General features: G+C 43.5%; 1 long non-coding RNA gene across 1 annotated transcript; it reads right to left on the bottom strand.

Moving 5' to 3' along the window:
- Positions 1-35,987: 35,987 nt before the first annotated feature.
- LOC143834566 (uncharacterized) lies at positions 35,988-44,358 on the bottom strand. The gene is made up of 3 exons (XR_013229835.1): positions 44,259-44,358; positions 38,429-38,545; positions 35,988-36,938 (listed from the first exon to the last, which is right to left on the bottom strand). It is a non-coding gene; the product is annotated as an uncharacterized LOC143834566 (long non-coding RNA).
- Positions 44,359-72,089: the final 27,731 nt, after the last annotated feature.

Below are 72,089 nucleotides of genomic sequence, written 5' to 3'. Positions count from 1 at the left end.
GCGGCCGCAGGGCAATTTGGTGCTGCAGAGAGCGACTCTGCTTGCACGAAAAGTAGCGGTAGGGGGATTTTTCTAGGTCCGACCTACGGCTAAGAGGAACTTTGCCTAACGCCTTCCTACGCTTGGCTAATCCCTAAGTGTTGGGTGCGTGTTGGGTGCGTATCGTCCACCCGCCCGTCTAAGTCTAAGAAAACCTTGCTTCAGTGTTCCTAGCCTTAAAAACCACAAGTAACAGAGTAGAAAGGAGAGAAAGTCCCACCCTTTTAGAAAGCACACGTTCAAGAACACACACACACACAAATTCCGAGAGTCCGATCAGGGCTTTTCCCTTACGTCCGGGTTACTGGAGAGCGCAGTGCGTCCACTTTACTCCCGAGTAAGCCTGGGGCAATTGCCCGCCGTGATCCACCAAAATCTGTTACCCAAATTGCTGGACACGTGTCCTAAAACACGTATCTTTGAGCTTGTGGGGAATATTAGCTCAAATGCTGCGAGAGGGGGGTAACCTAGCGTTATCGGATCGTTACCTTTGTATACGAGGGTTATTCCACCTGTAGGAACTCAAGGCAAACACAGATTTAAATGGTAAAATGTTAATATAAGCTTTTATTGAAAGGAAAATAACAAAAGTACACACAAATAGCTAACACACATACAAGCAGTCATATAGAGAAGGGGGAGGAAGAGTGGAAGACTTGATAGTTACCTGTCCGAGGAGTGGTGGGTCAGAGGAAGGAGCACGAACCAGCGTGGGAGGTCCCGGGTTGGAAGACACTCAGAGTGGCTGTGTGAAGCCACAGTTTTTATAGGATTTTGGGAAGGGGGCTATGTGACAAGGCTCAGGTAAGCATGTGCTGGAAGTTTCCAGGGTCCCCAGAGATTAGGACAATACCTGGCCAAGTGGGGGGTGATGGCCATAAATGGATTTGGATAAAGGTATTAATGGCTCTGAGGATGAGAGCCATCAGGTCTCGCTGGCAGGGTGTGGGGAGGAAATATCCCCTGGCAGAGGGGCCAAGTGTGAAAAATGTTGCAAGACAAAGGATTTTCCTAGGAGCCCTTAGGCAAACAGGAGGAAGCCAGTCCACTCACTTAGAAATACAATGGGGGGGGGGGGTCGAGAGTAGGGCATGGAGGCACCTGGATTTCGAAACCTGAGGCAGAGAGCAAGATTTCTAAGATGGAGTCTGGCCTGGCTTGGCTGACCCTAGCAGTGTCATGGCTTTAGCTTAAGCCTAGACTATTGTGGGGTGCCATTGGTTATAGAAGACAGTGTGCCAAGGCATAAGGCAGGGATCCTGCCATGCGTAACAATGCGGCCCGTGCTCACAATGCACGTCAAATCAGTGAGTACTCGATCACGTCCAGCATTAAATGCAAATGGTTTCTGAGTAAGCATGTTTGGATCTGACAGCTTCAAACTCTGACCTTGTGAATAAGCGGACTTTTCACTCCCCCCCCCCCGACAAGAGTTTCCTCATTCAAACCTATCGTCATGCAAATGGATAAGTAACATTCAGTTTGCCTGTCATTTCTAAAGTCGGGTTACAAGGAAAGGTATATTCCCAATACATACATCAGTGACAAATTATAACTTACGCCAAAGCATTTCAAACTACCTATAAAACATCATCTAATCTAAACTGTATATACAAATATGAAATGTTAAAGTATAAAGGCCTAGGTAAAGAAATTATTAAATGCCTCCCCCTGCAAAAAAAAAAAGTTGTGTATTACTTATGGAAGATGGGAAACTTTTGGAAGACAGCAGTAACAAGAAAATACTTCTTTCAGTGTCTTTACCATTCACAATTGAGGCACCTATTAACTAATTATGTGTTTTGATGGGGTTTTTTTAAAAAGCACATTTTCATTTTTCTGAAACATTCCTTTCTTAGTATTTTGATCGTGAATTGTCAACAGCTAGAATTTGCCATGACACTTACAAGACACAATTTTGCAGCTTAGCCTGTGATCTTTTTCTATTGTGTCTCTCGCTGAAAGCACAGCCTGCCTCACTCATCATGACCTCTTGTTATGCTGCTTCCCGATACGAAAGATGTCATTTGCCCCCAATGCATTCCTAAGCTATAATGAAATATTTTTTATAAGAAACGTTATTATTTGCATGCTTTTATTAAAAGAAGAATCACAGTGGCTGAGAACGCAGTGTTCTTTTAAAATTCGCTTGACAGAACACCAAATGTTGAAGGCAGTGTGAGAAAGTGTATAATTTTAAAAATTACTATAATTGCCATCACACTGTTACACTGAGAAGTTATGAAGCTTCAAAGTCTTCTCGTCCACTCCAGGTAGCAAGCCTTCTTTATCAAAACGGTGCATTTGTCAACATATATCCTCTGTTGTATTAGGTGGAGACTGGGAAACTGATTGGCTGAGCTGGTATGGTAGTGCCAGACATTCATCCGCTCAGTTTTCAGGCATCTGAGGACGTGTGCATGCACATGAAAGCTTATATCCAGAATTAAACTTTGTTGGGCTTAAAAGTGCTACTGGACTTAGCTTTGGTCAGTTTTCAGTTCTGTTAGGGATGGGGAAACTATCAGTTTGGCTAGAAATAAACCTCATACAGGAACAGCCTGAATGCTAGTGAGAAAAGCACTGATGGTTGCCATCAATATGCAGACGACACCCAGCTCTTCCTCCTGATGGATGACTGCCCTGACTCTCTCCAGGAAGCATTAGCCAGCTGCCTGGAAGCAGTGATGAGATGGCTCAAGCAGAGTCGTCTGAAGCTCAACCCTGCAAAGATGGAAGTCCTTTGGCTGGGTAGGAAGGGACCATGGGAGGAAGCATGTCTGCCCACCCTGGGTGGTGTTCAGCTCCTAGTGACTCATTCCACAAGGAACCTGGGTGGAGTGATCCTGGATGCTTCCCTTACAATGGAAGCCCAGGTAACAAAGCTAACACAGCTGGCATTTTATCACCTCCGCCAATCCAAGCTAATAGCACCCTACTTGGCCCCAGAACATCTACCCACATCAATGGTCACCTCTAGACTAGACTTCTGCAACTCACTCTACACATGCCTGCCTTTATCCTTGATCCAGAAACTACAAGTGGTGAAGAACGCCATGACCAGGATTCTCACAATACATCATTGAGATCCCACATCCAGCCTGTACTCCAACAACTCAGCTGGCTTCCAATTGAATTCCTGATCAAGCTTAAGGTTTGGTACTTATCTTCAAGGCCATATGCGGTTTCGACCCAGTGTACCTGAGAGACTGTCTCTCTCTGCCTACACCCCCAAAAGAGCACTACACTCCGCCGCCACCAACCAGCTGGTGATCCCTGGCCACAAAGAAACATGTTGTTTCTCAATGGCAGGGGAGCGTGCGCGGCTGGCGGGTGCTGGCTGCTGTCGCCGCTCCTAGAGATGTGGGCGGCAACCACTGCTGGTGGTGTGGGTCGTCGTCGGAGGGCGCGTGGAAGTGTGCGGCCTATTCATCAGTCCAGTGGCAAGGGACCAATGACGAGCCGCGCTGTGTGCGGCTCGCCATTGGTCCCTTGCCGCCGGACTGACAATCGGAGGGCCCAATCAGCAGGCTCTTCACGCCTGCCGTTTGGGTCCTCTGATTGTCAGTCCGGGGGAAGGGGCCTATCGGCACCCTTCCTCATCCCGGACAGAGCCCGCCAACGGAGCCCTTAATGTTTTATTTTATCCGCTCCGTGAGGAGCGGTTAAAGATTTGTTATGATGTTCCATGTCATTACTTCATGATGTTTTATGTAAACTGCCCAGAGCCATATGGAAGGGCGGTATAAAAATTGAAATAAATAAATAAACAAAACCTGAGATGCAAAAGAATGAAGGGATAGGGACTCTAGGGACAAGAAGAGTTAAAGAAGGGTGCTAAATGGAGAACAGATTGTGAAAAAGGTGCCAGTAGAAACTGTTGAAAGTGTGTGGGGAAAAGCAGAGGATACAGAGGGCTCTGAAGAAGTATCACAGTGCTTAAGGTCACAGGCAGCTGTGTCCTACGGTGGGCGAGAGAGGGAACTGGGAATGTTATGGAGGTTGGCTAAAGGATAAAGGCAGGAAAATTCTGCCAGTTGGACCCCCTCTACAGTCATTACTGCTTTATTGGTAACCCTGAGGACTGATGTGCATTGAACAGGATGAAAAAGCTGAACTTCTCATATTGATTTTAGTTCTTTAATGAGAGGCCCATTTATAGACACAGTATATTTCAGAAGGGGATGACAGAGAATGAGGTGGCTGGATGGAGTCACTGAAGCAGTAGGTGCAAACTTAAATGAACTCCGGGGAATGGTAGAGGACAGGAAGGCCTGGAGGATCATTGTCCATGGGGTCGCGATGGGTCGGACATGACTTCGCACCTAACAACAACAATATTTCAGTTGAAAAATGCAGGTAGCCAAGTTATGGAATCTGTCAAAACAGCTGTTATTTTGCTATTTCTCATAATGATAAAATAAAATTTAGGCTAAACTGGAAGAAAAACTCTTATAAAAATTCAGATAGTCATTTGAACAGAGCACTGGCTCCTGCCTAGTGGAACGAACTCCCTGAAAACAACAGGACCCGGAAGGAGCTCACTAATTTCTTCAGGGCCTATAAAACGAAGCTCCTCCACCAGGCCTATGACTGAGGCTAGTAAAATAGTTATCATCCGTATTAATATCAGATTGGCCTCCCTCCTGTATTACAAATCCTTGCCCCTAATAACACTTGGTTTTTGTCTGCAATGACACACCAAGTAAAACTCACCCCAACTGGCCTTCAGTGGGGGACATGCCCTCGATAGGGAGAGGGCACTCACCCACTGAAGGCCCATCACATGGGACTTCCCTACTCTCTTCCCCCTCCTCCTCCTTGCCACTTCCAGACAGGCAGCAGGGAAGGAGAACAGCCAGCCCCGCTCCAGGGCAAGACATTTCAGGTAAGCCAGGATAGCAGCCAGGCAGGCCCAGCATCCTGTCTCACCCAGCTGGGTCACCCTACTTTCAACAAGGAATGGGGGGAGGCAGGTGCACCATGCTCAGCAGTGTCATGGTCATAATCTCATTCTTAGCATCCCAGTTCACCTGGCTGGCTTGATGCACTATCCATTAGGCCTCCCACCCATTAGGGAGCAGGGGGAGAAATGGCCATGCTTGCCAGCTGCACTCCAATGAGCTGCCAGCTGTCAGACCATACCACAGCTGGAGGGCAAATCCTGGTGGCCCTGCCTCAGTATAAGAGCCTCTGTTTGGTATGCAGAGGGTCCCAGGTTCACTCCCTGGCATATCCAGTTCAAAGGTAGTGGGGTCTCTGAAAGACCTCTGCCTGATACCCTGGTCAGCCACCAGGATATCATGCAAACTAGCCACCGCTGTAGAGAATGGGAGGGAGGAAATCACAATATTTGAACTTAAGCTCATTTGGTATGATTTGGGGACATGATAAGTATTTGAAAGGTTGTCATTTGGAGGAGGGCAGGATGCTGCTCCCATTGGCTGCAGAGGAAAGGACACGCAGTAATGGGTTTTAACTATAAGTACAATGATATAGGCTAGATAGCAGGGAAAAAAATTTCACAATCAGAGTAGTTCAGCAGTGGAATAGGCTGCCTAAGGAGGTGGTGAGCTCCCCCTCACTGGCAGTCTTCAAGCAAAGGTTGGATACACACTTTTCTTGGATGCTTTAGGATGCTTTGGGCTGATCCTGCATTGAGCAGGGGGTTGGACTAGATGGCCTGTATGGCCCCTTCCAACTCTGATTCTATGATTCTATTTTCTTGAATGCGGCTACACCTAGTATTCCATCTAGCTTATGGAATGGTCTATCTTCTCTTCCCTTCCACTGAACTTCATTTTGATGGAAAGAAGAAGTACAAACCTTTTTGATAAAATAAAATTTCCCTTTTTCTTACAAAGTCTATTTACATCTGCAAACAGTCAAGGGAACTGACACACTGCAGTCAGAGACACCTTAAGAAGGCTGCTCCCAAATCTGCTTTGTTTAAAGTGACGGCTGCCTATTGACTCACACAAAATAATTGGCACTATAATTTTATACCTGTCAAAATCTGATGCACACCGTTGTGTAATTACAATTTGGTATGTGTGCTGAGGTGCAAAATTGATTTAACCGCTTTTGTGATGCAAAGGCTTCTTTAGTAAAGCCATTGAATAGTTACTGAAATTGCTTACTATCTACAGCGTGCATTTTCTCTTTCCTTTTTAATTATTTGCTTATGTTATTATTGTAAACAATATTCTTTCTTCTCTGTGCTAGTCGGGACACAGAAGTTTCTGAATATCTTCAGCTTCTGGTGAGATTAGGGTTTCTGCTCTGTTACTGTTTGTACCAAACATATTGATATTTGGTGCCCCTGGCTACAGACATCAGCGTAGCTATGGATCACTGACTATGAACAACAGAGCAAAAATATTTTCATTTAACGCCAAAGAGTGCAGATGCTGTCACACGTAATCCACCAGAAAGCTCTCTGCAAGCTCCACTCAAGAAATAAATAGTATGAAAACCACATGCAATGCTCTGAAACACATTCCACTCGTTCCATTTATTTTCATGCAACGTACACAGGAAAACTTTCCGGTAGATTGTGCTTTTCACTTTTTATGAAAGAATCCAAGAAGAAATTAGTCTGTAAAAGGAGGTAGAGAGAAAGCAAGTAGCAAAAAAAAGGGAAATCCCCCACATAAGTCCTATGTGTAGGTACCTATTTGGTGTCTTTGTATTCAACCCTTTGTTCTACCATTTCCCAGGGTGACTCTTTGAGGGTAAATTAGGCTCAAGAAGGTCCTAGGCAAGGATCACCTAGCAAATTTGTAGAAAATGTGGCAATTTAAATCCAGGTCTCACAGGCTCATTGTCCAACACTAGCCAATTGCACATACAGCTAACAGGAGCTCACAAAGATTACTGAGCCCAGTGAAAACAAACACTTGGAAACTGAAGACAGGAATCTGTTCCACTTAATATTTCTGGTAAGGCCTTGGCTTTACCAGAGCATGTCTCGTGGCTTAAGTGCCACTTAACACCCACTCAGGGGGGCTTTCCCACCCCTAAGTGCCTCCTCCTCCAACCAGCTTGCCTGTCTGTCCAATGGCCAGCCAAACACCTTCTGTCCCCCACCCCTCCTCCTTCCACTTCCCTCTGAGGCTCAGATGCTGCAGATCCCTGCTGCGTGAGAGCTGCCCCTGCCAGTGAGTTCCCTAACAGCTGCCTGCAACCTTTCCAGGTCCTTGTGGGAAGGGGTGGCTGTCCACAGAGTTCTTCCACTCCACCCCCCTAATCTAGCGCCCATTGTGTTCCTGAAGGTGTTCCTGAATGCAACAGGCTTGTCCCCTAGTAATATTATAAACAGATAAAAACAATGATAGGACCTTTCACCATGGAACAAGACGAGGCTAAGAGATAGATATTCAACAGGGGCTCTTGGGGACACCTAGCAGGTGCCCAAGTCTTTTTACAACCTCATGAACTCTATTGAAGCACCCTCAGCACAGAGGACCAACAGCACAGCTCTAAGCAGAATTACATTCTTGAAAGGCCCATCAAGACTCACTCAAAAAGACAATAATGTGAGGAAACACTGAAGGCAGTAGCTAAAGAAGAAGACTCAGCATGTGTTTGATTGGTGCAGTAAAGGAAGTAATGGCCTTTCAGTTTGCAAAACCTATGTAAGGCTATCAAGGGTAGGATATTTCGTATGTCATTAATTCATAGGATCACCATAAGTCAGAGGTGACTTGATGACATATAACACATACAAGTCCATGAACAGCAATGGGCTTTAAAGGGTATAACTCTGCTTAGGATTGTTTAGCGTTCAAGGAACTGCTGACTTCAGAAAGGTTTGCAATGTTGTCCCAAATTCAATCTTGGCTGTTTTCACTGAGTTCTGAAAGCCTCTGCTTTGCACTTTCAGCCACGGCAGCACTTCAGTTTTGTACAAGTCACATCAAATGAAAGGAAGGGATTATTAAGAATTGAAACGAACCACCCGGAAAGCAGACAAAGAGTTTAAATAAAGCTGAGCACACAGACAGGTCAAGAAAATAAAAGGTCAGAAGAGAGAGGCTTTACCTCTTCATATAAGCTGTGGTGATAGCAGAACATAGTGGAATAAGGATGTTTAGGTCAAAAATACCAGGAGTCAGTGAAACCTAAATCCAGCAACGTCAGTATTTTCTCCTAAGACTTGACAGTGATGTTATCTTTCAATGTAATACATCTATATCTCTAGCTTCCAGACAGAAACTCATATTCCACACTCCAACTACCAGGTTGGACCCTCTTAATGTTGTCACAATTTCTGTAGCGGATGGTACCAGCATGGGGATATACTCAAGTCTCTCACTCACATGTACAGTTAGAGGTTCTGTTTTTGAACGAAACTGGAGTAGGTGGTAAGATGAATCCTGAATTCACTGGGTTCCTTGAACATCATGTGTCCAAAGAGTTCTCCCTGTAGTTCCGTCTGAAAGTGAAAATCTCAAAGGGAAAATTCCCATTGAGGCCGACACAGCCTTTTTCAACCTTTTGACCATGGGGGAGCTTCTGAAATATTTTTTCAGGCTTCAAGGAGCCTCGGAAGTGATATTAGCTGCCATGCTTCCCCAGAAGTGACATCATCACCCATGTTAGCAGGCAAGTTCAAGGAGTACTGAGGGGAGGAGAGACAGGAGGTGACTTAATGTGGGAGTAGGCATGCAGGATCCAAGGTGTGGAAACTATGAGATAACTCACTCATACTTGGAAGGGAACAATGGAAGTGAATGGTTTCCTAGCTTGTGGCCAAGTCAATTAATGTGGGAGGGGAAAGGCCGTGGACCCCTGGGAATCCGCATACCCCTGGTTAGGAATCCTTGCTCTAATGCAGGGGTAGTCAAACTGTGGCCCTCCAGATGTCCATGGACTACAATTCCCAGGAGTCCCTGCCAGCAAAAGCTGGCAGGGACTCCTGGGAATTGTAGTCCATGGACATCTGGAGGGCCGCAGTTTGACTACCCCTGCTCTAATGGGATAACAACTCTGGATGTGTGAAATGTGTGAAATCACTGTATTAATGGCTAATAAAATGATTACTAAATGAATGAACAAAACTTGTGCCCAAATGCACATTCATAATTATTGACTATAGAAGGGACTGATGGCCAAGGAGCAATTTAAGCCTTATAGTTCAGGCAATAGGAAGACATGGACTAAGGGCTTATGGAAGGCTGACCCTCCCTCCCTATAAGCCTCATGGAATTAGCTGATTTCCATTGTGGCCAAGTTGTAATTTTTGGGGTTTCCTCCACTTGGCAATGGTAGTGGTTTTTTTATACTTGTTACGTAATGTGGTAAATGAGATTGGTTTATTTGGAACTATTCTTTGACTCTTGAAGCCATAACTCATTTGGCAGGGATAGGCCAGGTAGGCTAGGTAGGGATGATTGTCAAGAACTTGGAGACATCAGGAGTGATAGATGATATGTACTGAATGGCAGATTACTGGCCCTGCAGCAGAATCTGGCTTGAGAAGCAGAGCTTTTGGTGCTGTGCAGCATCATTGGATAAAATTGGGTAGTGGCCTTGTGGTGTGTTAAGAGAAGGGAATTGGTCTGGGCACCTCTTGGCCCAATGTGTAGGAAGTAAACAAGACTCTTCTAAGACACTGGCTGAGCCTGGAGTTAAGGTGGATCTGCACAATAAAAGCAGCCATTGTCAGGCTGCTTAGCAAAGCCCACCCCTTGAAATATGATAGCATTTTTATTATGATGTAAATCAGCTGTTTAAATGAGCCTGTTAAACCCAGCCAGCTGTCTCATGTCCTTATTTGCTGGGTGTCTGGGCCAAACAAACCTTATACCAAAAATAATTCTTCCGTTATGGCTGTTATTTATTTATTGGATAGATTTTTATGCCACCCTCCCAACAAGTGGGGTTACTTATACAAAACTGGTCCTTCCCAGTCAGAGCCAAGGCAGTAGGAAATCAAAAAGAAATCAGCTGAGTGGTTATTAGTTGGTTTTAAATTCTATACTGTCAATAGGAAATTGAATATAGACAGCTCAAAGATTGTTCCTTGATGATCAGGAAGTGGAACCTAGAAATTTAGCCAAGCCCATATACTTTTCATGAGTAAATCTAGAATATTAGGGATCTACAGGGAGCTAGGTCACTTCCATAATTATGGATCCACTAGAGCTGCTCCATTAGACACTATTACCTTCCCCGTGCACTGTTAGATTACTTTCCAAATTGGTATTTCTGCTACATCTATTCCTTCAAATGGACATTCCATGTCATCAGTTTGGCTGCGTAACCAAATTATTGTTGAAAGTGTACATCAATTTGTACACTTTAGTGTTTAGTGTTTTTTGTTTCTACACTGAAAGATTTTAAAATCCAGGGGAAACTTGCCCCCCATCGGCAGGTGATCTAGCTACCATGATCCACAAATCTAACATTGAGGTTAGATTATTGCAACTTGTTCTACACAGGGCTACCTTTGAGGCTTTTCCAGAAGCTCCAGCTGGTCCAGAATGTAGCACCATGGGTCATGATTAGGACTGGCTCCAGATTAGAGACCAGATTAGATTTAAGGTTTGGTACTCACCTCCAAAACCCTAATGGTCTGGGACCTTAGTATCTCTGGGACCACCTCCCCGTGTATATTCCCCATTGAATACTCTGTTCAAGCAAGAAAGACCTGCTAAGGGTCCTCCAACCCCAAGGAAGTTAAACTGGCCTCAACCAAAGTTGAGGCTTTCTCAGCCCTGGTCTCAGCCTGGTGAAATGCTGTTCCAGAGGATATCAGAGCCCTGTGGGCTCTCCAACAGACAAAGCTGTTCCATCAGGGCAACAGTTGAGGCCAGAAGTAACATCTAATTCCTTTGGCCTATCTGCCCAACCCCCACCAAGCTCAACCTTGCACCTTAGTTTAAATGAGCTCCCCCACTTACCCCCTTAGAGATATACCACTATGATAGATTTTAACACGTATTGCTAATCTACAATTTTAAAGTATGAGTTTCAATAGAATGAATTTTAAATGTTATACAGGGATTGTATTTGGAGTATAAAACATAATCATAGAATCATAGAATCATAGAGTTGGAAGGGGCCATACAGGCCATCTAGTTCAACCCCCTGCTCAACGCAGGATCAGCCCTAAGCATCCTAAAGCATCCAAGAAAAGTGTGTATCCAACCTTTGCTTGAAGACTGCCAGTGAGGGGGAGCTCGCCACCTCCTTAGGCAGCCTATTCCACTGCTGAACTACTCTGACTGTGAAAAATTTTTTCCTGATATCTAGCCTATATCGTTGTACTTGAAGTTTAAACCCATTACTGCGCGTCCTCTCCTCTGCAGCCAACAGAAACAGCATCCTGCCCTCCTCCAAGTGACAACCTTTCAAATACTTAAAGAGGGATATCATGTCCCCTCTCAACCTCCTTTTCTCCAGGCTGAACATTCCCAAATTCCTCAACCTATCTTCATAGGGCTTGGTCCCTTGGCCCCAGATCATCTTCGTCGCTCTCCTCTGTACCCTTTCAATTTTATCTACGTCCTTCTTGAAGTGAGGCCTCCAGAACTGCACACAGTACTCCAGGTGTGGTCTGACCAGTAAGCAAGCACAAAACATCAGACTATACAAAAGGTTTCTTAAACATGCTCACAAAATATTCAGTTTCACTGGTTCCTTCATTTTTAAAAAATATTTAGCATCTTATTTAATCCGAGGACAGGCTTATGAAGGGAAATGGTAATGAAATATTGCTTAGATGTCTATTGATGAACTTTTAATCTTTTTCTCCTGACAGTTTTTATCACTTTTCATAAAATGCAAATGATAGGAAATCTACAATAAAATTCAAATCTGCCATGTCAGAGGGAGGGTTCACTTTTTCACTGCTGATTTTCTATCTAAATTCTAAGCTAAGTGACCTTTTTGTTGCCTGGTGCTTAAAATCCTTGAGAGTGTTGTGAGAAATCTATGTAGAGATGGCCACAAATTGGTTCACAAACCAGAATTCATCATGAATTTGATCAGTTTGTGCCCCTCAGTTTGGGAAGGCACTTTGCCCTAATATTTCCAAGTTTTTTGTCTGGTTGGGTGGGCATTTAAACTTAGTTGTACTTTTTCATAGACTGGAAATACTATGATGGGGGAAAAATATCACCTGTTATATGTGTTCCTTGTAAACAGACATTAAAATCATAGGATCTTCACCACTAAAAGTACAACTAGTTTCTGCTTGTCATCATTTATCTACATACAAAGTTGACCACCCTAATAATTACTGATGGATATCCTGACTTAATTCCCCCACCCCACCACTCTGGTCCGGTACCTTAACAATGGTCCCCAACCTTTTTATCACCGGGGACCGGTCAATGCTTGCTAATTTTACTGAGGCCCAGAGGAAGTAGTCTTTTGCCGAGGGACATCACTGCCTCCTGAGCCCCTGCTCTACTTGCTTTCCCGCCGGCGCCCCTGACTTCCTGCCACCTGCTGGGGGGCGCTGACAACAGCAGCTGCACAGTGCCATGCTGAGGGGGAGCCCCAGCCATGGCGGCCACTGGAGAGCACCAAAGGTTAGCTGGTGACAGAGTGGCAGGGCAGCCCCCGAGGCAGCAGCCAGGAAGGAGGACGAGGAGGAGCCGCAGCCCAGTGCCAACTGATCCACGGACCGGTACTGGTCTCCAGACCGGGGATTGGGGATGGCTGCCTTAAAAACCAGCCACAAGAATTAACCTGGTAAAGTTTTCTCTAGCAAGTTAACTCTAAGCCAAGAAAAAAATGCATACAAAATTCCTGTTAAAGGTACAGGAGCAAGGATGGCAAGAGACAGCTGGAGACATCTGTAAACAGCCCGTGGCGCCACGGGCGCCACGGACTATATAAAGGAGTAAGGGGTAGTGGGGAGGAGTTAGGGCGGGACCGGTCCGGGATAAAAACTCGGGGGGGGGCCAATCAGGAGCCGCGAAGCGGCTCCTGATTGGCCCCTCCGAGTGTCAATCCCGCCCCAAGCAGACAATGGGGAGCCGCGCGAAGCGCGGCTCCCCATTGCCTGCTTCACTCGCTCGGAAAATGGCGGCCCGCCTGGTGAGAGCCTCGGCTGGGGGGTGGGCCGGGAAGCCTTCTCTCGGCCGGCGGAGCGGCCTCGCAGCATTGTGGACGCTGCGAGCCCGCTCCGCCGGCCGAGAGAAGGCTCCAGAGAGCCTCGGGGGGGTGGATGGGTGGGGGGGGGAAGGGAAGCCTTCTGCTGCCGGCCGCAGCGGGCTCACAGCGTCGTAGACAGAAAAAAAAACCCTGTAGGAGCCTTTCGCAGATCCAAGCAGCAGAAAACAAAACCCTGAAGGAGCCTTTCCCAGCTCCAAGCAGCAGAAAAAAAAACCCCTGTAGAAGCTCCAAGCCGGCACGCCCACGAGAGCTAGCAGAAAAAAAAAACCCTGTAGGAGCCTTTCACAGCTCCAAGCAGCAGAAAAAAAACCCTGTAGGAGCCTTTCCCAGCTCCAAGCAGCAGAAAACAAAACCCTGAAGGAGCCTTTCCCAGCTCCAAGCAGCAGAAAACAAAACCCCTGTAGGAGCTCCAAGCCCACGAGAGGCAGCAGAAAAAAAAAAACCCTGTAGGAGCCTTTCCCAGCTCCAAGCAGCAGAAAACAAAACCCAGAAGGAGCCTTTCCCAGCTCCAAGCAGCAGAAAACAAAACCCTGAAGGAGCCTTTCCCAGCTCCAAGCAGCAGAAAACAAAACCCAGAAGGAGCCTTTCCCAGCTCCAAGCAGCAGAAAACAAAACCCTGAAGGAGCCTTTCCCAGCTCCAAGCAGCAGAAAACAAAACCCAGAAGGAGCCTTTCCCAGCTCCAAGCAGCAGAAAACAAAACCCTGAAGGAGCCTTTCCCAGCTCCAAGCAGCAGAAAAAAAAACCCTGAAGGAGCCTTTCCCAGCTCCAAGCAGCAGAAAAAAAAACCCTGTAGGAGCTCCAAGCCCACGAGAGGCAGCAGAAAAAAAAAACCCTGTAGGAGCCTTTCACAGCTCCAAGCAGCAGAAAAAAAAACCCTGTAGGAGCTCCAAGCCGGCACGCCCACAAGAGGCAGCAGAAAAAAAAAACCCTGTAGGAGCCTTTCCCAGCTCCAAGCAGCAGAAAACAAAACCCAGAAGGAGCCTTTCCCAGCTCCAAGCAGCAGAAAACAAAACCCTGAAGGAGCCTTTCCCAGCTCCAAGCAGCAGAAAAAAAAACCCTGAAGGAGCCTTTCCCAGCTCCAAGCAGCAGAAAACAAAACCCTGAAGGAGCCTTTCCCAGCTCCAAGCAGCAGAAAACAAAACCCTGAAGGAGCCTTTCCCAGCTCCAAGCAGCAGAAAACAAAACCCTGAAGGAGCCTTTCCCAGCTCCAAGCAGCAGAAAACAAAACCCCTGTAGGAGCTCCAAGCCCACGAGAGGCAGCAGAAAAAAAAAAACCCTGTAGGAGCCTTTCCCAGCTCCAAGCAGCAGAAAACAAAACCCTGTAGGAGCCTTTCCCAGCTCCAAGCAGCAGAAAACAAAACCCTGAAGGAGCCTTTCCCAGCTCCAAGCAGCAGAAAACAAAACCCTGAAGGAGCCTTTCCCAGCTCCAAGCAGCAGAAAAAAAAAACCCTGTAGGAGCTCCAAGCCGGCACGCCCACGAGAGGCAGCAGAAAAAAAAACCCTGTAGGAGCCTTTCCCAGCTCCAGGCAGCAGAAAAAAAAACCCTGAAGGAGCCTTTCCCAGCTCCAAGCAGCAGAAAACAAAACCCTGAAGGAGCCTTTCCCAGCTCCAAGCAGCAGAAAAAAAAAACCCTGTAGGAGCTCCAAGCCCGCACGCCCACGAGAGGCAGCAGAAAAAAAAACCCTGTAGGAGCCTTTCCCAGCTCCAGGCAGCAGAAAAAAAAAACCCTGTAGGAGCTCCAAGCCGGCACGCCCACGAGAGGCAGCAGAAAACAAAACCCTGAAGGAGCCTTTCCCAGCTCCAAGCAGCAGAAAAAAAAACCCTGAAGGAGCCTTTCCCAGCTCCAAGCAGCAGAAAACAAAACCCTGAAGGAGCCTTTCCCAGCTCCAAGCAGCAGAAAAAAAAAACCCTGTAGGAGCTCCAAGCCGGCACGCCCACGAGAGGCAGCAGAAAAAAAAACCCTGTAGGAGCCTTTCCCAGCTCCAAGCAGCAGAAAAAAAAACCCTGAAGGAGCCTTTCCCAGCTCCAAGCAGCAGAAAAAAAAACCCTGAAGGAGCCTTTCCCAGCTCCAAGCAGCAGAAAACAAAACCCTGAAGGAGCCTTTCCCAGCTCCAAGCAGCAGAAAAAAAAAACCCTGTAGGAGCTCCAAGCCAGCACGCCCACGAGAGGCAGCAGAAAAAAAAAACCCTGTAGGAGCCTTTCACAGCTCCAAGCAGCAGAAAAAAAAACCCCTGTAGGAGCCTTTCCCAGCTCCAAGCAGCAGAAAAAAAAACCCTGTAGGAGCCTTTCCCAGCTCCAAGCAGCAGAAAAAAAAAACCCTGTAGGAGCCTTTCGCAGATCCAAGCAGCAGAAAACAAAACCCTGTAGGAGCCTTTCCCAGCTCCAAGCAGCAGGAAAAAAAACCCTGTAGGAGCCTTTCGCAGATCCAAGCAGCAGAAAACAAAACCCAGAAGGAGCCTTTCCCAGCTCCAAGCAGCAGAAAAAAAAACCCTGTAGGAGCCTTTCGCAGATCCAAGCAGCAGAAAACAAAACCCTGAAGGAGCCTTTCCCAGCTCCAAGCAGCAGAAAAAAAAAACCCTGTAGGAGCTCCAAGCCAGCACGCCCACGAGAGCTAGCAGAAAAAAATTAACCCTGTAGGAGCCTTTCGCAGCTCCAAGCAGAAGAAAAAAATTAACCCTGTAGGAGCCTTTCGCAGCTCCAAGCAGCAGGGGAAAAAAACCCTGTAGGAGCCATTCGCAGCTCCAAGCCGGCACGCCCACGAGAGCTAGCAGAAAAAAAAACAAACCCTGTAGGAGCCTTTCACAGCTCCAAGCAGCAGAAAAAAATTAACCCTGTAGGAGCCTTTCGCAGCTCCAAGCCGGCGCTCCCACGAGAGCTAGCAGAAAAAAAAAAAACCCTGTAGGAGCCTTTCGCAACTCCAAGCAGCAGAAAAAAATTAACCCTGTAGGAGCCTTTCGCAGCTCCAAGCCGGCGCTCTGGGAGCCCCGGCAGCCGCCCACAGCGCTGCTGCTGGCGGCTCCCTGCCCTCACGGCCCCAGAACACAATGGAGCCGCCGGGAAAGCCGCAGAAGAACAAAAAAATGCAGAGGAGCCGCCGCAGCCCAGCGCACCACACCTGGTGCTCCTCGGCAAAAACTACGAGACGCCGAGGAGCCGCCGCCCGCCTCCTCTTTCAGGTAGCCTGTCCCTCGCTCTGTCCCTCGCCTGCCGCTCGCTCTGGTCCCCACCTGCTAGCGCCCATTGTCTTCTTCATACAATGGGCTTTTTTACTAGTTAACAATAATAGGGAAGAAGCCTGGGCTATTGATTGCGATATCATTGTAAGCCTCCAGCTGTAATTCTTATTATAAAGCCACATCATTTTAAAAAGAATGCTCTTTCTAGTCTGCAAACACACAATATGCTTCTTTCTGTGCATATTTGAAGTCTCAATTTACACAAGCTGTTACATCTGTAACAAGACAAAGGCAGCATGAATGCAGACATTGCTCTGTGCATGCACTTACACCATTCATGGCAGCTCATGGCTTCCACAAACATTTGGTTTCTCAGATTGTCCATGAAAATGCATGATCTTCCATAAGGCATGCCCGTGTTCGGATGACAGACTTAGTCAAGTGTGAGTGAAGTCAGGTATAAGAAGCGGCCTCCTCCCAGCTGCAATCAAAGCCCCTGTTTCCCCCTCCCTCCCGCAACTTCAATTAAGTGGGAGAGAAAATTTAATTACTGCTGTGCACCCATTTTGCATTTGAGATCAAATAAAAGAGCTTTTGTAGGGTTTACAGTTTCCTGCTGTATGGCAACGTTGTGATAAGCCAAGCCAGGAATAAGAATAGGGTTCTATATATATTTGGTTGTGCCAGAGAAAAAGAGTTTCATGTTATATTTTTTTTTCTTGCTTTCATTTTATATCCTGCACAAAGGGAGGGGGGATTACTCACCAATTGGTTTCAGTGTTGAACACAAGCTCAGTAAGAAACTCGAGACTTCTGAATGATCTTTGGGGGAACGCTGCATCTCACTCCCAGCAAAGGCCCTTCAAGAACTGCAAACGGAGCAAGTAAAACAGACAAAGAGGTGGCAAGCGAAAGAGGTTTTTACTGTTTCCCTGGGGGGAATTATGGAATGTGATTTGTCTTCGGATCCAGCAGTTAACAAAGAATATCCAGCAGTGCACATTGCTCAAAGGAAATAGAGGCAGTGTGGCTGACAAAGGATTATGGTAGCGTCACGATGATCCATGTTCCACCGGAAAAAAAACATTCTGTGAAGAATTCTCCATCCCCTACTGGGTCGCTGTCTAATATTTCAAATGGTCTTCATAGAGGGGCACCATGTCTGCTCTCCTTTCATGTGGAGCTGTATTCTGAACTAGGGGGAATGTTGCATATGTACCTATCCTGCCTTATGCAGAGTCAGATGGTGCACCTGGGTGATGACTGCTGTCCAAAATCTCAACTGAGAAAGACTCTTTATTAATACTCCCTACCTGAAATCCTTTAAGTAGAGATGCCAAGAGTCTGTTAAAGTATTTGTACCCTACCATTAGAAGTTAAGCAAAGATTTAAGATTCTTGCAGTGATTTTGAATAGTGAGCTTAAGGCTGATACCCTATATTTTGCGATGTTCCCGTACTTCCTCCTATCCTTCCCCAACCCTGTTCTTTGACCTGCTTGTCTCAGTCAAAGGTCTGTTTCATCCTGATCTCCCATTAGAAATATGTAAAGGATATATTTTCTTTTTCTCCCAAGAAGGAATACAGGGTGTACTCTGAAAGGCGGGATTATGTTTGAGAACGGAATTGATTGACTTGCTTTTGGAATTCTAGATGCTGACCTTTTGTCTGTTTTATCCTATAAAGCAGGGGTAGTCAAGCTGCGGCCTTCCAGATGTCCGTGGACTACAATTCCCATGAGCCCCTGCCAGCAAATGCTGTCAGGGGCTCATGGGAATTGTAGTCCATGGACATCTGGAGGGCTGCAGTTTGACTACCCCTGCTATAAAGGAAGAACTTTGAAGCTTGTGCATTGTGCCAGCTTGTTCTCTTGCTAGCATCCGAGTGATCATTCTACTAAAACGACTTGCTCATTTAAACAAAAGTCTGATTGACTGTACTCGAGTGACTTTCTAAATGTAGTTCTCGCATAGAAGACGTCAAAGAAGCAGGATTTTAAAACAGTAACTTTTATTCACTACGAGGGATAGGGGAAATAAAGATGTTCAGTAAAGAGCCTTAAAATGTTTATAAGTAACACACAGCTTTTGCAGGGCTCAGTAAGCAATAACATTTCAGTTGTCAACTCCTGGGTGCCGAGAACACTTATCAGCCAAGCTTTTATTCTTGAGACAAATACTGGCCGCCCAGGTACTGCAACCTTTTAGCCCGTTAGTCATAAACTGTGCCTGAAACCGCTACAGGCTCTTCCTAAAACAGTCATTCTAGACTTCCTGAAGCCAGGCATAGTAGCAACCACTGGATGACCTGATACCACCCGCCTTTCACAACTCAACTAGGCCTGGCTTCTGTTCAATAGCAGCCACCTTATGAAAGCCAAGGTGGTATAGCAGAAGTTCAGAGTAGGGCCTGGGAGACCCAGGTTTGAATCCCTGTCTTGCCATGGAAGCTCATTGATTGATGTGGGGCCAGACACATACTTTCTGCCTAACCTACCTTACAGGTTTGTTGTGAGGATAAAAAGGTGGAGAGGACACTGATGTAAGCTCTTTTAGTCCCCACGGTGAGAAATGTAGATTAGTTAGATCTATCATATTTCCAATAGCTACTTATTGCTGTGAAAGATGAACAATGAAAAAACTAGACAAGAGTCGATTTATTTGAACTCTGGTGTTGGAGAAGGCTTATGCTGGTTCCATGGATAGCAAAAGTCACAAAGAAGGAAAACCTACATTTAAAAAACAATATAAAGTCTGATATATCATTGGTAGGCAAAGTCACAAAACTTGGCTCACATACTTTGGCCATATCATGCAATCCAACTCAATGGAGAAAACAATTATGCTAGGATTGATCAGTGGAAAAAGGGTGTGGTGGTTGGACGTGGTCAGAATGGACCCCAGCTAGAACACTGCATGGCTGAGGGAGGTGGTGTGGGATTGGGGATCATGGCGACACTGTGCCATGGGATCGCCAAGAGTCATACATGACTGAATGTCTAACAACTTCTGGGTTGTCTCCAGAAGTGACAACATACCACATGGGATGCTAGTGTTATTGTTTTTTCTCCTGTCACTGCTCAGAGAGGCAACATGGGATGTCAGCAGTATACCTAGCAACCGTATACAGAAAAGTCATGGCTGATTGGCACACAAATGAAGTAGAACAAAATCTTAATTCAGTGGCACCTATAAGACCAACCAAGTTTTAGCTTCCATGTGCATGCAGATACAGTGGTATTGAACACATTTGTGTTCCTGCATTACAGACAGAAAGGGATTAGCAACATTTGCCTACTTCCACAACAAGACAGTGACAGAACCACAAAAAGTAAGATGAACCTTCCCAATGACTCGTTCATTTTACATGGAGGCTATTATAAAACATGACTTGTAACTATCTAGATAAGCCATCTCACAACTACATCCGCTGTGAATGTCAGAGAAAATCAACAGTTTATCATCACTGGGTTTCTGTTTGCTACTAAGTCTTGTTCTGGGTCATCCTTTTTTTTGAAAAAATAAAAAGTTAAGCTGACAATTAAAGCCCCAGGTCTTGAGAGATGGGTCAGATCGTAGAAAAGCAGCAAATTGACCTCTGAGCCCCAAATGAGTAAGCATCATTCCCCCCCACCTCATCCTTTCATTACCCTGTAGCCTTAAAACAAGCTGTTGTGTGGCTAAATTGGACCTTGGAGCACTGACTTTTCTTTGTACTTGATTATTTATCTTCCCTGTCAGTGGCATTTCGAAAAAGGTTTGTGGGGGAGGCAAGACCATTCCCTGCTACTTGCTCAGCAACCTGCTGGTGTAGAATCTCCTTGCTCCGATGCTTCTGGGTTGAGGATCAGCAGCCTTCCTGCAGCAGACTCTCTCAGATGGGGGTGGGGGGAGAGAGATACAGCCCAGGAAACAGCATAACAGCAAGAAGAAAGAAGCAGAGGGTGCAAGCAGAGGCAGGATTGCTGAATTCATTTGCCATGCTATGACAACAGCAGAGGTGACCTGAAACCCTCCTGCAGCCTTTGAAAGGAAGGGGGGGAAAGCTATACATTTTTTCCTTTATATCCCATCGTTCCTCCAAGATGTTCTGGGGCAAAGTACATAGTTTTGCTCTCTTCTGTTTTATCTTCACAGCCGTGGCAGGACTGGACCTCTCAGGCAACCTGTGACACTAGGGCCCATAGAAAGCTAGGTAAAAACCTAGATTCCGTTGGTCTTGCTACTCCAGGCCTATACCAAAGTCAAGACAGTTCTGTAGATAGATAATGTCTGTCTGCTGCTTTTAAAGCTTACTGTAATGAGTACCTTAGTTTGGCTGACCTGCCGTCCCACCTGCTCCTAGCTGCTACTAATCACAGCTGTCTTGGCCTGTCCCCCAGGTTTTTAGCCCTCGTCATCTCCCCCAAGGGGTTGCTTTGCCTTTCCAGAGGAGACTTACCAGAGATGTTTGTCACAGCAACAGATATGTGAAGTAAGTTCAGAAGGTCACTCCATAAGCTTCATGGCTGAGTGAGCCTTCAAATCTAGAACCCCTCCTCTCAGGTTTCTTGTCTACTGTGTAACACTGTCTTATAGGGATGCCAGTCCCCAGATTGGATCTGGGATCTGCCAGTTCTACAGCTCATGTCCAGACCACAGAGATCAGTTCCCCTGGGGAAAATGGCTGCTTTGGAGGGGGTTCTCCAGAGCATTATACTCCATTTAGGTAGTTCCCTGCCCCAAATCATGCCCACTCCAACTCCACCCCCAAAGTCTCCAAGTAGTTCCCAGCCCAGAGGTGGCAACCCTACTGTTTTGGCACAGAAAGGAAATAACTGGGGTGTGATCACACCCTGCTTAGCCAAAGCCAAGTTCGCAGACCTCAACTAAGTGGGTGTCCACAAGAGGTCAAAACAGAGTTACAAAACCAAGGAAGTAGATAAGACAACCTCTTTGTAAGGTAGTACTGCCACTACCTCTGGGTGGTCCCCTAGGCATTCAAGACCCAGAGGCTGTCCTGAGATCTGTCAGGGGCTTAACAGGAATCCTGACCCTATCTGGAGACAAGAAGCCACAAAGCAAAAGGTAGCACAAGTAAGGCAAAGCACAGGTTTTGGCTTAGCTTGTTCAAGAACTGGACAAAGGATTAAAAATTATATTGTATTTATTACAGTGCACATAGTTAAGTAGTATACTAAGCAATGAAAAAAATAACATGATGAAATTTACCCTAGCTAACACAATATAATTGCAAAGAATGGCTAAGTTCTAAGGCAAAGTTTCAGAAGTCCAAAGTCCATAGGTATAACATGGTCAAACCACAAGCAGGTATAACAAAGGTTCCATAAATTTGACAAAATGTTGTTACAAATTAAGTTATTTATGGCTTTTCCCCACATGGGATTCTGGATATATAAACCAATCAAAACTAATCATCAATTTATTAATAAGCCAGTAGGATTACTATTGTCAAGGCAGGAGAGCCAATCCTAGGCCAGGGGGTGGAACGCTGACTTCATCTAACTCGAAGTCCGTTCTCAAAACAAGTTAATTGGGAAAATCTGAGGCTTGTTACCTTATCAGTGTAAGCGGACAGTGTTAGGCTTCTCAAGGGCACAGGTGCGGACCTAATTGGGGCAGTACAAACTTGTACCAAGAAAGCAAAGATCTTCTGTGTTGTACTAAAGAATTCACAGGCCTAAAGCCTGAACCAAAGTGATGCAGAACATGAATTGAAACCATTATTTCACTACAGATGGACTTCCTGAGCAGCTCTCTGTGACCAAATATGCTCATACATACGTATTTGATTTAAGAACTTCCATCTTAAACAGTCACACCGCTACCTGAAACCTGAAATTTTCAACTCACTGCAGAAAACAGTATTATTTGGCATCAGTGGCCATCAATTTTTTTTTATTTTTAACCCTTAAAGTTTTCATATTTCTATAACATTGGGTGCATAACCCTAGAAAACTAATTTGATCCAGTTGGGCAGACACCGTTAGATCAGTTGTCAGAAACGGACTCAGAAAACTGAAGCTTTCATATCCCCATCTATCATTTTAAAAAGAAAAGTACTTTTCAATTGTTCCTTTTAAAAAAATGGCAAATGTTTCATTTTAAAGACCATTTGTATTTAAGACCATGCCATATACCATTACCTTATGACAGATTGACTGCTAATGAGATAAAAAAGAACTTATTAATAAATCAAACTTTAAAAAAAAAACAAGGATAATAAATCAAACATTTTAAAATTGTTGTATTTTACAGCCTATTTAGAGAAGCAGAGTACAGGAGACTGATGCCACTGACATTCTAAACGGGGATGTGGAATAGGATAGCAGAGCCCAACCCCATCTGATCTCAGAAGCGAAGCAGAGCTGGTACTTAGATGAGAGACTGTGAAAGAAGACTTTGCAGAGGTAGGAAATAGCAAACCAACCCTGCTTAAGAAATTGCCTTGAAAACCCTATGGCAGCCTTCCTCAATTGTTTTACCATTGGGAAACCCCTGAAACATTCTTAAGGTTTCAAGGAACCCGAGAAAGGGGACAATCCTGCAGAATATGGTTGGGAAGCATAGCTGTGGACACACCCACCTGGGGACCCTCCCCTTCCCATCTCCTTCAGGCCCATCATTGGCCATTTGGGGGAGGGCGTCAACATGACCATGTATGGTCATATCACTTGATAAATGTTTAACAATTTTTAAAAATATATTAAAAAGTAATTAATTCCCTCCCAGTTGGGAAACACTTCCAGGGCTGTTAAAAAAAACAACCAGGGTGAAAATCCTGGTTGAGAAATCCTGGTTGAGAAAGCCTACCTTAAGGGTAGGGGTTGGCTGTCATCATGGGTTGGCTGTCACCATGGGTTGGCTGTGTCTTTACTACATACACACATGCACATTATGAATTAAGATGAACTTGAGCATTACAGTAGTGCCATGGGCCCTGCTGAAAAATCTTCCTCCATGCATTGGGGTTTGATACTCAAGCTGTAATATTCATAAGGGGCAATCATATGCCTCAGATGGATCACATGTTATCTCTGTACACCAGTTGCATGGATGCCCCAGTATAGGATGACTTCTGGACTCACAATCATAACTGAGGGAACTGGAATCATTGCACTCTAAGATCCAGACTAAAAGAGTTTCCAAACTGCATGTATCCAAGTTTATAAAGACATACATTTGTCATTCACATTTCATGCATCTGTTGCAGGAATTATCAGCATAACCCCAACATACCAGTAATAAATACTACTGCTCTGTAAATGTGGATCCTCTTTCAAGAAGCTGTGAGCACACTCTTCGGAGCTTGCTGCAGTTGTTTCCCGTCTGTAAGATGCAATCATGAAAGGCCACCTGAATTCTACTGAAGGACTGAATCTGGTCATGCCTTCCTGAACCTTTCCAAGATGATGGTGCAGGCCATTTAGTAGGTCAGCAGCCATCTTCTTGTGTCTGCCACTGAGTATGTTGCCACATGCAAGGAGCTTTAGACAGGGGCCACAGTATCTGCTGTGAAATGAAATTGCAGACTGTTGCCCCCAGCCACATTGGATTCTCAAACAGCAACATCTGCAGAAGCGAAAAGGAGCTTTTGAGAAGATGTCACTAAAGCAGAAGGGGACAAAAACCACACCATAAAGAGACTGCAAATTATGTGCAAATACTGGTGTGCAGTAAGGCAGAGTTTGCCTCCAGTGACCTGATCTGCAATGGCATGCCAGATAGCTCCAATATGCTTTGCCTTTCTTGCGCCAAGGGAACTGGAATCATTGCCTGTAGCCATACCTTTCTGCTAAGGTTTTGCCTCTTGTCATTGTGCATAAATCTTGCTCGGTCTTTGGGCCATGGTCTGCTACACTTAAGATCAAATGCTTTCTTCACTGCCAGGCATCTTCAACGATAGATCAAATAAATCCACAGGGACAAGCTGAAATCTGATAGCCTCCAGAAAGAGTTTTCTATAATGTCAAAAATGGTATTTGATAGCTTTTATTTTTTAAAGAAATAGTCAATTATCTTCTCTTGGTCGTCAACTAGTGTGCACAGTTTAGGAGTGACACAGGAAAATCCGGTTTACAGCGTCAAACATATGAGACATACGTAGTCTTCGAAAGTCTTCAGAGTGCTTCATAGGACCCCTTTTTATCATGGTGGCTTTTGTGGGATTGACTGACATGACATTTGATGTGAAAGAAATATGGTTTCCCACAAAATCAATGGGAGCTGTAATGTGATTGTGGCATAGTGGTTAAAAGCGGTATCCTCTAATCTGGAGAGCCAGGTTTGATTCCCTGCTCCTCCACATGCAGCCAGCTGGGTGACCTTGGGCTAGTCATAGTTCTCTTGGAGCTTTTCTTACAGAGCAGTTCTGTTAGAGTTCTCTCAGCCCCATCTACCTCACAGAGTGTCTGTTGGGGGGAGAGGAAAAGACGGCAATTATAAGCCACTTTGAGACTCCTTTGGGTAGTGATAAGCAGAGTATAAAAAACAACTCTTTTTCTTCTTCTTCAAAGACTGTAAGCTCATTCTTTACAAGGTGAATAATGAGGAAAAATAAGTCTACAATGGGCAATATAGGAGTATGGCAGGATGCCATCATGAATACTGGTTCGTTGGTTTGTTCATAACATTTGTGAAGCCAAGTTTCTTCCTGGCAACTGGGGTCCTCAGGAGAAAACGAGTGAGGCATTTCAGGACTACTCATGTGTGGAAGAACTATGCATATTTGTTTTGACTTGCAGGCAGTTTTTTGGGCAGGAAGAACAGCACAAACAACCAAGTGGGTGAAAAATTGGCCACAGCTTTTGATTACACAGATGTTGGCCCCACAGCCTGGCATGGTATGAAGGAGCCTGTGATAGTGGCATCCATCACTAACCCTGCCCACCGCAGTGACCAAGTACCTCATCTCTACCACTGGGAGACGGGTTTCCTAGCTGTTGGGCCAAACCAAGAGGTGTTCCCAACTGGCATGATAGGCTAGGCGCAGACCTAACCTGGCCCATGCCAGGCCACCTGGCCCTGTAAGCCTCCCTTCCCCTCCAGGCTGGCCAGCCTTGCCCCGGGCCATCACCGGGAAGGAGACCTGAACCATGATGGGCTCAGTCCTCTTGACTGAGCTCTCCCTAAACAGGCTCCTTAACCGTGCTTGACCCGCAACCCTGAAAGCTGCGACAAAGATGCTGTAATGTGAAACACCATTCTTGTACTGCTTCCATATAAGCTCCTTCTGTTTCCTTTTTCAATTCAGATGCATATGCATCACATGTTGGAATTCCAAATGGAATGTTTCAGTCAAATAAAATCCCAGGTTGGGCAAAGGGACTATGGCTCAATGATGCATGTTCTTTGTACCTAAAGGGTCTGAGATTCAGATGTCTTTGATCCTAATATAGAACAAAATAATTAATTGAAAGTGAACCAAAGAAATTGTAGTGCACTTTATATATGGGGCTGCTTTTGAAGACTTGAGAAGCTTCATCCAGTTCCAAATGTAGAACAAAAGCTCTTAACAGATTAATGAGGGAATGAACAATGCTGGTCAGTTTCCCTATTGGTTGTCAGGTTCTTTCTGGGCACATTCCACAATGCCAGCTAGGTGTAGTGGTTAGGAGTGCGGACTTCTAATCTGGCAATCTGGGTTTGATTCTATATTCCCCCACATGCAGCCAGCTGGGTGACTTTGGGCTTGCCACAGCACTGATAAAGCTGTTCTGACTGAGCAGTGATATCAGGGCTCTCTCAGCTTCACCCACCCCACAGGGTGTCTCTTGTGGGGAGAGGAAAGGGGAGGCAAATGTAAACCTCTTTGAGTCTCCTTTGGGTAGAGAAAAGTGGCATGTACGAACCAACACTTATTATTATTATTATTATTATTATTATTATTATTATTATTATTATTATTATTATTATTATTATTTGGACCTCTGAAGGCCTAAATAATCTTGGATTGTGGTGTCCGAAGGGTTGATTGCTCCCAGATGAACACAGGCAATAGTTAGAAATCTGCAAGGCTCAGCTAATACTGTCATTTTCTCAGGTGAAGTGGGTAAATGCCAAAGACAAGGAATGGACTATAATTTGATAGATTTAGTTGTTTTTAGCTGCTATTGTAATTGTTATTTGCCTATTCAATATACCATCTTAACCTGTATTGTAAGCTGTATGAATCATTTTTATACAGATGTCTGGTCCTTGGGTGCCTGTTATGATGCTGGCTTCCTCCAGCTTCTCTTCCAGGTGGAAGGCTCCTGGAGGACTTAAAATGGGTGTAGCTTCAGAGTTGTTGCAATAACTACCCTGATATTGAGACGCCCAACTCTCTCTCCATCCATCTCCTCCCTGACCTCCACTTAGAGCCTTCTATTTATCCCTCTCCCTACTCCTTCAGCCCCACCTACTTAGGACTCCAAAGCCTGTCAGCTGCTTCCTCGTGTCTTTCCAGCTGACAAGGACATGGTGCTTGTTCAATGCACCAGCCCTGGCCACTCAAAGTCTCCAGAAAGCCCCGTCCTGTTCTCCTCCCAGTGTTCTGGGCATTCCTCCCCCTTGAACACTGCTGCCGGCCAGGTCGTGTTGCCTCTTCCCTCTGCAGGGTCATATGCCTCTGTTGCCCAGCAATCAGTGTGCCTCTGGCTGCTCCAGTCATCTTGGGGCTCTGCAACCCTGTTCTCTCAGCATTTTTCATCATTATAATAATAGTTAGATTTATATAATCTACCTCCAAACTGAAATCAGTGGGTCCGTATTATTTTTCCATAAAATGTGTTGAACCAAAGGTGTCTCAGCTATTGTACAAAGTATGTTGCTCCTATGTTCACTTATACATGTTTTTCATTTTCTAGAGGTCTTTCGTACATATAACTTATTGCAAGAACGTCTTATGGTATATACACCTATTTCTAAATTGCATTTTGTAGAGTTGTTCAGAATATACATTTTGTCAAAGGAATTTATGGAACTTTTCATATTTTGAGTTAGGTTACATTTATAGTGTCCATATTTAAAATGGCCTTTAGGTGAATCTGTACCTGGGACAGTTCTTTGTAGGTTCATAGGAACAAAGGTGTTGCTATGGACCAATCTATCTTTTAAATTAGATGGGTTTTTAATCACAAAGCAGAATATCATATGTGCTCTTTTTTAATTGTTTACTGCTGTGGTTATAAGTCAAGTTAATTGTTCTTTAATTCTGTGAAGCATTTTTGTTATTATGCAAAAGTTCTTTGGCAAACTAGCCTTGTCAAATGCTATTTTTAAAGATATGATCTGGGTAACCCTTGGTGGCAAGATTTTGTTTTAGAGTTCTTGCCTCCTTTTGATAATCATCTATATTAGTGCAATTCCCCCAAAATCTCAAAAATTAACTATATAGTAATTTTTTTTAAATGTGAGTTGGATGAAAACTATCAATCCCTAAAGAGGAAACTCTCTCTGTAGAGTTTTTGTCTATATTTATCCATAACCTATTGCCATTTTTAATTATAATGGCATGCAGAAAATTAATATGATGTTTATTGAAATTTATTTCAGATTTGATGTTATTATCCTGGCATGTTCAAGTGGAAGAATATTTGTCCCATTTTTGCTTGATCCAAATTGATTTGGACTTAATCAATTCATTCAAATCACCTATAATGTAGTTTTGATTCAGCTGAATCAATTCAGATCCATTCAAGTATATAGGGATTTTTCCCATTCCATCTTTTCTAGGCTCTGGGAGGGTGGAAGTTTGGGGTAGATGCACCAAACTTGCAACATGGCTGCAGGAACATTTCCTCAAAAGAACTTCCAAGTTGTAAAAAGATTGGACAAGGGGGTCCAATTCTAGAGGAATTCAAAGAGTGTGCTGCATCCAACCTTCATTATTTCCTCTAGTGAGAACAGACCAGAGAATATTTTTTCTCCTCATAGGAAATAATGTAAATCAGGTGGGGCACCCAAATTTGACCCCCTCATCCTATATTTCTGCAACATTGGGGGGTTCTTTTGAGGAGAGGCTCATGCAACTATGCTTCAATTTTGGTGCCTCTACTTCAATCCCTCCCCCAAAGCCTGGGAAAGATGGAAAGGGGGAGATCCCTATGTACTTGAATATATCTGAATCGATTTAGACTTTCTCTTTCTCCTTAAAGTTTAAACAGCCACTTGCTCAAATCACTGAACTGAATTGTGATTTGATGATTCAATCAAGGTTGATTCAGCCATTTAAACTTATTGGAAATGGTGATTTGGACTGGATTTGGCTCATTCATGCCTGAATCAAGGCTGATTTGGGTATTTTTTGGCTGGATCAACTCCCACATACCTAATCCTGAACATCAAGCCACCTGTGAAATTCTTGCAAATAACTACAAATGCCTTTCCATATCAAGACCATTTCCGCACGGAGGGGTAAAAAGTGTGTGGTCTCCTGCTTGCAAATGTGGGTTGGTAAACTTTGCATTTGCAGCCCTCCTCATGGGAGACCCCTCCTGCATTTTCCTCTAACCAGTCATAGCTTTTTGCCTCCTGATGAGGCTGTAAGGGAAAACAAAATGAACTTCTCCCTCTGCTCCATAGCTTGTCAATCACAGCAAGCAACCAAACACAGCACAGCAGTTCCCTTGTGGACTGAAACTTGCTTTCCCCCAAGCCCTAAAATTATTTTTTAAAGACACTTCTGTGTTGCTATTCAGTAATGCCACAACACAAATGTATTTTTAATAAAAATCAACAGAACAATACGGCATTCCCCCCTTTTTGGGGGATTTGTGTTCTTTTGGACTTTATTTCTGTCTGGGTAGATTTCTGAGATGCTGTACATGGTTCCTGAAGCCCAAAAAGACATTTTGTGTAAATGGTTGCCTTTAAAACAAGCTGCTCCAACCCCTGTATGATCAGGAGGAGGCTGCCATATCAGCCCCCCCCCCTTTCCTAGCTCATTTCCCACTTTCAGAAAACACAAACATGGCTGTGTTTTGCCTGCCTGATACAAAAAAAAGACCATGGACACTTTGCAGAAAATTTTATTTTACCTTTGACAATGTAACTTTGCAGTTGCACTGCAATGCAGTCCAAACCATTTTTAAAAATATTACTCAGAGTAGGAAATGAAGAGGGGAGGATGGGTGTGAGGGTAGGCCAACTCTGCAGAGACTATCATGCCTTTCTCCTGCCATATGGGCTTGCCTCTGGTTGCTCACTGATAGGAAGGGAGATAAAATGTGACAAATTTGCTTTTTGTGATTTCCCTCATCCCAAGGCAAATCTGGACAAAACGTGAGCCAGCCCCTGGACAGCTTCAGGATGCAGGTGATGTCATGTGGAGGGAGCTCTAAAACCTGACAGCAACAAGAGGCTTATGCAGAAATGATCTAAGAAAATATCATCAATATATCTCCACTATACACATACACATCTTTGAAAAGGATTCCTCTACGAGTATATATGTTTTTCCTCAAATTGACCCATATATAAGTTAGCAATTTCTGGAGTCAGGGAGAAATCATAGAATTATAGAGTTGGAAGAATTGGAAGGGTCCATACAGGACACCAACCCCCTGCTCAATGCATCCAGGATAAGAATCTCTTCAGCTGCTGCTTGAAGATTATCAGAAAGGGGTAGTTCACCATCTCCTTAGGCAGTCAAGTCCACTGCTGAACTTCTCTGACTGTGAACATTTTTTTCCTGATATATAGCCAATATCCTTCTACATGTAGTTTAAGCCCTTTACTGCTGGTCCTGTCCTCTGCTGTCAACATGAATCCAGGTCAGTATCTTGAATCTGCCAAAAATAAATCTCATTAAATGAAAAATTATTCTTGGTTAACATTAGTTAACAGTGTCACAAGAAAAAATGTAGGTGGATGGTGATCTTGTCTCTTATTGTGGAACATCTGGATATCGGGAGACCACCTCTGGAGTTCCTAGAAGAACATTGGAATCAACATATTTCAAATGTCCCAATTTATTAATGAAATCCATGGCACCCTTAATATATGTTGGCAGCATTGAGCTTTGCATGAGTCTCTTGCCTCACTCTGGTGCTGGCTTGGCTTCAGAGACATCTGATAGCTGAGGCAAGAGTTTGCCTCAGTCTAACAGAAAACTTTGCAGAAAGGCAGGCTAGCAGAGTCAGGATTCCTGCTGATTGTGGTGTTTTGCCTTCCTCATATGCCTAGTTGCTGCAGGATAGAACTCCATTGCATTTCATGACCATAGTATGACACTGGCTTCAGACACCCTCCCGATGATTTGGGCCCCGCGGAATTTTGTCCTCCCAGTCCTCCTTTCTTGGCAGCCTTGCTCAAAGGTCCAGTAACCAACTAGGAACAGGATTTCAGAAAGTATGGAAGACAACAGCAGTCAGAGCAGAAGGTAGGGCACTTTCATTCTATGAATGATGCTGGTCTCATGGTTCCTCAGTTCCAATCCCTAAGCTCTGAGAGTTGAGGTTTGTGTCTTAAAAAGCAGTTGTTCCATTCATGCTTTTCAATACACCAGGTTTTCACTAGCAGCATTGCCTTTCGGATCTCCACCCACCCACTGCAGTCTTGTACACAGAGAGACACAACAAGATCCCATTGAAAACACAAGGTTGCTGCTTTGGGGAGCAAGTTGAGTAATGGAATGTCTGAACGATGTGCCCTGGATGAACTGTGTGGCTAGGGTGACATCATTTAAGGGAGTTTTAATAAAAGAGAGCAGGCTGAATATTAGATAGAGACAAAATCTTTTTCTTTGGTTTAATATCGCTTCACACATAGGCAATAGGCAATATATATCAAACGCCAAGCTCTAGAATTCCTGCCAAAATGTTTTATTCATTGTTTTTTGCCTGTGGGAGAAAAGGAGCATTCCTTTTGTTTATTAAGCCTTTCTTTTTACATTTTGAGTTGCCTGTGAAAACAGTCTGATATGTGTCCTCTTGCTTGACACGAGGACTGAGCCTACATGCCCTAAACTTTATAGTACTTGCTTTCCCATTCCTGTAAACGTTGCAGTATATTCCAAATCATCTTATACTAGGGACAAAGCCCTCAGGAATACAACAGGTGCTAAATTAGTGGGGGTGGAAGAACTCTGCAAATGGCCTCTGCCTCCCCCCAGGACCTGGAAAGATTGCAGGCTGGAGGCCCACAGGAAGGGAACTCACAGTAGGGACAGCTCTCATGCGGCAGGGATCTGCAGCCTCTAAGCCTTACTGGGAAGGGTAGGGGTGTGGTCAGGGGTGGTGGTTGGAAGGAAATTGGCTGGCCGCTCGATAGACAGGCAAGTCAGTTGGAGGAGGAGCACTCAGGGGTGGGACATCAACCCTAAGTGGATGTTAAGCACTAAGTGGCACTTAAGCCATGAGACCAGCTCCTCTTCCACCTTAATCAATTCTATGGACCAGAAGGCCAGATAAAATTCTTTGAGGCCTCTTATGTTTCTAAAGCAGGCCCTGATCCAGATGAGTACTTTCAGTGTCCAGTGAGTGTCCTATAGGAGTCAGCTTTTCTCCAAAGTCTGCTGAGGTCCTTAGTGTCCTAAATAGTAAACATTTTATATCATTGTATGTAAAGGAGCCATTAGTACAGGGGTAGTCAAACTGCGGCCCTCCAGATGTCCATGGACTACAATTCCCAGAAGCCCCTGCCAGCAAATGCTGGCAGGGGCTTCTGGGAATTGTAGTTCATGGACATCTGGAGGGCCGCAGTTTGACTACCCCTGCATTAGTATGTCGAGGCATTAGTATGAATGCACACTTTTAATGAGGCTATATTTTAAGCCTTGAATTTTAATTTTAATAAATATTAATATTCAATTTTACATTACTTTCTACCCTACAGAGGATTGAGCACATTTTCCTTATTGTGACCCCCTTGACTTGGGTCAGGACATTTTCTCCTTTTTGTTGTGTCCTCCAAAATGTCCAGCCACTTAGCCTTGCTCAAGTCTTGCAAAGTGAGGGCTATGGCTTTCTTCATAGTGTCAATCCACCTCATGTTGGGTCTTCCGTTTTTCCAGTGACTTGCCTTCCCATAAATTGAACAAAGTACGATAGCCTTTGTACTACCGGATAGGGGTTTTTTTTGGAAGCAGAAGCAGTGCTTCCATTTTCCTGTCTGCCCCAAACCCTTTTTTCTGAGCAACTGGCATTTACTGTCCATTCTAATGTTTTGCTTGCCTTCTAGGATTGCCAAGTGTGTCTCTGTGCCTGCCTTGCTAACAAGAAAGTTAATTGTCTGTAGAATAGAAAACACTTTCTTCTATCTACCTGAAATGTTGCAGAAACAATCCCATGACTTTCTAAAACCATCACCTTCGGTAGAAAATAGGGGAGTCAGAAATGGATTGAATCCAATGAAAACAAGTTAGAAATAAAGAAAATAACAGTATGAGGATAATGAGCCAAACATTGAAGTGAATGAAATTTTGTAGCATACCTGTGCTGGAGGAAGTGTTTAAAAGTTCTCTCTTGGTATCTGGATGCACTGAAATCTTGGCTTAGTATAGGACACCAACTTAACCATGATTTCATTGGATGATCCAGGCCAAGATCCTGTCCTTCAGGCTCAGTGCCCTGGCTGTATTACAGCAATAATATTTAGTGCTTTCCAAATGGGATTGAGATACAGATTGTAAAGCAGATCCTTAAACAAAGCCATATTATTAGGACTTGAAATAGAGGTCAGACCAATCATGAAGAAGCAGTACAGCTGTTTAGCTGAAGTTTAGCTGAAGTTTAATATTAGGGGCCTTTCCGCACAAGGACCAATGTTGCCAAATGTTTTCAGTATGCAGAAACGCTATATTTAATAGTGGAATTTTGTCATTCCGCATACCTTTAATTTTAGTGGAATATTGAAGTATTAATTCCCCACAGGTTTCCAGTCTTGCTGTAATTGCAACACAGGAAACAATATTTTTCTGCGCTTCTTCCCACCCCTGGCCATCATCAAACAGAACAGCCAATGGACTGTTGTGTTCATGCTCCCAAAAAGCCCCTTTCCCTTTAAAACCTGTTTTTTAAAAAATGCAAACACACCAGTTGCAATGAATATTTGTTCAATCATTGTCTCAGAAAGACTTTTTTTGCTGGCATAGGAGCTGGCGCTTAATCATTTACACATTGTTCAAGTAAACCACCCCCCCCCCTCATGGGCGCGATTTGTGGCCGAAATTATGGGCAGTGTCGAACAGGGGGCTGTATCGTGCTTGGGAACTTTAAAGACATTAGCAGTAGGGAGCTTTGTTTTACTGTTAAGCACTTCTGTGGAGGGACTTTAGCCAGAGAAGCCTCGCTCGTTCGTTGCTTTCGCCGGTCTAAAGGGAAAAAATGGTGATCGTGTCTCCAGAATCTCGGGGGTGAGAGCAAGGGAGGGACATTCTTTCTACCACTATTTTGAGAACGCACATGTCTTTTGCTGATGTGTTGCAGGTTGTGCTCAGAAGTGTAGCGTTTTTCTTCATGGGGAATCCACTTTTCTGGATTTCCCCCTAAGTGCTATAAAATTCCGATTGTTGCAGGAGTTTGGCGAGAGTTTTGCGGTTTGCTTACGACATCATGCGGAACATTAAATTAATAGTATTCACGAAAGGTAAGACTTTGGCTACATTTAAGTCGTGTGGAACGACCCTAGGTATGCCAGAACTGCCTTGCTGATCACATATTCATTGTTGGAACAAACTGGCAGAACTGGGGGTAAGATGATTATGCTGCCTACTGTTAGGATAAAAATTGCAGATTTTCATAGTACACCTCAAATTTAATGTAGTGGTTAAGAGTGCAGATTTCTAATCTGGCAAGCGAGGTTTGATTCTGCACTCCCCCACATGGACCCAGCTGGGTGACCTTGGGCTCATCACGGTGCTGATAAAGGTGTTCAGACCCAGCAGTAATATCAGGGCTCTCTCAGCCTCACCCACCTCACTGGGTGTCTGTTGTGGGGAGAGGAAAGGGAAGGCAACTGTAAGCCACTTTGAGACTCCTTCAGATAGAGAAAGGCGGCATATTAGAACCAACCTTCTTCTAATTTAAAAAGAGATTGGCATTAAGACTAGATCTCAAAGGAAATTATGTTGATTATTAGAGGTGGTAGAATTATTTGAAGACAGAATTGAAATTCCATTTTCCCCAGATAGATGTGAATAGAAAATATCTGCTTACATGGTAGAAATGCTTGATACTAACTGTCTTGTGTTGTAATGTTGAATGTTGGAAGCCGCCCCAAGCCGACATGCCTGGAGGGATGGGCTACAAATTGAAAGATAAATAAATAAAAGAATAAATAACAGTGTATGTCATCTCTCTCAGCCTAACGTACTTCACGGTATTGTTGTGAGAATAAAATGAAAGAAAGAATGATGTCAGTCGCTGTGGGTTGCCACTGGGGAGAGAAATGTATAAATAAATGTATAAATATTGACCTCCAGAATGTCCTATCATTAACAGCCTTGTTCTGGTCTTGCAGACTATTGACTATGGCTTCCTTCATTGAGTAAATCCGCGTCACGTAGGGTCTTCCTATTCTCCTGCTGCCGATCTTCTTTTCCAAGCATTATTGGCTTTTTTAGTCCGTCTTGTCTTCTCATGATATGGCTAAAGTACAACCACCTCAGTTCTGTTATTTTAACTTCTAAGGAGAGTTCAGGCCAAATAGATTCTCTAAGGCAGGGGTAGTCAACCTGTGGTCCTCCAGATGTCCATGGACTACAATTCCCATGAACCCCTGCTCTAAGGTCTCCTCTATCAAGGTTCCATTGTGGACTACAGATCCAGTCCAGTAGGCTTGTATTGCCCAGGTTTCAATGAATGAAAGAGGAGCTATTTACTGATTCCTATCTCTCACTGCAGACCTTTGACTCCTTCTATCCACAGAACACTTTGAGGGATCCAAGCCAATGACGTCTGGCAAGGAAATGTTTGTGAAAAAAGAAATATTGGGTATTGCATGTTTGGATCATGAACCTTGACTTCTACAACACTTTTCAGCACCTACATTCTGGTCTGTATCCTCTGTTGCAGATTGTGCTTCATAACACAAGCTGGATGATGCAAATAGATCAAGTTCATAAAATGCCAGCAGTTGCTCCAAGAAATAGATTTTATTCATTGGATGGTAGCCTTGATTCCTTTTTTTAGGTCTTTTGCTGAGGATATAAACTATATTAAGAGATTTATAACAGTAATTACATTTTAAGTAAATAGTTGCCACAGATATGCAGAAAAATCACTTATCCTTTGCCAGCCAACCATAAATTTTGTCTTAACGATGCTTGCTATAAGCACACATTATTCAGATTTTTTTCCTTTTTCCAAGATAGAAAAAAGCTTAGTATTCACTTGTACTTTTTTTTTCTTTTTGACTCCAGACAATTCCAATAAATAAAAAACTATTCAGTTTAACAGTGTCTTTGCAAAATGCAGCTGATTCAGTAAACCAAAAATACAAATCAGTAAGTTGATCTCAAAAGTGGGAGTAGAAATGAAATGCATATTCTGCTCCTGTGCCAGTGATCTCATTTACTATGGGCCTTTATTAAACTGCACATTCCATGCAATTGAAAAATGGTTCAAAGGAGCATTATTGATGCAAAATGAGCATTACTTATAGACTACCCTGACATGCATCCACGTGCAAACTGTGTGTAGTTGTTGACCCCATTACTCAGTCATGGTTTCTGTCGTCAGTTTGTGATTATGGGGAGAAAAATGTATGGTGGCAGCCAATCTACTACATACAAACAGCTACCCCATAGAAAAACCATCAGGCAGATCAAGCAGCAGCCATCAAAGGCCATTTTTGCAAAGTGGAACTCTGTTTGCTCACTCTTTATCTCTCTTAGTCTCACTTTGTATGTGTCTGTGCATGTGTGCACCTGCTTTTAACTAGAGATGCTATGAATTTTATGGCTAGGCAACCTAATGCAGGAGCTGAACATACTCAACAGCCATGATCACCTCCAAGCCAGGCATCCAATCATTTCATTTGGCCTTCAGTCACCTCAAATGGCTGCTGAACAGCATTTATACAATAGCTGTGGTCATGAAATCTCATTTCTTTCCAGTGGTGGAGAAATGTTGTTTGTCTTGAGAGGTCTCTTGCATCTGTGCAATAACTGAGATCCGTGCTACCTGGTTCCTTGGATGTTTTGGATCAAGTCATTAAATGATGTGAGGGAGGCTAAGCCTCTCATAACTCTGTGCAGAAAGTGCCTGTGTAGATGTTATATAAATGGCAAACAGAAATAAATACATTTATTTAGGATCCTAAGAGACCCAGGATTGCCTTTAAAATCTTACAAGATGAAAAGAAAAGAGGTGGTCAAGCTGTACCTAACTTGAAGCTTTATTTACATGCTACTACGCTTGTTGCAGACTGGAGAAATAGAACCTATGGCTAGAGACTCAATCTTGGAGAAGGCAGGCCTGGAGGAAGGATTTCACAACATTCTCTGGCCTTCACTAAAGCAGAAGGGGAAGAAAAAATCAAATCTCAATCTGTGGTCCTCTGGTCTGATGAACATATAGCGCAGATATAAAAACAGCCGTTCTCCTTCTCCTTCATTGATGTAATCGCCGGTTGAAGCCTATTTTACAAGATCTCAACAGAAGAGGACAACCTGTTTAAAACACAAGAATATGTTATTAAAAACAGGAGAACTTAAAGATATTCAAATTTTAAAGAAAGGAGTGGAAATCAGTGGTTAGAGTTTAATCAATTGCTTTCTAGATTTAATTCAGAATTCACCAGGCAGATGGAGTTGGGTACTCTGCTTTCAGAATTTGAGAATATTTTAGTTCAAGCTAACCCACGCTTACAAGGTCAAATATACAACCTGTTATTAAGATATGAAACCGAATCAGAACAGGTTAAGACAGGTATGATTAAATGGATGCAGAATATTGAAACTAACCTTACAATGGAAACATGTGAACGTATTTGGGATAAAGTGCCTAAACTAACAAATAGTCAAATACTAAGAGAAAACTGTATATGATGTTTTATAGATGGTATGGAACACCCAACGTAATTGCAAAGATGGCTAAGGGGTATAATAATATGTGTTGAAAATGTCATGAAAAAGTGGGGTCCTTTTTCCACATGTGGTGGAGATGTGGGAAAGTGAATAAATTCTGGGCAGAAGTACATGCTGTTTTAGATGAGATGTTTAATATTAAGTTTCCTATGAAAGCTCAATATATGTTATTAAGCCCGTGTCCAGACTTATTTCCCTCTCGTGCTAGAAACATCTTTTTTCATGCCACAATGGTGACAAGATTAGTACTGGCCAAGGACTGGAAATCTCTGGGAATACCAACTACCGAGTTATGGTTGGATAAACTTGCTGACTTAGCAAAAATGGCAAAACTTGCGTCCATAGTCAATAAAAAACCCAATGGAAGATTTCCAGCACCAGTGGAGCTTCTATTTGGATTATCTTGCCAAATGAAGCCTAGAGCAGAAAAAAGGGACTGTGGGAGATCAGGGGGTGGGAACATACTGTTAACTAATACCTACTTCTTTCCTCTTTGTATATTTTCATAAAATAAAAAAGATTTGATATTTAAAAAGTGCTTGTGTAAAATTGCATTGATAACACACACTTACAGAAATACTGAACAGTTAAGACTTTTTAAAAAGCTTATTGTTAGTCACTGGTTGACTAATTGATTAGCTCGCTGTTTATTTATACCATGGGTTGCCAAACGGTTTGTAGTAACTACAAGACTATGACAGGGAAAGGGAAATTGCCATTGGGCTTTGGGAGGATGGGTGTGCATGCATGCAATAGTGTGGATTTTCCAGTACTGTACAACAGTGAATATGGGTGGGCGGACTGATGAATAGGGCTGAACTGCTTGGGAACCAATAAATGGGCCATCAGTAACCTGTTTACAACCAGTGGACAGGTTGTAAACAGGGAGCTGAACTGATGAGTGTTTAAGCATTCCCTAGTTTTAACACAGTGCAAGAGCAATCCATATCTATTCAGTTCCACACAGAATGCAAAGCTGGTCTTTTGACATCTCCTTTCCATTCCCCCTTCTGAGATATGCCCATGGATTTGGGGGCAATGCTGGGCTCCAACTTAAGTGATTGAATCATTACCTGTCACTCTTCAGTCAAAGTCTCTCTCTGCAGGAGAAAAGGTTATGTTCTTGAGTGTGGGGGTCATGGGTCTTGCAATCCAAAGTTTAAGGACTGATTGAAGTGTTTTCTTGCTATCTGTAAAACAAAAAAAGACAATTGAAAAAAGAGTGTGAAAAAAGAATGCCTCTTTGTTCCCATAAATGACAATGATAGAAAGTGGGAAAGCTTTCCTTTGAGGCCCTTTGAACAAATCAGCTCAGACAGAAGCACTCAAAAACTCACCCCAACAACAAAGCAAGGTTTTTCTGTTGTCCTAAGGATGTCTTTCAAATTACCTCTCATTGTACTGTGTAGAAAAAGCACTTGACTTTACAATAGTAGGAGACAGGCATTGGCCACACCAACCTCCAGGGTATACAGATTATTCTACCAAGAGGCCTACTGATAAAACATCCAGAGTAGCCTGAGATCATGAGAACTGTTATTAAACCTGGAATTAACTGAGAATAAAGAGGGCCAAAACCTGCTGAAGAGATAGCCAGCATGCTTCCATAAAGGAAACAAACCTTTGTGACTTCTTTGAAAGGGGTTAACCAGTATGTGGTTAGGTGATCTGATAAACATTATAGACTACTTGGACTTTTGACAGCCTTATTCACCAGGTAAAAAGGTAAAGGTATCCCCTGTGCAAGCACCGAGTCATGTCTGACCCTTGGGGTAACGCCCTCTAGCGTTTTCATGGCAGACTCAATACGGGGTGGTTTGCCAGTACCTTCCCCAGTCATTACCGTTTACCCCCCAGCAAGCTGGGTACTCATTTTACCGACCTCGGAAGGATGGAAGGCTGAGTCAACCTTGAGCCGGCTGCTGGGATCGAACTCCCAGCCTCATGGGCAAAGCTTTCAGATGGCTGCCTTACCACTCTGCGCCACAAGAGGCTCTTTCACCAATGTCTACTCAATAAACTTAGCAGATGTAAAGGAGAGATCCCCTAAGACCAATTATGCGTGGCAGCAGCCACGCCAGGCTGCTGCCAGGTCCTTATGCCATGGTGGCATGCCCTGCCTCTTCCTATGTATGCACAGAGCAGGAAATCCCCCAGTCTATGCAAACTGCCCTGGCATAGCACGCAAGCATGCATAATGCCAAAGCTAGAAGAGCCCGCACAGCAGCGGTGGAAGTGTGCAGGAGTGGGGGACAGCCCCCCCCCCTCACTGCACAATGGCAAGGGAGTGCCATGCTGCTCTCCCACTAAGGTGGGGATGGGGGAACACCCCATCTAGCTCCTTCGCTCTGCGGAGCTGACAGGGGTGTGTGGTGTCCCTGCAGGGATACCGTAGGTTAGGGCTGGTGCTGGAGGGCCATGGATGGCACCCACAGTATCGCAGGGAATGTGGGAGTTTCCACATTTGCATACTGAGGGCTATCTGGAGTGCTGCGCCAGGACAGAGCTGGGATAGCGGCAGCGTCATGCATAATAGGTGATTAGCCCCGCTGCCCTGCTGCCGCCACCCCAGACTACACACCCCATGCATAATGGGTCTAAAAGACTGAAAAATAGTTAAAATTATGGGAAGCAGAAGTAAGTAGTGTAGTGCCTAAAGAACAGATGCTATTTAATTTAAAAAAAACAAATAAACAAATTTGGAGGCTGTGGTGCTGTGGACTTGTTTGAAGATGATACCAGATTATTCAAGATGGTCAGCACTCAAGCAGATTGTAATAGCTCCAGTAGGATCTCTTCAAACTGGAGGAGTGGACAGCAACATGTCAAATGATGTTCAATGAAAGCCAGTGTAAGGTGATGCACAGTGAAACAAAATGCCCCCTTATCTTTGTATGTATACTGATAGGATCTGAACTAGAAGAGACTAAGGGGGAAAGGGATGTTGGGATTGTAGATGATAGCTCAATTAAAGTGTCAACTCAGCATGTGGCAGCAGTGAGAAAAATTTAAACTCCATCCTGGGGATTATTAGATAAAGGATTGGAAAATAATGGCCCTTATTGTAATGTCCAGACTCATTTGGAATACTGTGTGCAGCTCTGCTCACCATATGTCAAGAAATACATTGCAGAGTTGGAAAATGTGTAGACAAGGGCAACCAAGATGATTAATGGGTTGGAAAGGGATGCTTGAACCCTCTCTGGTTCAGGTCACATCCTGTTTCTCAGTTGCAAACCGGGAATTCATTTCTCAGTGGACTGTTGATCGGTTTGCTAGTCTATCTGTGGTTGTTTGGCATTCTGCTTCACATACCACTTCTTTAAAACAGTCCAATGGGCTTATATTTCCCTCTTCTCATTGTTGCATTGCTGCTATGCTTGCAGGTCATGATTTTAATTGCCAATTAAATCATTCACATGTCTTATGGATCAGAACTAAGTAATTTCTATGTGATTTTTTTTAAAAACCCTTACAGTTCTGTGTCAATCTAAGTAGCTAAGATGCCATTTGTCCACTCACACCAAATGCCTATCACCCTCTACAACCCTCTACAACCTCTCTTCTTCAGGTTATGGGTTATACAAGATGTTACACTCACCACCTTCTTGCCTCTTTTAGAATCATGACTAGAGGTGTGCATTCCATATTGTTGTTGTTAGGTATGAAATAGTGTCTGACCCATTGCAAACCCATGGACAATGATCCTCCAGGCCTTTCTGTCCTCTACCATTCCCTGGAGTCCATTTAAGCTCACACTGACTTCTTCAGTGACTCCATCCAGCCACCTCATTCTCTGTTGTCCCCTTCTTCTTTTGCCCTCAATCGCTCCCAGCACTAGGCTGTTCTCCAGGAAGTCTTTCTTTCTCATGAGGTCACCAAAGTATTTGAGTTTCATCTTCAGGATCTGGCCTTCTGAGGAGCAGTCAGGGCTGATCTCCTCTAAGACTGACCGGTTTGTTTGCCTTGCAGTCCAAGGGACTCGCAAGAGTCTTCTCCAGCACCAGAGTTCAGAAGCCTCAATTCTTTGACGCTCGGCCTTCTTTATGGTCCAACTATCACAGCCAACTGGGAAGACCATAGCCTTGACTAGACACACTTTGGTTGCCAGGGTAATGTCTCTGCTTTTTAGGATACTGTTTAGATTTGCCATAGCTTTCCTCCCCAGGAGCAAGTGTCTTTTAATTTCTTTGCTGCAGTCCCCATCTGCAGTTATCTTGGAGCCCAGGAAAATAAAATTTGTCACCTCCTCAATTTCTTCCCCATCTATTTGCCAGGAATTGAGAGATGCCATGATATTAGTTTTCTTGATGTTGAGTTTCAAGCCAACTTTTGCAATCTCCTCCTTCACCCGTACCAAGAGTTCTTTAGTTCCTCTTCACTTTCTGCCATTAGAGTGGTATCATCTGCATATCTGAGGTTGTTGATATTTCTCCCTACAATCTTAATCCCAATTTGTGACTCATCTAACCCCGCCTTTCTCATGATGTGCTCCGCGCAAACGCACATGCGCAGCAGTCCGCGCACGCGCGTTTGCGCTGGGGCTGCCACACATGCGCAGGCCCCCGGGCTGCCCTTTCCCCCCACTCCGGAGCAGCGGTCTGCGGCAGCCAAAAGGTTGTGGACCACTGCTCCAGACGGTGAGTCGCCCGAGGACAGGTATGGCCACCGGCGAGGAGGGTCACCTCACACCGCTGTAGCCAGGGAAAGCAGCTTTCCCTGCACCCAGCGACAGTCCTTGCCGCCTCAGGGATCTGCCCATTCCCCACACACACACACAACTCTCCCAGCTACGCTGTCTGCGCGCTTCCCAATCCCAATCCCACCCCCACCCCGCCTGTCCCTTTGGGGCCCACCAACCCTTCTCTGCTACACGAGTCACATCCACACAAGCGCGGAGTTTTGTGCCTGCGTGGTTGTGGCCTCAGCCCCACACCCCCACGACGCCACGCCAACCCACCCACCCCGCCGACCCCGCTACCGCCAACCATCCAGGGCCATGTTCCTGCCGCCGCCACGACCGGGGCCTGTGCTATGGCATACCCACCTGCACGTTCCCCGCCGCCTCACCAGGCCGCTGCCCGCCAACGAAGGGACTGGACGCCTCCCCCACACCAACTTAGGTAGGCTGAGCCATATGTCTCATGGGGGGTGGGAAGGAGGTGCCGCGCTGGCTCACAGGCCCGCCCACACCCGGCCTCTGGTCTGGGGATGGGGCCCGGGAACCTGGAGAGCCACCTGCCCAACTCACGCGCCCTGCTAGCGCCCGCTGTATTTAGACTACAGCGGGCTTAGTTTCTAGTTACAAATAAACCAAGAATTTGTAGACTTCAGCCTAGATTTGTTAAAGTTCGTGTTATTAGAGGGAACCACAGAATTAAATATAATGGTTTGGTTTCAGCAATGTACAAACAACACAAATGGACAGTGAATTTCTGCTAGCACAGGATCACATGCAACACCTAGAACTTCCCTCCCTATAAATTATACTGCCCAGATGTTGGTTGCACATCATCTTGCAGAAACAGAAATGCAAGTGGGAAGACCATAAGTTGGACTTAATAGAAGTGGCTACTTCAGTCTTTTTTTCTTTAAAATATATATATATATATTTCTACTTGTGAAAGAGGACTAGTGTGATTGGAAGTATGGAGCTACCCAATGACTCTAATAATTCTGATATTCTTATTAAATACTTAATTCAGAGATAGAGTGCTCTGTAATTGGAAAAAACTGCTTGCTGATATTGAAGAAGAGTTGGTTTTTATACCCCACTTTTCACTGCCCAAAGGAATCCCAAAGCAGTTTACAATTACCTTCTCTTCTTCTCCCCACAACAGACACCCTGTGAGGTAGATGGGGCTGAGAGGGTTCTGAGAGGACTCCTCTGTAAGAACAGCTCTAACAGGACTGTGACTAGCCCAAGGTCACGCAGCTGGCTGCATGTGGAAAAGTGGGGAATCAAACCCAGCTCTTCAGATTAAAAGCTGCAGTTCTTAACCACTACGCCATGCTGTCTCTCTTTATTGACATAAAGAATTTAATTTGCCAAAATATAGATTATAGAAACTGGCCTTTGGAAAATAGATCTGAAAACAAAGGCTTAGGTTCCCTGGAGTATTTTGACAAGCAAAGGGATATGCTGCAAGGGGAAGGGGGAGAAAATTGCTCTCCATGACCACATACTCCTCTGCTTGTGGAAACATTTTAGGGGATCTAACCAATGGAAATATCTGGTAACCTAACACTCTCATACATGAGTTAGGTCACTGCTTGACACATCAATGGATTATCATTATAGAATAAATAAAAGAGTCAACAACCTAAAATTTGTGGAAAATTGATAATGCCAGGTTTGGGCCTGGCAAAGGGTATCTCCAACACTGGCTTTTTTAAGGCTCATTTTCCAGTTTTACCTTAGTACTGAGCAAATGATGGAATTTGGAAAGCATCAGGGGAATCTAAAAGTTCAAAGCTGTTCTCAAAAGTTATGATTGTTTTATTCCTTTAACATAAAGCAGTTCATAAAATAAAATCATAATATCACCCAACTCTGAAGCAAAATCAATAATGGAGTAATATTTCAGTTCTGTCAGCACATATTATGCAAGCAGAAAAAAGTCCGATGTGTACAGTACATTGTGATTTTAATATACCATTGGAGAAAATGGCAAAATATCAAAGCTGGTTATGTGGCATTATAAATATTATTGCTTCTTATCGGTTCCAACACTGAAGTAGTAAAATATTTATAGTCAATCACAGTGGCAATTATTACTTTGGTTTGGGGAGTTGTTTGTTTGGTTTTGGACCCCTTTTTGTTGCCGCATGGATACTTGTTGAGTAAAAGAAGTCACATGTTCCACATTCTGTATTAATATAGAAATACACATCAATTATGACCTGCAGTTATGCTTTTTGGTCTTCTTTCCAGGAACAATAGGGTGGAAGTCACCATTGCTGTGGATGAACGAGTACACTTTTGCTGCATGATCAGCTCCCAGCTTTGAGAAAGTGCCAGTTGGGTGCACAAGACACATAACGGTTTTCCTGCACACACAGTTATTTAATTTGCTGCTCATATTCCTCAGTGACACGAGGTAGTAGCTCTGTGGGGCAGTAGCTCCCACTCTCCTGGATCTATGTCTTTGTGTATGAGAGGCATCTCACTGTAATGCCACATCTCTTGCTTTGCCATTTCTCTATTTGGTTTATTGGCATATGCATTAATTGACTGGGTAGCCAACCACACTGTTCCTCCAAGAGAATACCATGTCTGTCTGCAGGGGAAGAAGTAATGACCACTGATTGTTCCCAGCACTGTAAAAACTCAGGAATAAAATTATTGGTGACTCATTAGGCTAAACCAAGAGGAGCAAGTGAGAAAGTCTTGTTTTGCAGAAGTGACATCAGGCCATGACCAACAGTAATTTCCTCCCCCCTTTCTCCCCCCAATTGCTGGAGTACTGGTGGGCAAGATCTACTAGGGACAGGGGATCGCCTGCCTTGAGCGAGCATATGGACACCGTTTTTACAACATACCTTCACAACTGAGGCTCCAAGAGTTTAGAATTTGCCAAGAAATAGTATTTTTACTGTTAAAAAAAACCCTCATCAACTCTGTATGTTTGCTCTCCACAGGCAGAATTACTTTCCCTACCCAGTTGATGCCACAGCAGCCATTACACTCTGTCATATGAATGTGTTTATTTTATAGCCTCCGTGTACTTAACCCATAGCCTGTAACAACTGCTTCTAGGTCATTACTTTCACTCCAGAAAGCTGCCTGGTCAATTGCTTACTACTTACTGTGACTGTATTTATGAAAGTTACCAACAACATACTGTTTAGCTATCCTAGTTCCTAATGTTTCCCTTTTAAAGCTAGTGTTTAGATGTATGAAAAGTCCAAAATCAGGGCAATGTATTCAGAGTTTCATATAGTCATTAATTTCTGTGCCAACGCGTAATGTAGTTCCCACAGTAACTTAGGAAATAATGTGTTCAGTCTGCGGGTTCAGGAAACAGACTCCAATTCTTCATAACAGCTCTTTTTATTTAGCAACTCCAACATCAAACTTCAAACATTGAACAGGGGAAAAACAGACATAGAGGCAACTTATATACATTTCCAGCAGCCAGTTGTGGGCCCTGATTGGCCATAAGTGAAGCAGTCTGATTGGCACTTAACAGGGCCCTAGGATTGGTTGATTATTGTCTCGTTCAAGCCCTCATTTGCATGGCATGTTCACATAATGCATAAATGGCTTCTAGCAATACATGCTGCAAAAATGTTATAATTCTAGATTCTTGTTGTTGTTGTTATTGTTGTTAGGTACAAAGTCATGTCTGACCCATCGCAACCCCATGGACAGTGAACCTCCAGGCCTTCCTGTCCTCTACCATTCTCGAAGTTCATTTAAGTTTGCACCAACTGCTTCAGTTACTCCATCCAGCCACCTCATTCTCCATCCAACCCAAGTTACAGCCTGCCAAAGAAAGGAAAAGATGCCTCCAGGAAAGTGTTTTCTGGGGAAATGTTGTCAAGGGTGGGTTTTAGGCCAGAGAATGCATAGGACAGACTCTAAGTGACCTAGTAGAAGGGAGGCATCAGATTTGCAGTGGATATTTTCAGGATAGACACTATCCTCCTCCCTTGAAGCATGCGGGAGACAATTGTTGCTGGCACTTTTGCTGGTGGATATGTCCATGACTGAGCCCATCCTCTCTCTAATAACCAGATTAATGCAGGGCCAACCTCCTAGGAGCCACCTGCAATGTCCTACATAATAGATTGCTGTGGAGCATCATAATACAGGATGGGGCAGGAACAACTCTCCTGCCCTGCTCAGACCCTGAGAGCCACATGCATGGTTGCAGGTGGCTGCATCCACCCTGGCTCACTCTCCCTCTGCAGATGGACAACATGATTATGGAGCATGGCAACCCCTTCCTCCATGAGCGTCCTCCACCAAACAGGAGGCTGTGTTCATCACCCATGGTCAATTGGCATTGGGTAAACTGATAGCAACCACCCCCTCTCATGGGACAGAACACTTGATCAAGCAAGCATCCAACCCAACCACAATCCAGGTGGATCAATTGTCAGAGATGGAAACTCACAGGCAGGCAGGCAGGCAACCAGGAGAAGCAAGTTGTTGGTGGCTCAGTAAAAACAAACACAAATCACCCAGCCCCAACCTGGTAGAATGAGCTCCTGGGAGAGCTGAGGGCCCTGATAGAGCTTTCAAAGTTCTCTAGAGCTTTCAAAATGGAGCTGTTCCGCCAGATCTTTGGTTGGGGCTGGGGCTATAAGAGCCTCATTTTTGATTGATTAAGATCTAGGTGGCTCCTTTAACCCACTCAGAGGTGTTATCTATCTTTATGAGCAGGGAGATTGGGAAAGTGATAGGTCACTGACTGGTTTTTGGATTATGGTGTTATTTGTAAGGGGTTTTATTATGGGTTTTAATGAGGTTTTTATTCTTAGCCACCATGAGTCGGTCACAGGAGTGGTGGAAAGAAAGAAAGAAAGAAAGAAAGAAAGAAAGAAAGAAAGAAAGAAAGAAAGAAAGAAAGAACGAACGAACGAACGAACGAACGAACGAACGAACGAACGAACGAACGAGCTTGGTGTCATGGTTAGGAGCTCCAACATCTAATCTCATGAGCCAGGTTTGATTCCTTGCTCCTCCTCCACACACAGCCAGCTGGGTAACCTAGGGCTTGTCACAACACTGATAAAGCTGTTCTGACCGAGCAGTAATATCAGGGCTCTCTCAGCCTCACCCACCTCACAGGATGTCTGTTGTGGGGAAAGGAAAGGGAAGGTGATTGTAAGCCACTTTAAGACTCCTTCTGGTAGAGAAAAGCAGCATATAACAACTCTTCTTCTTCTTCTTTGAATGAATGAATGAGTCCATTGTGTATGGGGGAATAAAATGGCAGAAAACTAAGTTGGAGCCCCCTCCCCAAATACCCAGAAGAATCCTTCATCTGCAAACTGAAGGGGGCAAAATGAACAGAGAAGGAGGGAAAACCACCAAGGAAATAGACAGATGGAAAGTCTTGCTAACCAAAAGTGCTTACAACGTGAAAGAGGAATTCAGTCCCAATTTTCTCACTCTTTGCAGCAAATGAAAATTCTTTGCAAGCAAACAAAATCTGAATCGCAAAGCAGAGGAACACAGGGCAAAGCAAAGACCCCTGGCATTGGCTGAGTAAGCTAGCCAAACAATCCCCCCACCATGCCCAGCTGCAAAGCTTTTTTGCAAGTACAACCCCTCCATCGAAAACCACAATGCCAAGAAAAGGAACACACACTTTTCTTCTTATATAGATCTGAATCCCATTATAATGAATGGGAACTCTGTTATTGGCAGGCAGCAGTGTCTGTCAAGCGTGGAGGGTCCCTATCTATGTTTCCAAGGCTGAAAAACACCAACACCCCACACACCATTGCCTAGCATTTTTGCACTAGAGTTTCTGGGTAGGTTCCATTTTCCAAGTCATGTCCAAATGCTCTGGGATATCTTCGCCTATATGTGCACAGAACCTCAACTCCCAAGCCTTGATCCAGCCAGAATCCAGCATGAGTTTTGGTTCATGTGGTCGTGCCCATCCCTATTCCCCTGAACTCCTTTTTTGCAATAAGCTGTACTGGTTAATGTCTCTGAACATGGAAGTTCCATTACAACATCATAGCCAATAGTCATTGATGGCCTTGTCTTCCACGAATGTATCTATTTATTCAGAAAATGTATTTGCTGTCTCTGACTTCTTCACATGCAGGAGGTGTTCAAGACATTACTAAATTCGATGGTGCTTCATAATGGGTCGTTATGAGGAGGAAATAAAAGTGCCCATGTTGAGCTTTTCAAGTTCACTGGGAGATTTATGGGATAAAGATATAGGAAATAATAAAATTCCTCTCGTGGATTTAAACAGGCAAACAAAATAATTTGGTAAAATATATGTGTATGATGTTAAGAAACACACTTAGATTTTTGCCTTTGGACCATTCTGTCAACATGAGACATGCGCATCATCTTACTGCCCTCCAGTGGTAGTCAAAAAGTATTTTGATAAAAGTCTAAGTAATTCAGATTTAACTGGAGGCTATCAAGAGGCATTGCGGCATGCCTGTGACTCATATGATCTAGGTGGGAGTTTGAAGGAAGAGAGAGAAGCCGGTAATTGTAGATAGGAATTGGAGCAGGTTTTAGGGGCTGGCAACTAGTGAGGTGAGAAAGGTCCCAGGGAAGAGCCTGCTATGCAAGGAGAAGTGGTAACATGGCAGGTACGAAGGCAGTTGATGTAGTGTCTGTGGTAGAATACAGCTGCTTATTGTACACACAAAAAGAGAGAGAGAGAACTATCTCTTTGATTACCATCATCAACTGTAAGGCAGGGATTCCCAGCCAGGGCTCCTCAGAGCCTCCGTGCTCCATGAGAGCTTCCTAGGGCAGGGGTAGTCAACCTGTGGTCCTCCAGATGTTCGTGGACTACAATTCCCATGAGTCCCTGCCAACAAATTCTGGCAGGTGCTCATGGGAATTGTAGTCCATGAACATCTGGAGGACCACAGGTTGACTACCCCTGTCCTAGGGGCTCCCCAGCATTTCCTCTATAATTAGCTTTATGTGATCAGTCTTGCAGGTGATGTTTCTCCCCCTCTCACCAAAGGCAGACAGCACCTCCCTCTCTCTTTCTCCCCCCCCCCAGTTATTTTCGGCCAGGCCTCCCCTCTGATTTCCCCCTTCCCTTGTTCTTTATCATCAATTCAGATAACATGCAAATTCAATCCCCGCTTCTCCACCAGCTTTTCTCACACTGGCAAAAGAACAAAAAGCTCCCTGAGTACTTGGAGCTCAAAGTCAAGCTCCTCATCTCTCTTTTATTAACTCCCCTCCCCTTTGGGATTTCTTCCCTGCCACACATATACCTCCATTCCAACAAAAGTAACCAGAATCTTCAGCAGTGATCCATGCAGCCCAGGCTTGCAGCTCCAGGGTTTGATTGCCTGGTTGCCTCCTTTTGCAAGTCTCCCTTCACCTTCTTCCCTTTCCTTTCCCACTCCAGTCTTTCCTTCTGTGCCACGATGGGGTGGGAGAAGTGACCCTCTCAGTTCCTTGCCTGACTTTTTCTTCCCACTAAGGGTGTTGAGGTTGGGGGTCTGTGATGGAAGCTGTCCCAAGAAAGAGCTGGGGCAGAGGCTGTGAACACAACTGCTTCAGATTCTGGCATCTAGTTATGAACCTACAAAGCTGGAAAACTTTCCCTCCTCCTCCACTTGTTGCTTCCTACCCTCCCCTTCCTTCTGCAAAAGGCTTCTTAGAAAGTCTCTTTGAAACCTGCTGTCTTTGTAAAAGCATGAACTGAGCTTCTTCTGAAATAACCAGTTATGGGAAAGGAAGAAGAGAATTGAGGGGTGAGCCATTGACTGGAACACAGTTTTAGTTCAGATTTCCATTCCTAGCCATCTGGATGGATGAAGCAAAGTAGCAAGATGTTTAAGAGATTGTTTTCCAAGTTCAAGGATATCCAGATGTCCTGTTATTGGCTTGTACCCTATACTCTGCTCATAAAATTTGACACACTTCTCCATCCTAAGAAGCCTTTCTCCAATTTAATAGGAAAGGCCATTTAAGAAGGAGAAAAGCTGCTCAGTTTTCTTAGTGGGTGAGTGGCCATTCTCTAGAATGCTCAGCAAAACCTATCAAGGACAACACAAGAAATTCTGTAGTTATGTAACACCTGTTGATAGGGATGCCAGCCTCTAAGTGGAGCCTGGGAATCCCCTGGAAATATAGCTCCTTTTCAGACTTCTGTACTGGCCTTAACGGCTTCTGGTGTCGGGTGCCTTTTTCTGTTCTCCAAAGAGAGATTCTCCAAGAGAGGTTTCCAAAGTTCAGTGAAATTCCAGTCCAAAGTCAGGTTTCCAAAAGTCAATAACGGCAATATCTTCTGGACCAAAGGTCAAGTTGCTAGGAATCAGTCATGGCAGTGTCAGAAATTCATTGTGTCCATGTTTATAGTATCTCTTGGGAGACTTTATAGCCCCACATCAGCTTTTCAGACACACTCCTGCAATTACTCATCTTCACTATCAGTAAGAAAATGGTATCAAGCCATCTTGCCACCTAACTTGTAATTTCATTCTCAACTTTCTTCTGCTTTAAAGGTGCAGGTGGTCACAAAGGGCTGGGCCCAGCCACTGACTTTCACCAGATGGATCAGAGTTGGAGGGTGAAAGTGATTCGGCACCAGCTCTTGATTGTAAGCCCTAGCATGCCTGCACCTCATCTTCCTGATTTTTGGTTTCTGTTGATTCTGGGCTGGCTACACAGAGCTCCTTCTTGTTGGAGGAGTCACTAAGCCCTTATTGACCCATGACAACTACAGAGATTAGTTCCCCAGGAGAAAAGGGATGCTTTGGAGGGTGAACTATATGGCATTGTATCCCTCTGAGGTCCCTGTCCTCCCCAGGCTCCACCACCAAATAGTTGCCTACACCTCAGTGATCCAATTGATGTAAAATCACTACACTCCTGATGCAATTCTCTACATTTTTTTTCTTTCACCTTCTTTCATTAACAGCACCTATTACCTATCTTAATGAACTTGAGTGGTTCCAAGCCATCTCATATAACATGGCCCTTTTCCTTCTTTTTTTTTTTAAAGAATTTCAATAATTACAAAGTGCAAGTAATGGAGCTGAAAATAATTCCCCAGACTGTAGTCCATTAGGAGTTAGAGAAAGGCAAGCCCAATTTCTTTTTTAACGTTAAGTATAATTTGTAGAAATGGAAATTTCAATGTCTGTAACAGTCTTCACTAAGAAATATAATGGTCCCCAACTACCTTGCAGACCATGACCTCACAAAGAATCAAATCCACTTAGGCCTGTAAGGGGAAACAACAGGACAAGAAAACTAGTCACAAATAGATTTATGGAAAAAACACAAGGGGAGATGATGAGCCAAGACCCCTCAAAGCAGCCTCCTGCTGCTTAAATGGCTGGTTATACACTTAAAGATTTACACCCTTCTAAGTCCATTGATGTCAATGTTCTTAGAAGATTGTTACTTAAGATTGCACTGTTGATAAGAGGTATGTATTAGCTTTGCATTTGAGGATGTATAGGAATTATTTGAAATGTGTCTAGATATGTGGGGCAGTTATATATGATCATAAGCTAGAAAAATATTTATTTATTTACTTATTTATTGTTATTTGATTTATATACTGCCATTCTTGGCTAGGCTGGCTCATGACAGTTTATATTAACACCTAAAAAGATTTTAAAAATCCTCCACAATATGCTTACAAGCAACTTATAATATAATCATGGCAAATTAATGGCAGCAAACCCCACTTCACCCAACCCCAATGCCTCAACTTTCTTTATTAAGCCAGTGATCTGAGTCTACATAGCCCAGCTCCACTGTGGGCAACCTGGTTACCTGGCTGCCCACGTCATGCCAGAATTCTAGGCAACCTGGCCCCCAACCCTCAGCTCCAAGTCCAGTGTGGCATTGATCCGCCATAGATTTCCTTGTTTGCTCAGATGAGCAAAGTTTTCATGGTGGAATGGGAGAGGTATTCCCATAGATATGAGGGACCAAAGCCATTAAGTGCTTTGTATGTGACAACCAGTACCTTAAATTGAGCCCAATAACTAATGGGCAGTCAAAGGAGTGACTGGAGAATAGGAGTAATATGCAAGCTCCATCTGGCTCTTGGGGATAGTGAAACCATGGCATTCTGCACCAAGTTGATTTTAGGAGAAGACTATGTACAATGTATTGCAGCAGTCTAGTCCAATGAACTCATAGACTAATAGTCATGACAAATGGAATGATGTAGGGTTGGGGAAATGTCATAATGTGGAAGCCCCCATGATTTCATATGAGTTACGCATGCATTGACCCTACAAACCTTTCTGTTATTCAAGCATTACCAGAGCAGTATGGCTGCTCCAGTCACAAAGGCTCATCATAGTGAATTGGACTCGTGCTAATAGTGCGTGCCAAAGTTTGTGTCTATAAATCTAACTGACAAAGAGCATACCAAAGTTGATTTATAAGATCAAGATAAACTCCTTGTTAAAGGAAAGGAGGAATGTGACAGATTGTCACGACGTTGTTGACATAGTTGTCAATAACAGGTTGCCATTCTCGCTGTGCCTATAATAACAAATTCTCATCCTACATTTTGCTCTTTATTTGCAGAATCGACAGTATTACTCATAGCCCCCTAGATATGATTTGCAGGTGTATAAATACAGCCAATTATTGTGCATCACTTGGGATTTAATTTAAGTTTGCTAACAAAAAAATAATCCAAGAAGAGTGATATTATTATAATAAAATTTAAGAGCAATGCAGGCTATGCATCACACACCCCTCATCATCTTTTCAGATTCACTGACTCTACATAAATTAAATTGTTCGCTACATATATCCAAGTCAGAGACCCATTTAGAATTCTGGGTTCTGTAGAAAGCAATTACAGCTGGTCATTGATATATTACCCTAAGATTCCGATGCCTCCATCTTGTTTTTTAAAAAGGAATGTCAACACTTAGAGGTTAACATGACAAATGTTGTATCTTGATAAATGTCTTGGAGCTCTTTTGTTTGGCTATTGCACTGAAGAAGGTACAAGAAAATGCTGTGCAGATCCCCCCCCCCAATTGGATGCTCGGCTGCTTGCTCTTGAGAAGAGGCAATTCCACCATTCTTGTGCTGAAGGCCATTTCTTGGGACCCGCCAGGTGCACAGTGACATTTATGAAATCTCCCTTGGTTGAATTTATTTCCATATTTTTGGATTCCACGTTACTGGAAATATACATCATAGAAAAATGCATGATGTTGGAGCCCGAGGTTCTTGCAGAGTGGATTCTGTGATATCTGCACAATAAGAAATGTTAAAAATCACAAAGAAAAATGCTATGAAGAAAAATGTCAGCACTATACATATTATTATAGTGTGTCCCATCCAGAGAATCAAAGGAACACACATTCTGGATATATGTAATTGTACATATCATGCTAAAGAAAGGTCCTGACGGGCTCTACTTTCAGAGGGTAATGGGACCTTTCTCTACCTGGTTGGGTAGTTTTATAAAAGAGAGAGGTTCAAAATGCATAAATAAACATTCAGTTTATTTATAATATTTCTTCATTCAGGGACCCAAAGCAGCATTCAAACTTTGGGCTAATGAGCAGAATGTATGGGTTAAGCGTAATTTTTATTCTGGTTAAGTGATAACCATGACAGATCTGTGTTTGTTTTGAACAATTTTATTGTTATCTGATCTTGCGATGGCCTATGACCTAGTGCAATAAAGTTTGACATTGACATGCAGGGACCCAAAGCAGCATTCAAACTTAGGGCTTTTCTACATTCTCATTTTCCTTGCTTGTAAATTCCTATTTCTTTAGGGGAGGGGAGTCTGTGCTTTGCTCTAATTTAGGGGAGGGGAGTCTGCTTTGCTCTAATGGTCAATTTGATATTGCACCTTTTTACATCTGGTTTATGTAGGGCATAAACTGGTGTGATATTGAATCAACCACGAGAAGCAAAACATGTGCAGAACAGTTTAAAAAAACAGAAGAAACTGGAACTTACAAACAAGGAAAATGTCATCTAGACAACAAAATACTGCTGTTGTGCCTGTTAAAATGAAATGCAAAATGCAGACTGAACTTGTTTTAGAGATGATATATCTTGGGAAATTTTTAGGCAGCACCAGTAGGGAATGGAATTACCAGGTCCCTCCTAGCAATCAGTGGGGTATGTGGGGAGGACTTACCAAGAGCGGGAGGAAGGCTCAGACAAATTCACAGTAACATGCTTATGTCACTTCCGATGTGATCTGGAAATGATGTCATCATGCAGTGATGTCAGGGTAATATTCAGATATATGTTTATATATAGAATATATATAGAATATATATAAACTCTATAGAATACTCTATAGACTCTATATAGACTCTATAGAATATTTAGCTTGGGCCAGTCACAGTTCTCTGAGCTCTCTCAGACTCACCTGCCTCACAGGGTGTCTGTTGTGGGCAAAGGATGGGTAGGTGACCATAAGCCACTTTTTTGAGACTTCTTAGGGTAGTAAAAAGTGGGTACAAAACACAGCTCTTCTTCTCCCCCTGTAATTTTTTATCTGCTACTGTGGGCAGAAGAAAAATAAATCATAAAAGTAGGCTTCATATGTGTCTTTAAAGAGATAAAAATACACTTGGAACATTTGGTCTATCTATAAAAGATATATAGTGAAAGAGGGAGGAGAATTGGCAGGGTGGAGAGAACATAATGACACTGGAATTTCACAGGTGGTGAAAAGCTGAGAAGTGAAAAACAGATGGAGCTTCCAACCTGCAGCTTAATTGTTGTCAACTGCCCAAGATCACCTGAGTTATGTTTTCATCATCATGACCCCATGTTCCTTATTTGAGCTCCTGAGAATTTCAGAGGTGAAGGAGATGACTGGCTCCCTCTAACATTAAGTCCTATTCACACATTCAGATTTCTTCCATGAAATAAATACCATATGAGCTGTATTCCATGCTTCTAATACACACATGATTTTTCTCCCTTAAAAAGGAGGCAAGACATTCTAGAAGATCTCCTTATTAGTAGAAACTGACATTGAGTCCCTCGCTCTATGAATATTCCCCTAATTGATGCAAGTGATAGTCATGCCATGAAGAGAAATTTAAAGGTATGAATGAGGACATCCAAACCCAATTGACCCATTCCCATTTTTTAAATAAGTGTGCCTTGGCCCTTAACAAGCCTTCTGTGATGCCCTCAAAGAGGAAATCATATCATATTTCATCTCAGTGTTTTTAAGGGTTCTCATGTTCCTTACACTTAGCACCTATTACAAATTCTTCTCCAACAGCTGGTGGTTACTAGGCAGACTCAGGAGGGTTTCTGTGGACAAGCTGACATAGAAAAAGCATCCCACGGAATTAGGAAATTTGAAAGCCACAAATCAAAACTAATAGAAGACCAAATTATGCTGGATTTCATTCTGTGAAGAGAATACATCTAATATCCACAGAAACAGAATCTTTATCCGAGTTGCAGAGTTCTAGTAAGGTTCCTTTCAGCAGCCACAGACTGATGACTGCAACCACTCCAGTGTGACCATTTAAGGCCAACAAGGCATAATTCCAATAGCAGGTCAGCAAAGGAGGATCCATTTACCTAATCCCTCACAGTCTCTCTTCCAGAGAACCAGAATCTCTTAGCTGTGGCATCAGAAAATGTGACTGAAACTATTCCATTCTTGAAAAACTGCTGACACTTCAAAGAAACAGAACTGCTGGACTAGTAAGCAGAAACGTCTGCTGCGGATATACAATCCCCAGTTAAAACACACTGGATAAATCCTATGGAGTGCCTGCACAGCCCTTACCACTTTCACCTCTTCCAGAGAGATTAAGAATTCTTGTGCAGTCCAGTTCCAATATAAACGATCTGCTTAAGGCAGCGGTTCTAGTTCATGATGCATGCACATCATTTGATGTTTCCCAGATATGCAGATGATACCACTCTAATGGCAGAAAGTGAAGAGGAACTAAAGAGCCTGTTGATGCGGATGAAGGAGGAGAGTGCAAAAGTTGGCTTGAAACTCAACATCAAGAAAACAAAGATCATGGCATCTGGCCCTCTCAATTCCTGACAAATAGATAGGGAAGAAATGGAGATAGTGACAGATTTTATTTTGCTGGGCTCCAAGATCACTGCAGATGGGGACTGCAGCAAAGAAATTAAAAGACACTTGCTCCTGGGGAGGAAAGCTATGGCAAATATAGACAGCATCCTAAAAAGCAGAGACATCACCCTGCCAACAAAAGTGCGTTTAGTCAAGGCTATGGTCTTCCCAGTTGCAATGTATGGCTGCGAAAGTTGGACCATAAGGAAGGCCGAGCGTCAAAGAATTGAGGCTTTTGAACTCTGGTGCTGGAGAAGACTCTTGCGAGTCCCTTGGACTGCAAGGCGAACAAACCGGTCAGTCCTAGAGGAGATCAACCCTGACTGCTCTTTAGAAGGCCAGATCCTGAAGATGAAACTCAAATACTTTGGCCACCTCATGAGAAGGAAGGATTCCCTGGAGAAGAGCCTAATGCTGGGAGCGATCGAGGGCAAAAGAAGAAGGGGACGACAGAGAATGAGGTGGCTGGATGGAGTCACTGAAGCAGTAGGTGCAAACTTAAATGGACTCCGGGGAATGGTAGGACAGGAAGGCCTGGAGGATCATTGTCCATGGGTCGCGATGGGTCGGACACGACTTCGCACATAACAACAACAACATACGATGATTGGCAGCTATATAATAGGAATGGACTCACTGGAACTCACTGAAAAGGTGGCTTTTTGAAGTGATATGCAAATTCAGCCTTTCATGAGTCATATAATACGCAAGTCGTCACATGATGCTACACTTTCCCAATGAGGTCTACATGTAGTAACCACAAGTCTCAGGGACATGATCTCTCTTCTTTTCCAGTACATCAAAAGGCTCATGTTTCAGGTTTCTATCACTGAAGCTCCAGGGAATTTACAAAGCAATCCGAGACTATCCATTCTGTTAAGTACTCCTACTGAATGCTACAATTCAGCTTAGTATCTGGGATCTTACTTATACAGAGCAGTGGTCTATGGGGTGGGATTCCAAGCCCCTATGTTACCACTATTTTGTTGCTTTTGGGAAATAGCTTTTGCTAGTGCATATGCATAGAAAGTAAGGGTGTTATGCCTTCTACATCTTGGCACTTAGGGCGATTCCGCCCCAGCGGTGCCACTCTGGGCTGCCGCCAGTGCATTGCTGCAGAGCTGCACACTCCACAGTGTACTGTGTCCCCATGGGGAACACATTTCAGTGCCAGAACGGTTCCACCGCCAAAATGTGTCCTCACGGGAAATGCAGTGGCAGGATAAAGGTTCAACTGAATGCAGGATAGCAGCGGAGGGGGGGGTTATTTTGCTGAAAGGTGAGATTGCGTGGAATGCAATCAGACTTTCTTGCAAAAAAAAAGTTTAAGCCTTGGTCTGCCCCACTGCACTGTGAAGCACTGCGAAACTGTCCAGGGCTATTTTTTGCTCCCTGCCAGCCTCTGTAGGGCAGGAAGGTCCAGATGGGCTTGCCACAGGACAGGCCCTCTTGGTCCCCACAGTGATAAAAGAGAACCAGAAGAATCTGCATTGCCTTAGTGCAGGGCATCTGAGGCCCGATCTGTACCAGGCCTGGGAGGGTGGTGGCCTGGCATCGACATTATATGGACACAGAGATTAGCTCCGGGTCCATATTGACTCCGACCCAGCCTTTTGTGCAGGAGCACAAATCAGGGGTGGATGAGGCACACTGGGCCAAATACTCCCCCATGTGGGTGCAGGAAGAGGTGAGGCAACTCTCCACGACTAAAACTCCAGCCTGCAGCCCAGCATGAAACCTCCAGTGCATAAACTGTCTTGGTATTTTTTTTCTTTTTCCTTTTTTTTTTGGGGGGGGGGAGGCTATCCCAAAGAACACCTACTAACACTAAAAAGGATGTAGATCTTACAGAATCTAAATGTGCTTCCAAGTAACAAGCTACCTTTAAAAAAAGTTGCTTGTGGGTCTCTACAGGGTAAAATGGACACATGGCCCATATATTTGCCAGTTTATGATGAGTATATATTATGTCAGCATATATTATGATGAACACAAGCAGGAACACATAAGGACTTGAGGGAGGCATCTCATTTTCCCTCCCCCACTATTTCCTCTTTCCCTTTCCTGGAAGCCCCCATAGTCTCTGCCTTTTCCTTGCTTCCTTCTCTCCTTCTAGGGTTGCCAACCTCCAGGTAGAGCCTGGATATCACCTGGAATCACAACAGGCCTCCCAGCTACAGAAATCAGTTCTCCTTGTGGTTGCCAACTCCATGTTGGGAAAATCCACAAGATTTATGGATGGAGCCCTGGGAGGGCAAAGTTTGGTGTGGGAAGCAACTTCAGTAGAGTATAATGCTATAAAGTCTACCCTGCAAAACAGTCATTTTCTCCAGGGGAACTATCTGTGTCTTAGAGCAGTTGCAATTATGGATGATCCCCAGCCCCCAGCTGAAAGTTGGCAATTCTAGTTCCCTTAGAGGAAATGGCTGTTTTAGCCAGTCGAGTGTGTGGCATTCTATCCTGCAGTGGTCCTTCCCTTTTTCAAAACTTACTCTCCCCAATTTCACCTAAACGAGTACCATCTCCTGAATTGTGAACCAGGTTCTGAGACACAGAATGGTCATTCCTACAGGGAACTTCTACTTGAGATCCTTTTGCTACCAGTGCCAAGAACTAAACTTGCAGACTGCATGTACACACTTTGTCCTCTGTCACTGAACTGCAGCCACTCACCACTTTACTCTGCAATCTGACCTGTATTGAGGGAACTGATGCCCTTGTGCAATATAATGATCATCACAGGAAAAGCACATCTAGGTTTAGAATAAGCAGAAGTGTACCGTGGAATGCAGTGAAATATTCTGTGACTTTCATTCTCCTTTACTCTAGGCAAGCTCACTCACTCCTGTCAGGATCTCAGGGGATATTATAAAGCTTTCTGCTTCTCAAATAGAAATACAAGAGGACTGTACACTCCATTGCTAATATATGCTGAGTCAGACTTCTGAGAATCTCTCTTTTAAATAGAGCCAAATAGAGTCAAATACAAAATCAATGCAATTTACCTCTGAAGAGACAACTTCAATTTTATTTTTATTGTTTTGGGTCTTGCAACACAAGGTTATCAGTGGCCTGATTGTTTTTGTCAGACTTTCAGATAGTTAATAACAGACTTTCAGATAGTTAATGGATAAGGAACTGGTTAGAAAACCACACCCAAAGAATAGTTGTCAATGGTATTTTAATGAGTGGAGGGATGTGAGCAGTTGGGTGTCACAGGGCACAGTACTGGATCCAGTACTTTTCTACATTTTTATCAGTGATTTGGATGAGGGGGTAGAGGGCCTACTCATTTAATCAGCAGATGGCACCATACTGGGAGGAGTAGCTACACCCCAGAAGACAGAGATACAGTTCAACGAGATCTGAACATGTTAGGAAAGTGGGCAAATGAGAACAAGATGCAATTCAGTAAGGAGTCATGCAGAGTTTGACATCTGAGTCACCAAAATGAGAAACATGCATACTGGATGAAAGATACACTTCTGGGTAGCAATGTGTGTGAATGAAATCTTGGTGTACTTGTGGGCTATAAGCTAAATATGAGCAGACAGTGATGCGATGGTAAAGAAGGTGAGAGCGACGAGGATCATCTGGGATGTGGGGACCAAGCCCTGTGAGGAAAGGACTTGGGAATGTTCAACCTGGAGAGGAGGATGTTGAGAGGGGACATGATTGCTTTAAGTATTTGGAAGGTTGTCACTTAGAGGAGGGCAGGGAGCGGTTCCTATTGGCAGCAGAGTACTCACAGTAATGGGTTTAAAATATGTTTAGAATGTTATCAGGAAATTCGCAATCAGAGGATATCAGCAGTGGAATCAACTGCCTAAAGAGGTGGTGAGATCCCCTTCACTGGCAGCCTTTAGACAGTGGCTGGACAGGTATCTATCAAGGATGCTTTAGGCTGATCCTTCATGGAGCAAGGGGCTCAACTAGATGGGCTTGTATGGCCCCTCCCAACTCTAGGATCCTATTATTCTATTCTGTGCAATTCTAACCAGAGTTATACCCTCCTCAACCCACTGGCTTCAGTTAGCAGTGTGCTGCTGGTAACTACAAATCCATTGTCCTTTCATGAAATGCTTTTCATCAGCAGATATAAAAATGCTTGTCAAAACCAGTGATGAGTAATAGCAAAGCTATGATAACCATGGCTTCTGGTAATCTGCACCTGGCTGTAAACAAAGCTCAATCCAATCTGGACAAGGCTGTTAACAAGGTATCTATATAACCAGAGAAGCCTTGCTACAATGTTTATACAACTCATGACTCACAAAGCCATACAAAAGATCAGCAGCCATATATTCTGCCTTCAGGTGACTGACAAGCTTCTCCTCCCTATATCCTTTGCTGTGCCAGGAAGCAAACTGGGACCGTGAGTGCTGTCACACTTAAGTAATGGGCAGCCTTTGGATTTGTGAGACAATCTCACACCCACCATGCCCTGGAAAGGCTTGTTTTGTTTCTTGAAATGACAGAGAGAGAATGCCACTGCAATCCTGTGCAGAGTTAATCTCTCCTGAATCCATTGAAGTGAGGGAGTTCAGAAGAGTGAAGCTCTACTAAGGATTCCATTGCATATCATACAGGCTCCTTGGCATTCCAAAAGCTGCTTGGATTTTCAGACCCCAGAAAAGTACCGCCATTACCACCCCTCATGGAATTCAAATCTGATCTACCTGTTCTATATAAAGGACCAGGGCCCATTTCACACACATTAGATAATGCACTTTCAATGCCCTTCAAAAGTAGGTTTTCCAGCTCCACAAAGGAAAATCTAGCTGCAAAATCACATTGAAAGTACATTGAATGTGTGCAGAAAGGACCCTTGTCTCCTGTTATTAAAGGTACATATGGATTCTCAAGATTTTATTCATTTCAACAGGGCTTATACAGCGAAAGGTCTCCATGTGGGTATAAACCTATACAATCTGTCATTGGCTTGTCACATGAACTTAGAGATCTATCTTCTGCCATAAATAAAAGCCTTCTGGTGTAACCACCTTATCAAACCCATATTTAAGGAGAAAGGGCATCCATTTCTGTGCTGTTAAACTGAGCTGCTTTGGTACAGCCATCAGCAAATGACTTTTCCTTTTTAGCCTGTCAAGATTGCAACCTTCACACCGGAGAAAGAAAAGGAAGAAATGTCATAATATTCAGAGACAATTGCAGGCATGCTGTAATTACAGCTTTTGGGAAACATCCACAAAAAACATGTTTGCAACTTCCAAAATACATTTGTCACAAACTGGGACAAACTTGTCATATACTGGTAATTGTAAACAAATGGAATGTTTTGAAGCAATACTCAGCAGACATCTTCCTGTACTGAGTTCCGATTTTATGCCTGCCGGCACCAATCTGTGGAAATTACAAGACCAACAGCTGCCCAGATTTGACATTACAGCATTTCACCCCCTCATTTATTGAATCATTATGGCTCCTGCATATTATTGTTAATAGTGATAGCAGCAAATATAGCTTCATTTTATTCAATATTTATCTATGTCAGATATATAACTCATGTTAGTTTTTAAAGAAGACATGAAGCCAATGGATCACAAATCAATTTTTTGAAGTGTTTCCCCCTTGTTCTACTTATAAACTTCCTTCATTTCATAGAATCATAGACTTGGAAGGCATCTCCAGGGTCATCTAATCCCACCCCCTGAAGAATGCAGGAAGCTCACCACTACCTGCCCACTCACAGTGACCCCAATTCCATGCCCCGATGAAGACCCCCACCAAAAAAAAACCCCAAAATCCCTTGCCTGTATGGATTCATAGTCTGCCTTTCTTGCTGGAATTCAAGGCAGATTACCAGTGTAAAGCAAGGATGCATATATGCAATATGCCTAAAAAGTTTTTCACTGACATTAAAACTACAAAGCTATTCCATTTATAAAAATGCCCTCCTGAACAAATTGCTTTTGTACATTACACAGACCAACAGGAGCATGGGAGCCATTCCATCAGATGGGAGCCACAACAGAGAAAGATTGCATAGGGCAGCTGTTGCTCTTACCCATTTTCAAGGTGGCACCTTAAGAAGGCTTTGCTCAGGTGAGAAGATGTCACATGGAGCAAACCTGGAGTGGCAGCCCTGCAGACATATGGGCCCTAAGTCATGAAGTGGTTTATAGGTAATAACTAGCATTTTCGGCTGAAACTGGAAACTAACTGCAAAACAGATATCCTATGCATATTCCATCTAAAAGTTTGCTAGCCTGTGGTCACTAATAGTAATGCAACTATGACAATTCCTGATTCCAGCCCTGAAATTCTCAAGAGCCATCCCAGATTCCAATACAATGAGATTCATGGAACAGTTGAATAAGGAAGGATCAAAATGTCTTCTCATTCACCTCCAGTCTCCAGATACACTTCCTAGCCCAGGTGCTACAAGAATGCTTTATAGGTTTATGCAGCAAATGGATCCAGCTTCCTCATATGGTAACTTGGTAAATTGGGCTTATACACAATCAATTATTACCAGTGGCACCCGAGAGATGAATATAAAGCTCACTCAGGGGAAAGCAAAGCATTCTTTAATCTTGTTAACCTTGTAAATTTAGGCATAGCAAGAAGCGATGGCTTGAGGCTATCTTGTCAAAAGAGCAAGGAAATCATTCTCTGTACTCAGTTGCGGGAACAGCAGATGCAATCGGAGACACCTCTAGGCTCGACTAGGAACAATTTATTTACAAAAATTATCCAGGGCAAAATCTATACTGGTAAAATAAACAGAAAAACAACTTCACTTACTCCAGTTTGCCTTGGGTGCTGGTTTACCTCTGAGTCACTGAGATGATTAAGATGGCACTGCCAAAGTACCTGAAAGCAACATGCATCTAGCTGAATACAGTGCTGCAAAACTGTTGTAAAGGTGTTATATGAAGTGCACTGCTAAAAAATGCGAGGAAGACACAACACTCTAGGGTCTTGGCAAGTGATTGTCCTTCAAGTGATTGTTTTTCGGGTAAGTACATTTCAATCAGTCCAGGTTAAATGCAGACTCTGGTATACCCAGATAGACTGAAAGGATGCTAAGGAGGAATTTGACTCTGTTAAGAGGAAGCAGAAAATAGCCCATGTGATAGGAGTCCAATGGCTCCTTTAAGACAAACAAAGATTTAAGGCATTTATTAAAGCTTTCATGTGCATGTATGTGTGCATAATTCAAGAGCATATGAAAAAATCCTATGGGGGCATCAAAGGAGATGTGCAATTGGCACAGAATAGGAACTTCATGATATCTTTCAAATAATCCTGATTGGCTCCTTTGGAGACTTCCTGCTCCTTTGAACACTCCTTTTCCTCCCTGCTTACCTCCAGAACAGATTGAATGAACAATTATGATTAATAAGACTATCTCTCCTCCTCTCTGTTTACACAGTTGTTTCTCTTCTGAATAAAACTATTTTATTATGTTATGCAGTCTGGTGCTTGGATCCTTTTTGCATATTTAAACCCTGCCAACAAATAAAAGCACCATGCATAAATATAACATCGCACAAAATTAAACAAATAAAAAAGTAGAGTTGCCCAAACTCCCGTGGATTCAGATCATTTTGTAATTGCCAGGGCTTTTCTACATGTGATAAGTATAGTGAAATGCTTGGCTAATGTAGGTGTCATATTCTCTGACTCCCCTCCAAATTCCATAATAATTGATCCAAGGGGTCCACTTCTAGGTGCTCCTAAAGAGGGTGTTTCCATCTGTCCAGTATATCCATTGGAGAATCTGTCCCATAAGATGTGGAGAGTGAGACGCGCAAAAAGGTGGCAAAGATGAGACAGCAAAAAGGTGAAGAAGGGCTGGAAAGCATGATCAAATTTAGCGCTTTGCCATTCAGCTGGCATAACACTATTTTTCCTAATGTGCGGAAATCCCTCCAGTTGTGAATATGGCACCAATTTACAAATTACAAAACTGACTAACTATCAAGCTATTTGTAGGAATTCACTGTGGGAAGTCTTGCAGGGCAACCTATCTAATTCTTAATGTAGCCAAATCTGTAGGTTCTTACATCCAGAAGTTAGAACCATGAACAGACCAGGCAAATCTTCCTACAAATCTGAAAAATGTTTCAGGTTTGCAGAAAAATCTGAAATCTTTAAAAATGGGAATGCCCCTTATTAATAGAAGCAGATTCTGTAGCTTTAAGAAAAGAATGCCATCTCTATAGCTCTTTTGGGGGTTGCTAGGTAAACCACAACTATATTGCCAGCATCATTTTTGTCAGTAAAATACAGAAGGAGTGGGCAAATTCCTTTCCAGGGTTGTTTTGACCTTTAAAGGAGGACTCAGCATTGCCACTGCTCAATTTGCTACCATGTGGTTTGCATGACTCACCCAAGACCAGCCCCTTGTTACTGTTCAAGAGCAGCCTCTCCACAAATGCCAGTGTAGTGGTTAGCGTTTCAGACAAGGATCAGGAAGTCCCAGTTTCAAACCACCTCTCTGCTAGGGAAGCTCACTGGGTAACCCTGGGCCAGTTATATATTCTCAGCCTAACTTTTCTCACAGGATTTTTGTGAGGCCAAAATGGAGAAAAGAAGAATGACGTGAGCTGTTCTTCGTCCCCATTCTGGAGAGAGACTTTGTATAAATTAAATAATATAGCTGAAGGTGGGGGGTACAGATAGCAGGTTGCTGGATGGCTGAGAAGGAAGGTGGGGAAGCTGAAGTTATAGAGGTTGATAGGGGGCATTAAAAAGGAAATAGTGAGGGGAAGAGGATAATGGGGGGAATGAAGAGCCCCCTGCAAGTTCTTCTGGGATTCCAATCATTCAGCCTGGCTAAGAGCCAGCTTGGTGTAGTAGTTAGGAGTGTGGACTTCTAATCTGGTGAGCTGGGTTTGATTTCCCGCTCCTCCACATGCAGCCAACTGGGTGACCTTGCACTAATCCCAGCATTGATAAAGTGGTTCCAACCAAGCAGTAATATCAGGGCTCCTTCAGCCTCACCTACTTCACAGAATGTCTGTTGTGGGGAGAGGAAAGGCAACTGTAAGCTGCTTTGAGTAGAGAAAGGCAGCATATAAGAACCAACTCTTCTTTTTCAACTGGGTTTGTCCCAACAGCTAGAACCATACAACTGGGTTATAGTCTTCCCAAGTAGAAGTTATTGGGGGGGGGGGATGAAAGAACAGATGTTGAAGAAAGGCGTTCAGGTAAAGGCAGGTTGGCTGTTGGGGAAAGCGAAAGAAGGAAGCAGAAGATGGGAGAGGTTATGGGAGCTTTCAAGGAAGGGAAATAGGAAACAGTGGATGGAGGAGCAGGTCCCCCACTTCTAAATCCTAATGAAGCCAGAATAATTAACTGGGGTAAAAAGTGATTTGTAAAGAATGTAGATGTGCTCTGTAGACGTGTCCTGAAACTACCTAGTGTGATAGCCCTTGATCAGTGATAGAGCATCTGCTTTGCATGCAGAGAGTCACAGATTCAATCCCCAGTATATGAAGAACCTCTACCTGAGGCCCTGGAAAGCTATTGCTGGTCAGAGTAGACAGAACTGAACTCACGTCTTCAGTCTATTTGTAGATTCCCCTTTTTAGGAAGAAGTTGGCTTGTGACCTGCAGGGTGACTGTTGACATCTCCTCCAGAACTTTCAGAATTATTAATTAAAGAGGTTAGCAGTTCAGCACATATTTGTTAACCTTTGGAAAAGACAACCATTTTAATCTGCTTAGCTCTTGGCATTAGCAAAATGTACTGACAGCAAAAATACATGGCCTTTATAATGCTGACTTTTATTATTTGAAGACTTCCAGGAAAAACACAGTAGTAAAGCATATTTTATGGTGGTTTACTACATAGCAATTATTTCACTGGAGCCATTAAATATATAAAATATGCCAAGCTCATGTCCAGTTTTATTACCTCCTTATACCTGAAGTCTGTGGTGGGACTGTTTTAGTCAATGGGTGAAGGACAGTTTAAGGCCAGGTCTAATTATGCAGCAGAAGGATGTTGTGATCATGTATCAGAGGTGGTGGAATGGATTGTACCAAATTAGGCTGTGAGAGATTACTTGCCTTGGATTTAATCTACATTAATAGTTCCCTATAAGTGGAAAACTAGCACAGTATACAACATCAAATCTAGAATGAAGTGTTACATGATTTTTGCAGATTCAGGTTGGTGGCCATGTCACAAATCAAGGTTCAAATCCAGTGGCACCTTTATGACCAACAAAGTTTAATTCTGGACATAAACTTTTGTGTGGAGGCACACTTCTTTAGATACATTGATACAAGACTTCCTCAACCTTTTCACATAGGTGGGGGGGCAGAGTTAGTGACTAGGAAGAGCTGATTAGCATCAAGATGCATAAGTAACTGATGTTGAGGATAGTTTTTTTTTTAATGTGACTCTCCTTACCAGCAGTCTGAAGTGGTACAGCCCAAATTGACCACCTGAGAATACTATGGAATATGTTGACCAGGACTGACTTGGCTAAAACAGGGAACTGTATATTCAAGTGGGTAGCCATATTGCCCTGAGGTAGCAGACAACTTTGAGTCCAATGGCACTTTAAGACCAACATAGATTTATTCAAGCTGTAAGCATGTGTGTGTACAGCACACTTCATCAAACACAATGAAATGGAAATTACCAGACCACAAATAGAAGGAGAAAGGGTCACGCTGTTGATATGACACTAAAGATTAATAAATGAATAGATGGAGTTGTTTACCAGATACATAGGCCTTACAGAAATACAGGAACATAGTTTATTATTCCTGTAAGGCCTGTGTATCTGGTAAACATCTTCATTATGTTGTGTTCTAATCCATGATTGACTTTCTTCTTGTATCTATGGCCTGGTAATTTCCACGTCACTGTCTGATGAAGTGTGCTGTGTATATGAAAGTTTACAACATGGAACAATAGCTGTCCTCATTATTTATTCTCTTTTAATTACGTGTACCTTGTTTATACCTCTGCGGGATTCAAGACTGATAACAGAAACCAAATACATTTTTTAAAAAGCCGAGCAAAAGCATACCTTGCATGCAAACTTCTCAAAGACTAGTAACTCCAAGGCAGAAGCAAGAGATGAGAATTAAATATCAAATACCCATTACCAGTCCTTTGTTCTACAGTTCCTACATGACATGTAATGCTCCAAATTGCTCATCCCTGTCCCAGTCTTCCATAACAATATAGGGATGAGCAAAGATTAGAAATAACACTGTGCAGTTAATTCCTGAATCATTATCAAGAGATAATCTCTTGAAAATCTAAACCCAACACATGAAAAACAGCACTAATATCAAGTGTGTGTGTGTGTGTGTGAGAGAGAGAGAGAGAGAGAGAGAGAGAGAGAGAGAGACCCAGTTTGGTGTAGTGGTTAGGAGTGGGGATTTCTAATCCAGCAAGCTGGTTTGATTCCCCGCTCCCTCATATGCAGCCAGCTGGATGACCTTGGGCTCGCCACAGCACTAAAGGTGTTCTGACCGAGCAGTAATATTACTGACAACAGAGCAGGCCAAGAGCTTCCCTAATGTTGCCTCTTGGCTCTGAGAGTCAAAGGACTGGTCCCTCTGAACGTGGAGGTTCCCCTCAGTCACCATGGTGAGCAGCCATTGAGAGACTTATCCTCCATAAATCTAATATAAACATGTGATGATAACTTCTGAAAAGGCTAATCATGTAGCAAGTTCATGTTTTCCCTGACTGCCAATCTGTAACAAATTTACAAATCATTCTAATGCAGTTGTTTGTTATGGGGCCAAACACTTGTAAAGGATGTTCAAAAAACACAACAATATAGAAAGGAGTAAGAGTCTTTAAAAAAAAACCTTCAGTACAGATATTACTATAGAAAATTAGCTTACTTGATGGGGAGACTAGGCATAAAAATAGCACATTCTCAGCAGGGAGGGGTAAAGGTTGCTGCTTTGTTTCCTTTGTTCACTTTTTTTCATTGACCAAAACCTTTGGCAATTAAATTTAAAACAAACTTTTTTTTTTTGTTCATCCTCGTTAGAACTCAAGAAAGCAAATCCACTCGGTAAGTGAAGTCTTTCTCTCTAGGTTATTACTATTTGCATTTGAATAAAAAGCCATTCATAATCAAATAAAAGCTTCAAGGTCGAAAATCTTTTAATAGGAACTAAAGCCTACAAGGGGAATTTCAGCAATTATTCTAAAGCAAAAGAAGCAATCAGTTCAAACATATCGCAGCTTCTAAATTATTAGTGATAAAATCCTATGTTGTATAGCAATTGCAGCAATGATAGCAATTTAAAAATATAACAGAGTTGTCGGTCCTGGTTTGCTAAATACAAATCATTAATATTATTACTGACAAACTTTCTACTTTAAAATGAGATGTAAAAGTCTTATTTCAGAAACTGAAAAAAGGAGGAAGATTCTGGCCCCTGGAAAAATTAATTACTTTGGGGTGGAAAAAATACTATTAAAAATCTTATCTCCTTGGGGGAAGGGAGTCATACAATATAAACCTAGGCTAAGATACAATGAATCATAATTAATATTAATGGTCTGGAGCTGACATTTGAACTGTTTGGGACTTCTGAATTCATTTGTATTCAAATCTCATAATAGCAAATATAATTTGAACTACAGAACAACATCAACTGAAAACAAGAGTTGCAGAAGTGGTTGTTCTGGGTTTTTCAAGCTGTGTGGCCATGGTCTGGTAGTTGTGATCCCTACAATATAGAGATTTCGACAGGGGGTAAAACTACCAGACCACGGCCACACAGTGCAGAAAACCCACAACAACCAGTTGACTCCAGCTGTTAAAATCCTCAACTATTTAGTTGTAGAAGTGCTTGAAAAGTAAAACACAATTTTTCATTAAAGTTGTACACTGATGATGCACAAGACACTGATGACACTCAGGTTTATCTCTTGATAGATGGTCACCCCGACTCCCTCCCCCTCAGATACATTTGCCAGAAGCGGTGATGGTATGGCTTAGGCAAAGCCAGCTGAAACTCAAAACCTCCAAGGTGAAGATTCTGTGGTTCAGTAAGAAATGGCCCAGTTAGGAAGTGCATTTGCCCAGCCTGGATGGAGTGCTACTAAAGATGTTGCGCTCAGCCAGAAATCTAGGTGTAAATTTTGATGCCAACCTTACGATGGAGGCTCAGCTCATTAGAGTAGCCCAACTTAGATTTTTCCACCTACACCAGGCAGGGCTACTAGCACCCTAACTACCCCGGAACACCTGGCCATAGTAATCCAAACAACGGTCATTTCTAGGCTAGACTTCTGTAACTTGCAGTACATGGGCCTTCCTTTGTCCTTGACCCAGAAGTTTCAATTGGTACAAAATATGGCTACTAGGGTCCTCATTAGATCTCTGTGGAGGGCCCTTATCCAGCCGGTGCTGAGGCAGCTGCATTGGTTACGAATTGGTGATAACCTTTAAGACCATTTATGGACAGGGTTCAGTGTAAAGGGACTGTCTCTCTCCCTATACCCTCCACAGGGCTCTTCACTTAAACAGATTGGTGATCCCAGACCCACGAGAAGTTCACCTGGGCTCAACCAGTCAGCCTTATCTCTGCAGATATATCTGCAATTCCTAAGAACTTGATTAGGTCTGGAATTGCAGAATACCATCTTCTAGTCAAAGGTCTGACTGCCATTTCCGCACTGGGAACTTCACTGCCCCCATGGGAGAACACAAATATGGGGTGGACAAGGTACACTGGGCTCCCCCGGGTGGGAGCAGGAAGAGGCAGGCCAACTTGCCCCAGCTCAAACTCCAGCCTGCAGCCTGGCGCAAAGCCTCCAGTACAGAAACAGTCACTGTGACAATTCACAACAACAATAATGATCCAGTACTTGATTATAAGGCAGTCCTGATTTCCACCAAGATAGATTCAAATGGGTCTGTGTTGGTCTGATGCAACAGAATAAATTTCGAGTCCCATGGCACCTTTATTGGTCTTAAAGGTGCCACTGACTCTCAATTTGTTCTGCTGGTTTTCACCAGTTTCTCCCAAGATTTAGGAGACACCCCCCTCCAAAAAAAAAAAAAAAAAAAAGATGGCAGTACTCAATACCAGGAAGTACCACCACAGAAACTGCCTAGTACTAATATATTTTTCAGTAGCCAAGTTTCATCTACAGCTGGCTCATAAAGCAACGGTTTAAAAAGTAAAAACCAAATGATGAGCCTTTGCTCATCAAAAGTCTAAATCTCTCCTGAAGCCTCAGGAGCCTTCTTCCAACTTCAAATGTCCTTCTGCTGGGGAGTAGAGCCATTAAGCTGATCCTTAGGCTCAAACTTCTCTGAGAAGAGTGATATGATACATGCCACTGGTATATCTAACTTAGGAAGATCCTCTGGGCTAAGAAATGTTCCTGCAGCCTAAGGAGCTTTCCTCCTATCTGTGTGGGTTTTCCATTGGAGAAAGTCATTTAAGTTGGACAGAGCTTCCTCAGCCTTGATAAAGGTTCCAACCTATCTAAAACCGCATTATACACAAATAGTTTAACATTAACCCCCACTTGCTTAAGTAACTTCATTCTTTTCTGCCATGTAGGCAGAAAACTTCACTTTAGCTGTCATGCAGAAAACTAAGATCTCTGGCGGTTTACCGCCCCAAATATCAAATTTAATAGGCCTCTCTCTCAATTTTCTTTGGTTCTCATAAGCTATTGCAGTCATTTCTAGATGTTACTGTCCGAGGCCAAGTGCTGACATCATAGTATTGGCAATTCTTTTGTCTATGAATAAGCGTTTTCTTCCCCAAATGTTTTTTTCTTCCTTTTTAAAGTAAGATTTGGCCTTACCAATTAATCCCACTCCAGTCAAATTAATTAAAATACAGGGCAATGAGAAGCACATTATGATAGAACTGGAGATTTGAAAAGCAAAACCCCTGAAGGGGAAAAAATAGATTAAAACCAGTCTTATCTATGCCTAGCCCCACTACATTCATTTGAACTTACTTCTGAATAAACATGCATGGGATTGGGCTATTAGGCCACAGTCACAAAATGATGTGGCATTCTGCTGAATCATCATTCACCAGCCACGCAAAAGAACATTCTGGGGTTGTGTGCTGGTGTTTTTTTATTATTTTAAAATGCAATGGCAATCTTGATTTTTGCAATGTGGATACTATGTCACCTTGTGAAAGATCCAAGACGGATAAGAATTCAAAGACAAACATTTTTTTAGGAATAAAGTTATAGAGGAAGGATGGGCACGCATCTTGGAATGGGAGAAGCTGGTTCTCTTAACTCTTTGCCTTATTAAACATTTGACATTTTCCAAGGCATATGCGGCTTCCTCACAAACAGTTCACCTAGGAAATTTCAGTATTGCTTCTTATTTTTCTGCTGACTGATTCCTGAAGCAGCATGAAAGTGGACTCTCCATACTTTACAGGCTGGGTTGCCAGATAACCCTCAGCCAATCTTCTTTGCCCTCCACCCATCAGAGCAGTGTCAGGAGACATTAAGAAAAAACACTCTTGCATGCACTGTGATACCTCTTCCAAGGAAAATGCAGCAAAAAAAAATCACATCAATTCCCCCTAGTAATTGCTAGAAACTCTGAAGTTTTACCATAGAGTTTCCAATGATTCCTAGAGTGACATGGCTTCCAATTTTTCCCAGAAGTGAGATAAGTTAGTCTGAGAGTAAGTAGGGCCAAAGTCACTCATACCTTTTCCACACAATGATTAAAGTCCACGCCAGCACTCATCTGGTAGCAGGGCTAATCCCCACTTCCACATGAGGTTGGGGCTATCCCAGGCCTGTCCCAATTCAGGCCCTCCACTGCCCCATGGCAAGGGAATGTGGATATTTCCATGTTCCCTTTTCTGCCCTGGGCACCAACAGAGCCTATGCCAGGGCAGGCCCATGTGGCTTCCTCTGCCCTGGGCCAACTACAGTGTCCCAGAAAGGACACAAAATGCCTATGGTGGTTCTGTGGCACTGCACAGCATTGCCAAGCTTCCTGGGGCATTTCTTTTCTGTTCTTAA

This window comes from Paroedura picta, chromosome 3 (genome assembly GCF_049243985.1).
Source record: "Paroedura picta isolate Pp20150507F chromosome 3, Ppicta_v3.0, whole genome shotgun sequence".
NCBI lineage: Eukaryota > Metazoa > Chordata > Lepidosauria > Squamata > Gekkonidae > Paroedura > Paroedura picta.
This window is presented reverse-complemented; position numbering and strand designations above follow the sequence as displayed.